At 51.5% G+C, this 70492-nt stretch overlaps 1 protein-coding gene, 1 long non-coding RNA gene and 1 pseudogene across 3 annotated transcripts; 2 read left to right on the plus strand and 1 right to left on the minus strand.

Moving 5' to 3' along the window:
* Nucleotides 1-5195: 5195 nt before the first annotated feature.
* Nucleotides 5196-40145, plus strand: NEURL1B (neuralized E3 ubiquitin protein ligase 1B). Of its 2 annotated transcripts, none has more exons than XM_058723450.1 (5): nucleotides 5196-5392; nucleotides 23255-23800; nucleotides 35726-36445; nucleotides 38537-38662; nucleotides 39052-40145. In XM_058723450.1, the coding sequence occupies exons 1-5, from the start codon at nucleotides 5362-5364 to the stop codon at nucleotides 39294-39296; spliced, it is 1668 nt and encodes a 555-aa protein (XP_058579433.1). In that variant the 5' UTR covers nucleotides 5196-5361; the 3' UTR covers nucleotides 39297-40145. The 2 variants fall into 2 exon arrangements, with proteins under 2 accessions (XP_058579433.1, XP_058579436.1); XM_058723453.1 differs by lacking the exon at nucleotides 5196-5392 and adding an exon at nucleotides 14900-15254.
* LOC131489090 (cleavage and polyadenylation specificity factor subunit 5-like) lies at nucleotides 29250-31520 on the minus strand (annotated as a pseudogene).
* A 9786-nt stretch (nucleotides 40146-49931) lies between the features above and the next one.
* On the plus strand, nucleotides 49932-57124 carry LOC131508350 (uncharacterized). The gene is made up of 2 exons (XR_009259982.1): nucleotides 49932-50367; nucleotides 56364-57124. It is a non-coding gene; the product is annotated as an uncharacterized LOC131508350 (long non-coding RNA).
* The last annotated feature ends 13368 nt before the right edge of the window (nucleotides 57125-70492 follow it).

Here is a 70492-nt window from a genome sequence, read left to right on the forward strand (position 1 = left end):
AACCAGCAAGATAAGAGGCAGGCCAGGCCAGGAGGCAGTGCACCTGGTGTGTCCAGCCAGGTCTGGCCCGCTTACAGATGATCTCTCCACCTTACAGAGGAGGAGGTGAAGCTCCACGGGTGTGAAATGACCTGCCTGGAGCCACCCAGCCAGGAAGGGGCAGAACCAGGACTTGAACTCAGCCCGCTCTGGCCCTATCTGGACCCTCTCTGCAGTAGAAATGGTTTGAGGCCAAGAAGGGCTTCAACCAGCTTGTGGGCCTGATGGGTGAGTTTAGGAGTGGGAGAGCAGGGAGAAAGACGGGCCCTTCCCCAGCTCACCTAGCCTGACCATTTACGATATGCCAGGCCACTTTGACTGACACCATCTACTCTTCCAAATACCCTACGAAATATGGACTCCTATTAGCTCCATTTTACAGATGCAGAAACTGAGGCACAGAGAGGACATGGAAACTGCCCAAGGTGGCCTAGGTAGTAAGAACCGAGCTAGGATTTGAAGCTGGGCTCTTAAGTGCTTCACAGTCCATGATTCCAGTTTTTCTTTCAAAGTCCCTGTTCCCCTGGGTGGGGTCTCCACAGCTCCAGGAAGTCAGCAGGGACTTCAGCAGTAGGCTCTCCGAGGGCCAGGCCACGGCTGGGCACTGGACTCCGAAAATGGATCAGAACTGGAGCAGGTCGCTCTAGGTAGGATGGGCTGGGCTCGCCAAGCTCTCGGCCACCTCAGGGGCCAAGAGGAGGGGCGCACAGACGGTGAGGTCAGAGCGGGGTGGGTCTCCAACCTGATCCTACCCTCTTGGCTGTGAGGCCTGGGCAAACCACGTCACGTCTCTGAGCCTCACTGACATGCCCCACAGAATGGAGATGAAGGTCTTAAAAAGAAACCAATACAAGGGCTGGGAGGCAACACCTTAACCCTTAACTCCCTTCCTAGCTCATGGGGTTGTTATGAGGATTAAGTAAATGGACCTCATATGTTCACTCAGGCTGCTCTCTGCCTGTGTGGTGGTGGCCCCTGCACTCTATGGGCTTTGGTTTCCCCATCTATAAAATGGGCCTCTTAATAGCACTACCACCTAGGGCTGCTGTGAGCTTAATACATCCAAAGGACTTAGAACGGCATCTGACACTCAATAAATGTTAGCTGTTACTGTGTCATAATTTTCATTGTAACTGCACAGTAAATGCAAGTTATCGGGAGCACAAATTAATCTCAGCTCAGCCCCTGCCGCGGACTTCTGTGACATAACCATAATGACCACGTGTTCCAGAGTGTCTCAGCTCTGTCCCTGTGTTGCGAGAAAGCTGAGCTCTGGGCCCCTATGACCCCAGCCTCTAACACAGCTGCCTCCGCTGGATTCCAGGAAAACTGTCAGCCCTTGATCTTTTCTGATGGCCAGCATGGGATCCATCCATCAGAACGTTGTTGATGTGTCTTGGGGCAAACTCGGAGGAAGATTCCACCCACTCAGACTTCCCATGCACCAAGGATGAGCTCCCCTTTGGCCCTTGCTCCAGCACCAAAAGTGCGTCCTGGAAAAACCAGGACAAGGAAGGCCACGGGATGAGTCCCTTGCCCTTTTTGCCTTAGCTGCCAAGGAATGTGCAGCAGATTCGGATCCACACAAACATGATTTGCTCACCAAGTGGCTTCAGTGCTCTGAGCCTGCTTCCTCCTCTGTAAAAAGGGAGAACAGAGAAACTTCGGGGTTCTGCCTCCTCCTGGTCCTGTGAACGGGGCAGTTCCCTCCTCTCTCCCTGCCGCAGTTTCCTCTCCTGCAAGATGGGAATTGTGTTACTAACCACGCTGTTTGATTGTGAGGAGGGTCGCTCACAGGGCACAGCCTGGTGCCCACTACCCGGGAGGCGCTTTGTCACAGGGAACCGAAAAATGTCGCTTTTGTGGGTGAAGACCCGCTAGGTCTGGAAATTGAGGGTTTGATAGGCGGAGTTCACTGGAAAGTAGAGCCCTCCTGTAGCAATTAAAAAACCCAGCTTTGTGGTGTGATTGCAACCTGGATTTTCTGTTCCTGAGTGAGTTGGCGGGGAGGAGTGTAGGCAAACACCCTTCAGCTCCCTGGAAGAAGAGGTCTTTTCACACACACACCACCACCCCCCCCCCCCCCCCCCCCCCCCCCCGCTCAGTGTGTGCCCTTTTTACGAGGTGCACCTGACTGCCTGTGATTGCATGGCGCAGGGCCTGCCAAGGCCTGCCCTGAGGGAGCAGTGCCCACGAGCCTGGCCAGGGCCTTCCCTCTCCCCACTGCCCTAGGAGACTGTGCCAACACTGCACGATCAAGAGAGCCACCCCACCCAGGGGGCCCTGCAGCCCAAGCACAGGTCTTGGTGCTAAGGGAGGGTGGCTTAGTCTGTGGGATTCTGGGCGTGGTTAAGGGAACGGGTTGGGGGGCGAGGTGTGAAATTCAAACCCCAGGGGAGGTTATGGCCAGAGGCTGCTACCCTGGCCCAAGGATGCTCCCCTAGCCCCTGCTTCTGTTTGCACGCCTCCTGTGACAGGGATCATTCTCGCTCCCAGAGCCACCGTCCCCACCTTTGTGGATCAATTTTGCCTTGCTTTTCAAGTACGGTGCTCAGAGTCAAAGCACCTTCTCCTCGAATGGTCTAATCAGCATGCACTGGAGCAGCAAGCCCCTCCTTTGTCCTAAGGCTACACTTCTGTTAATGCATCCCTATTTTGTTTGTTTCTCCCCACACATATCACTATTGATCACACCAGGGCTACTATCAACGAATTCTCATTCCTTCACAACTCTTTCCTACCCCTTCCTCCCTTCCTTCCCTCCTTCTTCCCTTTCTTCTCCCAGTTCAGGGCAATGCATCTCTGCGGCCAGTTTATTCAAAGGTGTATTGAGCATCTGCTTATAGCCAGTCCTGTTCTGAGCACTGAAGATGTATAAATGAATACTACCAGGGTCCTGCCCACAGGTGGCTTCCCATCTGCCAGTGGAGTGGATGTAAGGCTAACAGCTACGGCACCTGCCCTAAGGGTGTAATTGAGGGACAGATCAAAGTGCAGAGGTACCTCGGAGGGGTGAGCAGCTACCGTACGTGCACAAATATAAGGCAACCCAAATAAAGGTCAACGGCAACCTCTATTCCCCCAATGAGAAGATGCACCATAGAGCTGAATAGTCTAACCTTTAAAGGGTGGAGTTGAAATAGATATCTGCTTGCAATGTTTAGTTTTTTAGTGTGACCTACGTATTTGGAATAATTGTTACATGAAATATTAATTTGGAAAGACTGCCTTTGTCCACTCTCAAATTTCAAGAAACTATTTGGTTTAAATTCTTTGTGTGTGGCTTTGATGTCAGTGTCCCCATCATCTGGTGTGTGTGTGTGTGTGTGTGGTGGGCGGGGGGGGGGTGGTTGTGGGTGCTTTTTTAGTTTTCCACAGCACGTCTCATTCACAGGGATCAAGATGCTAAAACACAGCCCTTTTAGATACACAGGTCAGTGGCCCCTGGACACTGTGTCCCCTCCGCGGGTACCATCTGCAAAACATTAGGGCAGCTGAGGCTTCATTTGCTGCAGGTAAGCATTTGTGGTCTACACAACACAGCCTCCTAGTTGGATGCTCTGAAAGTACCTTTAAAAGGTCTGTTGACACTAATCTCCCTGGCAGTCACCCTTTGTGACCTTCCCTTCGTAGTCCCAAAGTCCCATTCACACTGCATTGCTTTACATGAGTAACGTTTCCTTGACTCCTTTTATAATAAGGCTGACCTCTATATGCATCCCAAAACCACATGGATTGAGGGTGTTTTGAACTAATGTACCTTTCCCAAACAGGACTTGTGTTTAAAAATTAAGTAACTGAGAGAGCACCTATAATATGAGAAACTAGCAACTTGAATACAAGGCAACCTTATGTCCAGATATATAGGAGTCAGGGTGGGTGGGGTACGGAAAAGCTTCCCAGAGGCGGAGGCTTTGAGCTAACTTGAAGAATGAGAACCCTCTGGGATGGGTCAGGAACCCTAGGCAGAAGGCACTGGAGAAACAGAGCCAGGGGGCTCTCCCCTGGATACCCCCATTTCATTCACATAGCTCCAGGCCACCTTTGCCCCTTGCCAGCTGGGAGACTTTGGGCACCTCTTTTCTGTTCCCTGAGCCTCAATTTCCCTATCTGTGAAGTGGGGTAATAATACATATTTCATAAAGGATACTAGAGCATGGGAAGTAGAGCTGGGGAGGGGGGGAGACAACCTGGTTTAGTATTGGGTTTTCTTGGGTAAGTCATTGGACCTCCTGAGCCTCAGTGTTCCAATCTGCAAAATGGAGCCCAGTGAGGGCAGGAACTAGCAGGCTTCACTTCCCATTGAGTTTGGTCTGGGTTCTTGCATAGGAGAGCTGCTCAGAAAATACCTGTGGGGGTGAATGAATGAATGAATGAATGAGGAATGCCTGTTACTCCCTCTGCCAAGAACACTCTCCCCAGCTCTTCCCATGGCTGATTCCTTGCTGTTTCATCAGATGGAACAGGCATGCCACTAGGTTCTCCCTAAGCCCCTCAAACAAAGTTACAATGTCACAGTTATCTTATTTCCCTGCTGACTCTGATCATAATATTGTGTGATCTAAATTGCTTGTTATTTCTGTTTTCACTATTTGCATGCCTTGTCTGTATCTACAGTGCCCAGCACAGCGCCTGGCATATACTTAATACGTGTTCTACTATGTTCCCTCCTCCCAACCTTTGGATACTGCCTAGGTGTCTCTTATTCGTAGGTCCGTGATCCTACCCCCACCGCGGCCACCCCGACTGGGTTATCTTCACACTGCCTTAAGCGACCTCCTCTGCCTGCCTGTACTTCTCCACCCCCGAACCCCGCATTAGTGCACCGCCAGGGTGAGAGCTTGGCTCCCTATGGCCCAGCGCATGGAAGAGGCCTGGCATACACTAGGCCTTTTCGAAGTGTTGGAATAAACGAGTGACAGGCCAGCACGATGACGGGCCTGGCACCCCGAAGGCGCCCGGCTGCCAGCGCGTCTTCCCGCCCAGGGCGCGGGAGCCGCGCGAGCGGGAGGCTCGGCGGTTCTGCTCCCGCCGCCCGGTCCAAACTTTCAAAAGATGCGGCGGCGGCGGCCCCGCCCCTCCCTGCTTGGTTGGAGGCGGCGGGAGGCGGAGGCGGAGCCGGCGGGCTCGGGCCGGTTGGCTCCGCCTCCTCCCGCTGCCGCCGCCTCCCTTCAGGCGCCCGCCCCAGCTGCAGCCCGCCGGCTCGCCGGTGCAGCCGCGATGCCCCGGAGCCCGACCCCGGCCCGGGTGCCCGGCCCACCGCATTATTAGCCTCCGTGCGCCCCGAGCGCGCCGCCGCCGACGCAGCGCCCCGACGCAGCGATGGGCAACACGGTGCACCGGACCCTGCCAGGTACGCCGGGGAGCCCTGCCCGGGAGGCGGGCGCTGGGGTTCTCTTCTCCCTAGGGTACCCGCTGGGTGACTTCCGGAGAGCCACCCCACCCCTCGGAGCCCTCGGCGCGCAGCGGGCTGGAGTCTCCGGTGCCTCCTGCACCCCAGCTAGCGCGCGCCCCTCGGCGGGGTTCTGCCCTCCGGGAGGACGGGTACCGCGTCCTGGTTACCTTGGGGACCCCAGTCCTCGATCGCTCTGCTTGGCCAGAGGCGCGAAGGGGCCGCTGGGGCGATGCCGCGCGCCCCCTCGCCTTTGTTTCAGCCCGAGGGCGCTGAGGAGGGAGCCCGGGGCGCCTTGGGGGGTGACTGGAGTAGGGCTCCCCAGGGCTTCCGACGGCCAGAAGCCAGCCCTTGTGCCGAGACTGCAGCTGCTGAAAGTGGGGGGCGCTTGCAGGGGTACCCCAATTTCCAGCCGCCAGCGCCCCCGCGGCACATGCTGCCTTGGTTTGGCCACGTTCCCACGCGCACCCCGGCTGCGCCCCCCTCTGGTGTCCGCTCAGCTGGGGGCTCTCTAGTCCCTCAGACTCACCGCTGCAAAGCGCATCGCCCCCTAGTTAACATCACCATAGAATCTCCGGGCCAGAGTAAGGGGATGGGGAGGGGGATGGGGAGGGGGGTGGGAGGGTGGGAGATGGGGAGCAGAGGGGGCCTTACTAGAGAATACCTGGTAATTTGGGAAGCAGATCACTGTGCCAGGGGGCTCTGTGTCCAGCGCTTTGCATACCCCAGCTCGGCATACAAAGTAGCTTTTCATTATAAAGATATTTATCCCAAATTTACAAATAAAGAAATTGAGGCTCAGAGGAGGAGAAATGACTCACCCAAGGTCATACCGCTAAGAGGGGGTAATCTGGATTGAACCCGTTCTGCTTGCCCGGCCATCCCCCCACCCCAAGTCTTTAGAAAAAGCCCTTATTTTGGCTTAAGGCTGGGCATTGGTAGCATCCTTTAGGCACAAAGTGAGAGATATGTGTATTTTTAAAGTACAAAGGCCCAGCTCAGTGGGGTAGCAAATCATCTGGCTGTGGGGCAAATTTAGTGTGAGGTTTTAGGAGCAGAGACATGTCACTGGTTTGTGCTCTAACACTCTCATATAGCCCCCCTTTCTAGGCTTTATATCAAAAAATAATTGTTTCCTCCCCTGGAGGGGATTGAAATGGGTGGTGCTGTGCTCGGGATTCCCAAGGTTGCTTTATGGAAGAAGAGCCAACTCCTACTTTCTAAGCTTCTGGGCAGCGTGAGGGCCATTGTGCTCAAAACCCCCAAGATTTTCAGCCAGGTGAAGTCACCAGCAGGGGGTCGTCAGCTAGCCAGAGGCAGAGGTGGGATTTGAACCCAGGTCCACTTACTGGAGGGTGGCCTCGATCTCCTATGAGCAGGGATGTTGGCTGGATGGGGATGGGAGAGTCCACCCACCTAGTCCGGAGGTACCCAGGGATGCCGACAAAGGTGGCAGCAGATATTCTCCTGGCCACAAAGACACCTGGCTGCATCATGGGCCCCTTTGTAGGACTTCTTAATAAAAAATCCTGATGCTGTTCTAGTCACATAAAAACAAAAAAAACATTGTGCCACCTGTGGGTCAGCTTTAGGGTGGGTGAAGGGACAGACACAGCCAGGCAGCCTAAAAATAGCTTGAGATTTATATATTCTCCATCCCACTGGGCTCTTGCTGTGTGGACTGGGCCATCCTGGGCAAGGAGCTGGGGGGGTTGAGGTTATTACCTACTGCAGTAGCTAAGTGTGAAAAATTAAAACTCCCCACGGGGCTGAAGCTTGCACTGAGTTGGAGGAAGGGGAGCGAACTGGAATTCCTGGTTGCTGGCGCTGAGAATATGAAGGGCCATTAATTGTTTTCCAACCTGTTCTGTAATTAGTTTCTCACATACACCGGGCCATTCTTTACAACTCTGTGATCAGTACATGCCGCTCTGCACACTTGGAATAGCCTTTCTTGTCTAGTCCATCTCTTACAATTCAGCTTACTTGTCACCGTGTCCAGGAAGCCTTCCTTGAACACCCACACCCAATCCCACCCTTCGCTAGGCTACCTAGATACCTTCTTAAGTCTCTGCTTGTCCATCTGACCACGTTGCATTGCCGTCGCCCCTCTCCACAACTTGCCTTGAGGCTGCCTGAGGACAGAAACCATGTCTTGATTATCTTGGATCCCTGGTTGCCCAACCCAGAGCCTAGTGGCTGGCAGGGGCTCAAAAACCGGTGGCAGAGCTCACATGTTGCCTGCATCCTAGGCTGAAAGAATGCTTGGCTCAGTCCTGCCCTGTAGAAATCCTGGTGCTTTCGTTCTCAGGAAAAGGACACATGCGTGGGGTTCCTTCTATGGGACTTGAAATAGAGAGCTGGCATTTGCTAAGCACCTGGATTCCATGCCAGGCTTCCTGCATATGTGGCTTCATTTACATGCCAAGCATGCTCCTCCTTAAGGCTCCTGCACTTGCTGATCCTTCTGCCTGGAACATTCTTCCCCCAGACCTCCACATGGTTTCCCCCTTGCTTCTTTTAGGTCCCTGCTCCCATGTGGGTCCTGGCATTGCCCCTGCCCCCGTCACGCCCCACTTACTTTCCCCCACTCTGTGTTTCTACATAGCATGATCACCATGTGCTACACTGTATGTGTAGTTAGCTGTTTCTCATCATCTGTCTCCCCAGGGAGGATTTTGTGTGTTTTATGTACCGCTGTATATTCAGCACCTGGAGCAGTGGCTAGTGCATAGCTGTTGGGTAAATATCTGTTGAGTGAATCGATGAATTTAATTCTTGCAACAGCCCTGCAAGGTAGAGATCATCGTCTCCATCTACAGATAAGGAAACTAAGGCTCAGGGAGATAAAATGACTCACCCCAGTTCACATGGCTCATCCAGTTGGTAGAACCAGGACTGGAATCCAGGTTTATTTAGCTCCAAAGGGCTGCATTCTTCCTCTGACATGCAGTATCCCCCCAACCCATGGTTCAGACATCGGTTGGGGCCCCCCGAGTAATTATGGTATGTTATTGTGTGCAGTGATGACAAGCCAAAGAAAGGGAAGGTCGTTTATGATTCTGTAGGGAAGCCCCTTGGTAATCTTCACAAAGGGCACATTCAGAGGAATGCCCTATAAATAGAACGGTCCAGGAGTCAGCAAGGGAATTCACATTTGCTAAGTTCCTACTGTGTGCGTTACCCGTTCTCTTACTAGTTGCAGTTCAGTACTGCAAAGTAAGATGCCATTCGTCTCCATTTTATAGATGGGGAGACTGAGGCACAGAGAGGTTACCAACACTCGATGCAACTCACACAGTTAGGCAGTGGCAAAGCTGGGGTTAGAAGACCCAGGTCTGTCTTATTCCTAATACCACCTGGCCCTTTTCTCTGGATTCCGTTTCCCTTAATCTGGGTTTTGTAAAGAAAAATAGTAAGAGTATAAACAAGTGGGGTTAGAGGAGACTAGAATTCCAGGGCGGGGGGCTCTTCCCCCTTCTTCTACCAGTTCATTGCAACTCCTCCCTCAGCTCACCTCTGGAGCTCACTCATAGTTCTGGTTGGAGAAGAGACTGAATTCAAACTGCCAGTTGGGTTTAATCATTAAGTTGGTCTGTGCTTGACCAAGTCAATGGACCTTTTTAGTGTTAGTTCAATTGTTAGGCATCCTAGAGCTTGGAGTGAAGGACGTGTGTTGACCTTGTTCTGTGCCAAACTCTGAGTCAGGGCCTTTACCCACATTATCTATCTTAAACCCTTGTAACAACCCTTTAGAGGGGCTATAGTTACCCCATTTTACAGGGAGGCAACATCTCTCCATGTGCCCAAGCTGGAGGGACTCTGGGGTCTGTCCTGCTCTGCATTTTCCGGAGTGTGCACCTTCACTGATTCAGCTGACATCTTTTAGCCACCTGTCACGTCCCAGGCCCTGGGGTTTCAGCTTGAATGGGATGGACAGCCCCTGGAGGTCCCCATCGAGCTGGCCTCTAGTGGAAGAGGATATAGGATGCACTAACAGAATAGGACAAGTAGCTGGTTGTCTTGATGGAGAGCACAAGCTGTTGCTACCCTGTGCCTCAGAGGGGGAGGGGTGGTGCCCAGTGCCCCCAAATGAGGCCTGGCCACCTGACCAAGTGCTCTGTCTACTGGGGGGCATGTCTGACCAGCTTTAAAAATAGAACAGAATAAAAAATAACATATCAAGTGCATTGAGGTAGTAAGGAGTGTTTTTGCTTCATGAACTTTGTTTCAGTTGTGTGTGCATGTGTGTGTGCGTGTGTATGTATGTGTGTGTGTTGGGCTCCGTGGGCTGCAGTGATTAAGAGTTGTGATGAGACCATTCACTGGTCTACAGCAGTGGGAGGTCTGGTGCTGGGTCTAGAACACAGATCTTGGAGTCAGGATGCCTGGTTTCAAATCTAAGCTCAGCCATTTCTTAGGGGAGTGACTTCAGGCAAGGTCTCTTTCTGTGCCTCAGTTTCCTCACTGCGATAGGGGGACGACGGGGGTCGTAGCTCCCTCGTAATTGGCGGCGGTGATAATTAAATGGAATATGGCAGGTAGTCTTGGCACAATGCCTGGGGCTTTTGCTATCATGGTTATTGTTGCCCTTCACTTCCTGCCTTGAAAGCTCTGTCCCAGGTGACCACCAGCCTTGAATCCAGGGGCCCGATTAGGAGGCGTTCCTTTCATGTGTACTGACAGCAGCAATTCCTAAGCGTTCTTCAGCTCTGTCCAGGACACCAGATTTCTGACGAGAAGAATCTTCTTGGCAGTTTGTATTTTGCCATTTTCGTTTGTTCACCAGACCTCCAGGCTGGGCTCTGTGCTGAGCCTGGGGTCACAGTCTGGATTTAGGGACTCGAGGTCTAGTGGGAAAGACCAACAAGGACGGAGCAGTTATAGTAAGTGGGGGAGGGGGACCCTGCGGGCCGTGATAGCCCAGAATAGGAGGCAGGAAGGCTTCCTGGAGGAGGTACTGTCCAGTGAGACCAGAAAGCAGAGAAGTTAGTCAAGGGAAGGAAAGCTGTTTAAGACAGAGGCCCGAGTGGAGGGAGAGCAGGGCATATGGGGGGAACTGTGGCATTCTGGGGGTCCCAGTGCAAGCCGGGGTGGTATGTGGAGTCAGGGGCGGGCAGAGGCGATGTGAGAGGAGGGGATGGTTTCTTGCAGGCCAGCCCGCAGTCAGGAGGCTTAGATTTCTTAGCTGCCACGCTCCCTGCCGGGATGATGTGCTGAGTTTGCCAGCAGGGGCATAGCATTTTCACTGGGCTTGGCTGGAAGGACTGTTTAATCTTCCCTGCAGACAAGAAGGGTCAGCTCTGCCCTCTTTTGGACCAAAGCGTTTTCTGTATTTAGTGGTGCTCTATGAGGGCTTAAAATAGAAGCCCAGAAGCCAGGGCTGTGCTTCAAGCAGAGAGGGGAAAGGAAGGAGGCCTGGGTGCAGCCCTGTAGGTAGTAAGCGCTCACCTGGGCTATAGTAGAGCGCTCAGATCTTCAGCATGCTTGCCCCATACCGGGCCCTTTATCTATTTCATTCCTATTTCAGCCGTCAGGACCAGCCTTCCAGAAGTAGTTTCCCATTTCACAGATGAGGAAACTGAGCTCAGAGGAGAAACGAGACCTGCCTTGGGACAGGCAGCCAGGAAGTTGGCAGAGTGGAATTTGACCGCAGGCCTGCCCAGTTCCAAAGCTCCTTCTCCTCCATCACCAAGGGGCACTGCCCCTCGAGGCATCTTGGGGCTGCTGCCCTTTGTCCTCATCCTGAGCCCCACCCCTCTCAAGCTGTCCTTCCCGTGGACAGAATGAAGCTGCCCATGGAAAAGGTCCATCCCCCTCACCTCTCCCTCCCTCCCTCCCTCCAGGCCTGGAGACTCAAAAGCTGACCTCTGGGAATCCTGCCCTGGAGGAGGGGGAATCTGAGCTCCGCACCCTTTCCCCCAGGCTTAGGCTCCTGATATTTTTGCCTGGTAAAAACTGGCCTGCAGTCGGCCACTCCCACCTGCCATCGGCAGGGGTCACGGTGCACCCACACCCTCTCCCCTGAGTCCGGCTATTCACAGGCCCTTCCCGCCCAGAGGCAGCCCCACCAATCAGTCAGCAAGGGCACGGGGCTAGGGCGAGAACCCTTCCTCGTCCAGCACCCAGGCTTTCCTGCAGGAGAGGAGCAAGCATCCTGTCTCCCTGCTGTGCTGTCATCCACCCACAGCAGAGTTGGTAACAGCACAGGCTGTGGTCCTGGTCCCATGTCCTCGTCTTAATCGTAGCCCCAGGCATGCAAAGCGTCTGGCAGATAGGAAGTGCTCACATGGGGTGCCTGTTAGGATTATGGGCTTCCTGGGGACACGAGCCCCTCCTCTATGCTGAGCCCTGTGCTCCTGAGGGAGACAGACTCAGAAGAACAATGACCGCTAACTTGTATCACACAGCCCGTCTGTGCCAGACACAGTTCTAAGTAGGTGCCTGCACTTGACCCTCCGAACAAGCCCCATGAGAGAGCTATTACTGTTAGTCCCTTACAACTGTTGAGGGAACAGAGGACAGAGAGGGAAATAACTTGCCCAAGGGCACACAGCAAGGGTAGTCCGACAGGATTCCTGCTAGAAGGAGAGGATGTTTGTGTGGGAAGGGTGACTGCTGAGTCAGGGTGGGGGGTCAGGTGGGAGGCGGTTCATATTCGCACTAGAAGCCTTCATAGTATTGAGCAGAAATCTGTAAGCATTTAGAAATCCTGCAGGTCGGTTGTTAGTGCGTTCACCTACTTCTGTAGTTGTCTGTCTCACGTCCTGCCTCTAGGCGTGGCAGGGTGGGGACAGTCTCCAGGTGGCCTGTGGGTTTACTGAGACGATCCCAGCTGATATTCCCTGACGTCTGTTGTGTAGATCTCCAACCCCCTTTCAAAGCAGGTCAGGGGACAGGTGATGTCCTGAGGGCTTTCTAGACAACAAAGCAAGGGCCAGGTCATCTGGGGAGAGCAAAGAATCCCTGGCAACATAGCCTGAGGTCAGAGAGCAGACCTGATGGGAAACGGTACTGTGGATCAAATGTAGACATGACCAGTGTGTGGACATCATGTGGAGGCAGGTATCAGCTGAGTCAAAGGAAGAACTTTCTAACTGTGGAAGCAGTCTGCAGGTGGAATGAGAGCAGTGAGGAACAAGTGCCCTTTGCTGGAGTGGCACTGGTGTTTAGCCCAGCTGGGACTTGAGATGGACATTGTAGAAGCAACTGAGCATCCAGGATGAATGGGTCCAGGATGGATCCAGGATGAATTGTTCATGGAGGTGCCCTTTGACCTTGGGGTCTTATGGGGTGTGCTATCCACTGTTCCTCTGCTGAACGCCTGCAGGCCCCTTCACAATCTTTCATTTATATAATCCTCCTGACAGTTCTGTGGCTTGGAAGGTCTTGGGCCCATTTTATAGCTCAGGAAGTAAGGCACAGACAGATGAAGCCACCTGCCCTCGCCTGGGTCTGTTCCGCACCCCTAGTCTCCCAGCCTCAGCATTTTTGCAGACTCGGTGACAGATATTTCTGAGAGGGGTTTGGGACAGTCGTCCTTGGACATCAGTCTCAGCTCACCCTTGTTTCTTTTTCTCTCCGCATTCTTACTACTGGGACTCAGCTGGCCTCTTGCCTCACCTCTGGGCGGTGGGGAGAAAGTTCTTTTATGAGTAAGCCATTTGGGGAAATGGGTGAGTGGGGGTATCTGGGGCAGGATTGGCACTTGGCAGGATGCCCACAGCTATTAACAAGTGTATTCTGTTTATGCCTTCAACATTACACATTGTTTATATTACAGTTATATCCCTTGGGCACGTGTTTTCTTTCCTTTTCCCCCCACGGATGATGGATTTAAGAGCTGGGTGGGCACATGCATACCCTGTATCTTCAAAGCTGGGTCTGCCTGGTAACTTTCCACTCCACCCAAGAGCTTCCCTTCCCCTCAAGGTTTGGGGGCAATTCAAGGTCAGGAGATGGGACAGCGGAATTTCCCTGACTCTGAGGATGGCCCAGACCTTCATCCCTGCAGAGAAGTCCCCCAGGGACTCTGTTCCTAGGACCGGAGGGAGCTTGGAACCTACTTCCTATTTGGCAGATAGGGACACCGGGACCAGAGTGCAGGGTCACACAGCAATTACAGATGAGGTCTTTGACTGGAATCCCAAGAGAGGTGATGGAAAGAGCACGGTTTTGGAGGCAGTCTTGAGTTCAAATAGTTCTACTGTATCTAACCCGTGTCACTCTGGGCAAGTCATTTCCCTCTCTGAGCCTCCACTTTCTCGTCTCTAAGATGGGGATAATGATGCTACCTCCTTTGTGGTCAGGCAATGAGGTACAGATAGGGAACTGCGTGAGAAGTCTGAGCCCAACACAAGACAAGGGCTCCAGAAGTCTCCCTGAAGGCAAAGGGGTCTGCGCTCCTGAAATTGACGGGGTTGAGGGGGCTGGGGTGGGGAGGAACAGTAGGACCATTAGTCCTGTTCCTCTCAGGTCCCCGTGATAGATCACTGAAGTACCCACTGGTTGGCTAGAGAAGCAGTTCTGCATAATGGTCAAGGGCATGCATGGATTTTGGCTTCCCATCTGAGTGGAATCCTGAGCCAGGTCTTTCCGGAGCCACATAGGCTTCCTGCGGCATCCTCAGTCCTCACTCACCTGTTCCCATGAGCCCTCGGGGATTCGGAGGATGGTCAGCATGATGGAGGAGGCAGAGGGGAAGGAGAAAGCTGGATCTTCAGAGAAGGAAGCAGAGTGGCAGAGGCACCCTCCAGAGTCACTTCTTGGCGAGCCTCAGAGTCCAACATGGCAGGGAAGGAAACTTTAGCTGAGGACCCACACTGTGTGCGGGGCACCGTGCTCTGTTCCTTCCCCGCAGGGACAACTTCTACGCTTTGCCTGAAGCAGCCATAGCCTCTTCTTCCTAGCTTTGTGGAGCCAGGCTAGTAGGGGTTCAAATGCTAACTCCACCACTTCCTGGCTGTGTGGCCTTGGGCAGCTCTCCCAACCTCCCTGAGCCTCCCTGCCTCACTGGCAATGGGTCTGGTAGCAGTTACCTCACCCAGAAGGATCACAGGAGGTCTGGTGAATGTAGGCCAAGTTTCAGTCTCTGCATTGCCCCCTGGGAGGTCTGTCTCGCTCATCAGGTCCCACCCCCAGTTCCTTTTTGAGGCCTTGGGGACATTAGGCACTGGGGCTCCCTCCCTGCCCTGCTGTAATCAGTCACCCGCTTTCCTTTTTTAGATGCTGCTTATTGTTCATCTCAAGTTCCGCCAAACTGTGGCCTTTGAGCCGCTCAAAACAAGCTGATTGATGATACCACCACCCCCCCATCCCTCCTTGAAACCAAGTCAGGGCATCACTACACTTCTTTCCCAGAAGGTGGCTTAAGCTGCTTGTACATAATCTAGTTTTTTTCTGGCATATCCAGAGGGAAGCAAGAGACCTTGGCGTGGAGTGAGGCATAAAACAGGAAAGATACAGCCTTTGGAGTCAGGACCAGATCTGAAAACAGACCCTGCCCTCACAGGCTGGTGGCCCTCATAAGGATGTCCACCTCTCTGGGCCTCGGTTTCCTCCTCTGGAAGCCACCCGGCAGGAGGTGGTGAGGGGTGAATGGACCACATGGCAAGCACGTTCACTGTGCCAGAGCTGGGCTCCCCGCCCCTCAGGGCCAGCAAACATTGCCCAGCGGTGGGGCTCACAAGGAACATTTCCTCAGCTCTAGGAGCCAGGACAGCATGGTTCAAGGAGAGTCTCCTCCTTCTCCAGCATCGCTTTGACCCTGAGAAGCAGGACCAGTGGATCTACTGTTCCACAAAGTCAGGATGGGGCCCTACAGGTTAGTGAGCAGTCAGGCTTCTGGGCTCCACCCAGGCCAGAAGAGTGGCTGCCCTCAAGGCAGAGAAGGAGAAAGTTGGCAGACTCAGCCAGCTTATCAGCAGGCAGGTGCCAGGGGCTGCCTGGAGGAGAAGCAGGTGCCGAGGGGCAAGACTGTACCAGCAGTTGGCAGCAACATTTGAAACCTGGACTGTTTTCTTACTCCCACCATGCTAGGTCATTCTGATAGGCAGGAAGAGAGACAGGGACAGTTTCCATGGGAAGAAACTGGGCTTGAAGAGGTGGATCCTTCAGGGTTCCTACCAGCTCCAAACACTTCAGTGGTCCCCTGAGGAATTTAACCCCCTCAGCGCGGCCTTTAAGACCTTTTGTGATGCAGCCCCTGACTCCCTCCTCCAGCCTCCCTGCTCCCTTCTGCCCTATATTCCTTATAGTTCCTTAAGTGCATTCCATTCATTCTCACCTCCAGGCCTTTGCCTGTGCTATTCCCCCTGCATCAAACACACTTCCCCATCCCTACCCTCCTTCCAGCCATTTCTGCCTCAGTCTGCAGAGTGGCTCCTCTGAGAAGTGTCCCCATGGCCCCAGCCCTCCCTACCACCCACCCCGTGCTGTCCTGGTGTCTGCGTCCGTCCCCCTGGCTGGTCTCTCAGTTACAGGGCAGGGCAGGGCAGGGCAGGGACTGCGGTTGCTTGTCAGTGCACGTGTCCCTGCAGCCAATGCAGGCCCTGGCATGGGGCACATGCTCCATAAATGTCAGATGAAGGAGGAAGTGATGTACTTGAGAAAGAATGAGGGCACATCCCCCACTCCGGGCCCTAACTGTGGGAGCTGGCACCTCTAAGGTCAGCGTTTCCTGGGGCAGTTTATCAAGAAGAGACCCCAGCGCAGGGGCCCAGCAGAGGGTCAGAATGGACCAGGAAATCTTGACTCCAGTGAGCACGCGAGGGGGAGTTGGGATGACCTCACCCCCTGGGAACTTGCCGCATCTGAGCCCACTTGAGCAAAGAGGGCTGCCACTTAGGCCTGGAAGGAGCAGGCTTTTCTCCCAACAAGCGGTGTCGCCTGACCTCTGGCCTCCCTCCCCTCCCCAGGCTCCTTGCAGCTGCTGACAGGAGTGTGGGACCTTCCCGGCTGCACTGGGGTGACCGAGTTTTGTTTGCAAAGAAGAGGGGAGGAAGTTTTGTTTGCAAAGAAGAGGGGAGGGGAGGAGCAGGGTGGCGGTTTCCCATGTGGGCTGGCCCCCTTCCATCCTGGGCGCTGGCCTCCCAGGCCGCTGAAACAGAGAACAAAGTCCCATTACGCTGGCGTCTGTCTCCTGGGAGCATGTCACTGCCCCATTTGGCAGAGGTGAGGGGAGGTTGGTTGTTTTTTTCTCTACCCCACTTTCAAACCCACCAATGGCAAAGGTACTTCCTGTTGCCAAAGTTGCCTGATATTCTCATCCTGCCTTGGGTGGAGGAACGCCTTGCCAAATACCAGCCTTGCCTTTTCCTCTCTAAAGCACACGCTAACACACACACACACGCACCATGTTGCTTCCGACAGCCAACAGCGTTGGTTTACGTTGTGGACTTGGGCAAATGTCACTGGAACCAGAAACTTCTTGCTGGAGGCACACAGTCTAAGGTTAGAGGTTATGTGCACCCAGGAAGCCTCTGAAATTGAATGCCAAATTGTGTGCATGGAGGGTGGGTATTTTGGGGGGGACAGAGGCGCATATAGCTTTCATCACCCTTAACAAGGACCATGACCCCTGCTCCCGACGGTCACAAGGGACTGCCTTGGAGAAGGGGTGGGCTGTGGGAGGAAGGGCCCAAGCCTGGCCCTCGGATGCCACTGCCCAGCTTGGCGGCTTCGATTTCCTCCACTGGAAAATGAAGGTGGTAAAACCATGGTTGTCCCACAGACTAAATCAAATAAACAGAGGCACGTGCCGGCACGTAACAGGGGCTCGGTAAAAGGCTGCTTGTGAAAGGAGGGGCACAGAATAGACCGCTCTCCCTTTCCCTGTGGAGCGGAATCTGCTGACAATTTCAGCCAGAATGCCATCTGCTGGAAGCTGCCAATGCTGGAAGCTGTCATCTCGGCGGCCAGAGAAGCTGGAGTGTTGCTTCCTGCTGTCCTCTTGGCGGTAAATGCCATTTTCTCCGGCTCTTTTTAGACCAATGGAGGGACTGGGCTGGGGTGATGAGCGGGGAACATTCAGGGGGTGGCACAGTGCATATTGGGGACGCTGCTGGGATGGCTTAAAAATGGGCCTCTGCCCTTGGTCACCAAGGGAAGGTGACCCCAGGGTTTTCAAGAGGCCTTTCCTGGCCAGGATCACCACTAGCCCGCCATGGACAAACATGTCCGGATGTTTTCCCCCAGACCCACAAATAGATGTCTCTGGTGTCAGAGGACATCGGAAACCCTTCCTTGTCAAAGGAATGAAGGTGGCTGGAGGAATCAGGTGTTTAGTGAACACCTACTGAGTGCCAGGCACTGTCTGATGAATTTACCTCACCAATTCAAAACTCCTCACAGCAGTCCCGCAGGGCAGTAAGGACTCTCACCAGTTTTCTAGGCCTGGTTGGGGAGACCCAGAGAAATTAAGCATGGACCTTACGATCATCACGCAGCTATGAAATGACAAAACAGAGTTTAAACCCACATCTGTCTGCCTGCAAGCCTGTGTTCTTTTTCACTGCCTCTCAAACTGAGATTTAGAAAAAAAACTCTGGGAGAGCTGGAGGTGAGGGCTCACCTAGGAGTTGGGTCTGCTGCCTCCCACTGGGAAGGAAATGTTTAGTGATCATCTACTGTGTGCCAGGATTTGTGCCAGGCTCTCTCTATGCTCTCATGGCCCCTCAGCAGCCCAAGACAGGGGTCTAAGATCACACACCATTCCAGATGAAAACTTGCAGCCCTGGGAAGTGACCTGACTGCCCAGGGACCCAAGGCAAACGAGCAGCAAAGCACAGGCTCGAACTCAGAGCCCAGGAGGGGTGTTCTAAGGCACTGATGCGGGAGGACCACAGAGCCACCACCAGAACTGCTCTTCTGTCCACCTGTCTCACCAAAGGACTCATGCAAGGCTGGGGGGTTGCAACATTTAATCAGAATAGAGTCCCGTCCTCCCTAACCATCCACAGCCACTCAGTGCTCACCCCACACCCAAATCTCTGGCCCATGCGTTTAAAGTCCAGGCATTGCTTCCTTGATGAAACGCTGGAAAGACCCTCCCCTCTGACCTTGGCGGGGCTGGAGCAGCCTTTGGTCAACTGTGAGGCTGGGCCAGGACTGTTTCCTGCTCCCTCCTACGCCCGGGATGGGCTGCTACAGAGGTCTCCTGGGCTCCTACTTCACAAGACTCCCTCTGCCCTGCCTTGTCCTTAGAGTCCCCAGGTCCGATTCCTGGCCAGAAGAGGGGGCTCACTGGCCATAGGTGGCCCCCCTCAAAAGCCGGCGGGTACTCATCCTTCCATGGAAGGAAGGGGGCATGGGGCCTCGTCCTGGCAGAAGGTTTTTTTCACCAGTTACAGCATGCCCATTTGAATCTGGTCCTGGCAGCTAGGAACCTCTGTGCCCACAGACTCAGCCATTTGGGGGAACAGCTGAAGTGATCCCCAGGAGGGGAACGGTGGGGGACATTTTGGCCCTCGATGGAATATTCTGCAGCCATGAAACACAAGCACTGTGAATGCTCAAGAGCCATGGGGGGGGGGGAGGGGGGGAGGAATGCTTTTTATGTAATGCTGAGTTAGAAAAGAGAAGGCAGGAAGCAAAACTGGATGGGGGCTCTGATTGCAACGAACTTGGAAAAGGTGCTCAGTACTTCCGCACCGCTTATGGAAGAAAGCTGGGACAGGAGGAAGGAACGCTGGTTTGGAGTCAGACATTGCTGGGTTTACGTCTCAACACTGTTTCTTGCAGCCAAGGGAAGTGTCTCCACTGCCTGGAGCTTTGTTTTTCACCTCAACAATTCTGCAGGTGAAGATTCATTTGGAGAATTAGCCACAACCCCAAATGGAGAACATCTGGCCCAGGCCACAGCACACAGCGAGGGCACAGCCAATGGTCCTTACGTGGATAAGGGCCGGGCAGGGCCGATGAAAAATGCCGTGGGAGTTAGGGTGTGAAGGCAGGGAGAAGGGAGGGATTTTTCTCATCCTTGCCAAACTTTCCATAATGTGGCTGTGGTGTTTACTGCAGTAATTTAAGTGATAAACTTCAGTTTTTCCGTCGACCTCTCTGATCTAGGATGTTCTGCAGGGCCCCTGGGGCCCATCCACACTGACATTTTTTCTCTTTCTTGGAGAAGCCACTTTCCCCGAGCCAAGCTAAAAGCGGACGTTGGTGTACAATTTGGAGATTGCTTATTACTGTTCTTTCACCTTAAGCATTTTCTATTTGCATAAATAACACATCCTCTTTAGACACTTTTTCAGTCTGGTCTTTCTGCCTCACGTCAGGGCGCTGGCCTCTGAGGGGGTAGAAACAGTGTTTATCCCTCACTCCCCGAAGGAAGCTGGATCACTTAATCGAGCCTGAACGAGTCTGTAAACTCCGCTGGTCACTTGGCTAGATTTTGTCCTAACATATAGTTGGTTTTACAGGAAACTTCCCCTTGTGTGTCTCCCCAGTCAGCGTTCATTTCAACCGCCAGGCCACTCTGACTGATTATCTATGTAAGGATTCCCAAGCTGTTTTGCAAAGAAACTCTCGGATTGAGAGACAAGGCTGGGAAAACAACAGCGATGGCAGGGGAGAGAAAAATAATCACATAACAGTGGCTTGTGGTCTTTGGTGCTCAGAAGGGCTTTTGATCTGTGGTCCTATTTAATGTTTCCTGGAGTGTTTGCCAGCTGTGGGGACCTTGGGGAGAATTCGGCCTGTGGGCACTGGAGGAAGCTGCAACCCAGAGAAGCTGAGCGGCTCGCACAAGGCTACGGCATGCATGGAGGATGCAGGCTCTGTGGTCCCTGAGCTGCCTCTCCTGACGGTTTACACCTGGTACTTCCCTTACTTATCTCATTTTTGTCTTCCAAAAAGCTCTCCAGTGGGCCCTTGCTCTTATCCTTGTGGTTCTGGAGACGACCCACAGTGTGGCTCTGGGTTCACCCTCCTCACTGCCTTGGGGGCCCCTCCCTGGCAGGCCGTGCTGGCCTGCTCTGCCGAAAGCCCTTCGTGGCTCCCCTTCCTTCAGGTCTCCCTTTCCTTCATGTCTCATTCAAGGTTACGGAGGAACTCCTATCAATCAAGGAAGTTTGGGCTGCAAATATGAGAAACCAAGCCAACCCGGCTTATAAGCAAAAGAGGGCTCTCCTTATCCTCCTCGGGTGGAAGTAACCGTGACATTGTCTCCTTTATCAGAGGTGGCCTGCCCAAACCCCTACTGAACTTCAACTTGGCAGGCCCCTCTCCCTCTTTGGGCCCATTTCCCCACCCGTGAAATGGGCTTCTCAGAGATGATTTCTGAGGTCTGCTCTAGCTCTAACATAATAGAGGCAACAGTTGGCATTTATCAGGCGCCTGGTAAGTGTCAGGCCTCTGTTGAGCATGGGGGGGAAATCAAAGATGAAATGGAAAAGCCCCCGCCCTCCAGGATCCAGCCCTGGTGTCTTCCTCTCCCTCCTTACCACCTCTCCGCCTCCCCTTTAAGTATCCATTATTTGTCTTATTTATTGCATATATTTTATACACCCAAGGCAAGTATATTGAATGTGTCTCATTAAAACCTCGAAACTCCAAATCTCTAGGACCAGAATCTGACCCCTTGTCACCACCTTTACAGGTCCTCCCCACCTCCCCATGTCAGCCATCATCATCTCTGCCTGGAATAATCCAGTAGCCTTTGTCCTCCCCAGCTTCCTTGCCTGCCCCTCGAGCAGTCCCCTCTCCACACAACAGCCTAGCAGTCTCACCTCTCTGCTCTAAACCTCCAGTAATGTCCCTCTCCCTCGGAGTAAATTAGTTAAGGAAGAAACAAGCAGCAACCATGGGGTCTCCTCCCCACCTGCCACCCCCTCGCGGCTCCAGCTCTGCTCTCATTTGCTTCCACCTCCCCATCCCAGCTGGCTTCCTTGCTGTTTCTCAGCCACGCCAGCACATTCCCACCTCAGGGTCTTTGCACTCGTCGTTACCCCTGCCTGGAGCGCTCTTCCTGCCTGGAACGAGATACCCTCGTGGCTCACTCCCTTCGCCTCGACTCAGAAGTCACTCATCAAAGAGGCCCTCCGTGGAAGTGCTAATGCTTCGTTCTTCCCTGCTTCTTTGACTACGTTTTTCTCTGTAATGCATCCCACCAGGTAGAGTAGGTTTTCCTTGTTGCCTAACTTTGCTTCCCACCCCCCCCCCCCCGCCCCCGGAATGCCCATTCCATCAGAGTGGGAGCCTCATCCCCCATGGTAACGGGTTGTATTTCCAGTGCCTAGCATATACGAGGTGCTCACTGAACATTTGTTGAGTGAACGAATGATTTAAGTCCCTTAAGTTTTTTTTTTTTTTTTTTTTTTTCTTATGCAGGACCTTGGCTTCATTTCTTATACTTTCTTCTGTGGATCTGTGGCTTCTGTTTGGAGGGGGGGCCTCCAGCTTCCCAGCATGGCTGTCTACCTCCGTGACTGGGCGTCCCTCCCCACAGGCTTGGGGAGGGGAGCCACGGCTTGCCTGCCTCATCATCGCCTCTCCCTCTTCATTTTCCCCAGTCCTCACTCCCACTAGGCTCAACATTAATGAAAGCCCAGCGACGTGCCCAGAGCACAGTGAACCCTGTGGGTGGGTGTGGGACGACTAGTCCCTGCAGTGGATTCTCGTTCCCCAGAATGGCTGTTCTTCTCCCACGTCTACAGGCCATTGTGTGCTAGGGGTTGCCTGCAATTTATAAGCACTTGCCATGAAAATTGTACTCAGCTGCTGTTGTGAATGAGAAGCAGAGACTCGTGCAGTAATTACCCACCCCACCATCTCCCAGGCTTCCAGAGCCTCGCAGGAACTGCCCCTGGGATGGAGGACAGGTGGGAGGGATGAAGCTCCCACCTCAATACTAAGCCACCTGGGTCTGTGGCCAGCAACCAGCTCCTTTGAAAAGAGACCTTCCCAAGATTCTCCAGGTCCCCTGGGCAAAATTCCCTTAGAGATGAATCTTGAAAGGTGCATGTTCTAGAAAAGCTAACCTTGTTTATAAAGAATGCCTTCATTTTCTGTGGGTAAATGGGAGGGGAAGTCACAGCATCCTGGCTTGGGTTTCCTTTGGAACCTCAGTATTCTGATCATATTATCACACTGTGCCAGGCAGTATTCTAGGAACTTCATCCTCATGACCTTTTAGCAGCTGTGTGGGTTAAACAATGTTCCCATTTTACAGGCAAGGAAACAGGCTAAAGAAGTGACAAGATCTAGTGCATGTCACACAGCCAGGAAGTGCTTAGAGAGCTGGGATTCCAGGCTGCACTCTATATTGCCTTTTATTCTATTGTCAGGGGAATGATCCCAAGACTGCCTTCTTTCTATTGCCTTTTCTGCCTTGCTTTTGAACAAAATTTGCACAGAGAAAATCAGCCAGACCCCCACTACTCCCCTAAGAACCCAAGGCCCCAGTTGCCTTTGGAAGGACTCTACAGCCCAAAAGTGGCCCTTGGAGGAAGCTTCTAGATTTGGAGATTTGATAGGGACAGAGAAGTCACTTGACCCCAGCCTGGTTGTTGTGACAAATTCATTGGTGTTGGCCCTACTGGGAATGAAACAGCTCTGAAAAGGTTTTCACCACACACACACACACACACACACACACACACACACACACACACTAAGCCTCAGTTTGCTCATCTGTGGAGTGGGTATTGTGACATTGTGTGATAGTCATAGGTAGGCTGGCGGTAGCTGGAACCTTCCCAAAGTTTATCAATTACCAGTCTAATGAAGATAGACTTTAAAATGGCAATGATTATTAAAAGTCGAATTGGGGCCGTGAAAGTTCTGAGAGGCCCTAACCCTGCTGCCTGTCTCTTCCCGCAGACCCGAGCCCGCCGGCACGCCTCCTGGCCACCCGCCCATGCTGTGGCCCAGGGCCGGAACGGCGCCCGGTCCTAGGCGAAGCGCCGCGCTTCCACGCGCAGGCCAAGGGCAAGAACGTGCGACTAGATGGCCACTCGCGGCGGGCCACCCGGCGTAACAGCTTCTGCAACGGCGTCACGTTCACGCAGCGGCCCATCCGACTGTACGAGCAGGTGCGGCTGCGCCTGGTGGCAGTGCGCCCGGGTTGGAGCGGTGCACTGCGCTTTGGCTTCACGGCGCACGACCCGTCGCTCATGAGCGCCCAGGACATCCCCAAGTACGCCTGCCCCGACCTTGTCACGCGACCTGGCTACTGGGCCAAGGCGCTGCCCGAGAACCTGGCGCTGCGTGACACCGTGCTGGCCTACTGGGCAGACCGTCACGGCCGCGTGTTCTACAGCGTCAACGACGGTGAGCCGGTGCTCTTCCACTGTGGCGTGGCCGTGGGCGGCCCGCTCTGGGCGCTCATCGACGTCTATGGCATCACGGATGAGGTGCAGCTCCTCGGTAGGTCACGATCTGGACCAAGCAGTAGTTCTGTGTGCATGGATGTGTATTTCTTTCATACTCACAAACAGGAAGGGCTTACTTTGCCAAGCCTTGTTCTAAGCAGTTGACGCATTTTCACTCATTTTTTTAATTTTTATTTTTTTTACCACAACCCACCATCCTCATTTTACATATGGGAAAACTGAGGCACGGAGAGGTTAAATAACTTGAGTTGCAAAGCCAGGACTGGAACCCACACGGGTTGGGTCCAGAGTCCATGTCCTGGCCCAGGTTCATTCAGACCCCTTCATTAGGTACTTGCGCATTTATTCTTTTTTTTTTTTTTTTTTTACCCATTCCTTTGCTAATTCCTTCTCTCCCTGTTCATTTGCTCACTCAGTCATTCACTCACTTATGCATGTGTTTGCTCACTCACTCATGCATTCAGTCATTAACACATCCACTTACTCAGCAATCAAATTTATGGCCCAGTCCTCGCACATCTACAGTGTCCACTGCCAGGGGCTCAAGGTCCACCCGGGAGGCAGGCAGACAAGATAGGCTAGGCCTGACTCTAACAGAGGAGGCAGCCACTAATGCTGAAATCTGGTGGTGAGAATTCCTGGGCGTAGAAACCCTTACCTTGAAACTTTTTTTTTTTCTTTTAAAATGATTTAAAAGTCACATAATGTCAAAGTAACCATTTTAAAGTTTACAGTTCAGTGGCATTTAGTTGGTAACCATCACCTCTAGTTCCAAAACATTTTCATCACCCCAAAGGAGACCCATATCCTCATTCTCCCCTACCTCCAGCCCCTGGAGACCACTGACCTGCTATTTGTGACCTCAGCTCTTGAACTCACAGGTTACATGTGAGCCAGCCCAGCCTGGATTTCTGGGGCAGTAAAGGGAGATCAGTTTGCTCAGAGAATCTGGACGTAGCCCTATGTGTCATTTACTTGCAGGGAATACACAGATCTCAAGTTTGAGTTTTGAGAGACTTATACACCTGCCCATAACCCAAGAAAGTTCCCCTCTTTTGGAAGCAGCCTGTGTTCTGATTTTTTACCACAGATTAGTTGCACTTATTCTGGAACTTCATATAAATGGAATCATACAGTATATATGCATTTCTGCCTGGCTTCTTCATCAAAGCACAGTATTTTTGAGAATCATCTATGTTGTTGCCATGTAAATCAGTAGTTTGTTCCTTTTTAAGTGCTGAGTAGTATTCTGTGGTATAGATGTACCCTGGTTGGTATATCTGAATGTCTGGGCTGTTTCTGGGTTTTCTGCCTTGCACCTTGAAGGAACGAACACTCCAGCCCGGGCTCCTTGGCCACCACTGCCATCCATACCACCACTGGGCAAGGAGGGAAAATGCATGCATCCCGGCTGTGCCCTCCTTCCAAAGAAGGAAGGAAGGCAGCAGAACTTCTGAGGATAGGGTTGAGGGGTACCTGGGTGGCTCAGTTGGTTGTGTCCGACCATTGATTTCAGCTCAGGTCATGATCTCATGGTTCATGAGATGAAGCCCCACATCGGGCTCTGCTGATAGCAAGGAGTCTGCTTGGGATTCTCTCTCTCTGCTCTTCACCTGCTTGTGTGTGCATGAGTGCTCTTTCTCTCTCTCAAAATAAATAAATAACCTTAAAGGAAAAAAAAAAAAAAAAAGAGGAGAGGGTTGGGAGTCACACAGACCTCTGTTTTATACCTGGCTCTCAACTTGCCAGCTGTGTGGGCTTGGCCAAGTAACTGAACCTCTATGTACCTCAGTTTCATCCATAAAATGGGTTCATGGTAGCACCACCTCATGGCATTGTTGGCAGGGTGACACGATATATGAAAGGGATACAGCTCAGTGCCTGGCACATAGAAGACACTTAAGAAATAACATCTAAGAAATCAGAATCTCTGCCCATTTGCATGTAGGAGGAAGCACATGTCTGAATTCCATGCTTAGGCAGACCAGACTATGAATAGCTAACCACCCTGTAAGCTGGGACCTTACTTGGGCATTTTAACCATATTCCCCCACACTCTTTTCCATGGAAGGTTCTGCATTTCACCTCCAGGAGACGTAGATTTCTAAAGCCTCCTAGATCTCCTGTCACTCTTTTTTGGAGTTCTTTATTCCTACAGAGCAGAGAAACAATCACTCCTCATTCACCTGCTCCCTCACATAGCCCATGTATTGAGGTAACAGTCAAGAAATCACAGTCACCCAATAACCAATGCAAATGGCTTGGGGTTTTTTGAAAATACAAACTGGAAGCAGCCTTTGGTGACTTAGTGAATCTGAATAAACCTGTGAGGAGTCATGGACTCTTCCCCCATTCGCCTAGCAAACTTTTATTGAGCCCCTCCAATGCCTCAAGCCCCATGGAGGAAAAGGAGAGAGCCCCCCTGGAACACTGGTATAGTGTGGCAGACGTGAGTCAGTTTCCTTATCTTCAGGTAGGGCCTGAGATGTGCTGGTTGATAGGAAGCACCTGTAGTACAGGTGCCCCAGGACCAGGTTCACAAGTGAGATTCAAAGGAATTCCATCTCTGAGTGATAGGAGTCCAGGTGGATTTCATGTCTTTATACCTCTATGAGTTACCTTTAAAAATATATATATACGTGTGTGAAGAGCTTATGGTGCTTTTACAATCAGAAAGGGAAATAAAGTTCTTTTTCTTTCGGAAGGTTATAGGAGATAATGGGGAAGTTTCTGGCATGTGATCAAGGCTGAATGTTTCCTTCCCAGGGGAAGAGCAAATTGACATTGGGTACATCTGGGTAAAGGGATTATGGGTGATTCCCTCCCCCCCCCCCACCAAAGTTACCAATGATTCATGATCAGAAAAAAAAAGTTATAATGAAAATAAGCTAAGCTTTCATGATTTTTTATGGCTTGAGCTCAGGCAACAGGTACCCTACTGTTGCCAGCATGAGGAAAGGCAACATGAGAACCACAGAAATTCCACCATAAATGGGATCTCCCTCTCCCAATTCTTGGGTGAACTGGGCTTTCTAATGGTGGTGTCTAAGGTAACAAGTAGATAAACACAAGGGAGCCAGTGTTTGTGTAATCCAGAACTCTCTGATTTCCTTTTCCTCACAAGGAATAAGGAGGTGACACAGTTCCTTTAGAGACTGTCAGCTGTAAAACTCCAGAATAGAGATCCCCTCACCCCTCCCTCACAAGATTGAAAACCAACAAATGAAAGTGTCATTGAGTAAGGTTGTCAAATTGAGCAAATAAAAATACAGGACACCTCATTACATTTGAATTTCAGAACAATAATTTTTTAGTGCAAGTATGTCCCGTGCAATATTTGGGATATACTTAAAAAAGAATGTTTTTCTGAAATTTGAATGTCCCTGGGCATCCTGTATTTTATCTGGCAGCCCTCATCTGAGAAGCATCCTCCCGGTCTTGTGAGGTAGGAGGACCCTTTATTTGCCCTGGAACTTGACCTAAAGTGAAGTCTGAGAAATAAAAACCTTCATAGGCTTCACATAGTTCTCTTACTTGATGGAATTATGTTCCTAGCCCAGCTTCTTCCTGCAAGGATGGGGTGGGGAGCAGGGAGGGTCCAACTGCAGCAGAGAAAAGCTACATCTATGTGACCAGACCCTGGTGTGCCTACTCTCGACATTCTCTTTCCTCAAGACAGGGTGATTTAGTCCTTTTAGATAAAGAATTCAGGACTCAGAGAAGGGAAGTGACTTGCCTAAAATAACCAAGCTTGTGAGTAGCAGAGCCAGGATTAGAACCCAGGTGCATCCATCTCTGTGGTTCAGGGGTTCTCAGCTGTGGCTGCACATGGTGATCACCAGGGGCACTCTGAAAACCCCACCTATCAGCGTGCACCAGACCAGTTCAATCAGAACCTGTGGGAGTGGCCCCCAGGCATCTAGATTTCTTAAGGCTCTGGTTGTGATCACGAGAGTCCCCTTTGCACTGGTGCCTATTCCTCTTCCCGGCTGGGTGCCAAGCTGAGTTCTTGAGACGTGCCAGTTCAAGGCATGGTGTCATCACTGGACCACGAAAGCCCCTTCTCGTTTCTTTTCTGCTTCATGCCCAGCTGCCATTCTATACTCCCGTTCACCCCATCCCCTGCCCAGATAGGCACCACTCTGGTGTTCAGTATAAGCCCTTGGATGTATCTTTAAAAAATATGTATAGTTTCATATGTATATATGGATGGGACTGTACTAAGAATCTTACTCTTTTTTTTTTTTCCACTTGCCCCATTTTCAGATTTATCTGTGCTGCTGTGTATCTGTCTGGTCCCTTGTTCCCTAGCAGCTTCCACACTGATGGACTAGGTGCCACCAGTTACCCGCATCCCTCCCCACCCCCAAGCAAACTACACTGCAGTGCCTTCTCCCACAGGGCTGCATTGTGGCCCTAGCATTTACCAAAATTCCCCGGGGGACAGACCAGGATGGCCTTGCTGGACCTGGAGCAGTCCCATCCTGAGAACCTGTGATTTCTCTACTCCTCCGAGCCAAAGAGAAGGGGCTGAGCCCAGGCAAGTGACTTTCTGTTGAATTTAGTAGTTCTTAGACCCATGAGAGGAAGGTTTGGCCAGGTTTCCCCCTCCCTTCCCTGGCTCCTCTGAGAAGCTCTTTCCTGGAGCTCTGGAATTAGGCCCCATGCTGTCCTGAGGCAGCTCTGTCCCTCTTTTAGACACCTCAGTAGTGGTCACTGTCACAGCCCCTTTGTCCTTCCTCTGCCCATTGGTGGAAGGCTGTGGCAGACCAAATAAGCAACACCAGTCTAAAGCCATGGCATTGAAGGCTGTGTTGTCAGAAACCTTAGTTGTAATGGCAAAAACCGGTTCAATCTTGCTTAAGGAAAACAAGATGTCTCATGACTGAAAATGCAGGGGAACACCTGCCTGTAAGCCTGGCTTGATGCAGGAACCCAATGAACAGCACCTGAAATACTGACCTGCCTTTATTTCTTACCCTCCTATCATTTTTGTTAGCATCATTCTCAGCTGAGCTCTCCTTTGGGGACTGGAGGGGGGGGGGGCAGGACACCAGCAGCTTCAGTACCATGTCCCACCATATTAATAAATCCAGCAGGAGAGCTGCTCTCTCACAAGGTCTAGCTAAAGTTCAAGGTTTAGACTCCTTGCTCTCCATTGCCAGAAGGATGGGATAGAGTGGCCAAGGCCTCCTTCTCAAGGTAATCTGTGGAAGTGGGAGGTGGGTGTGAGGCAGTTCCCTCAGAAGAAAAGCTGGATGCTGGAACCAGAAAAGGGGTCAGATGCCATGCAACCAGAAACAACAGCTCTGTATAGGCCTTGTAGGGGAGTAATTTACCCTTGAAAGCCTTGAGCCCCGTCTGCCAGCTTTGCCTGGGTGTTATCTTCCAGTCCTCATAAGAACACCATGAGGCAGGAAATAGCATCACCCCCCATTTGCAGATCAGCACGGATGGATAATTTGGCCAATGCCACCTAACAGTTGGTGGTACTAGAGTTGGTGTTTATTGTGTATTAGTGTTATGAACAAAGTGTTTGACAAGGACTTGCATTTATGGATCCAGATGCAGGGCCTAGAGATCAACTGTACCACCCCATGCTTCAAGTGAGGAAACTGAGGCCTAGAGAGAGGCAGGGACTTGCCTAAGGTCACCCAGCTGATAAGTGGTCATGATAGGGAAGGGGGTTGGGCTCAAGACCCTGGGAGTTGCCTCAGCACGGGACCTGTGAGCACCCCACATCATGCAGAGGGGGAATGGCTGCAGGTGGCTACATCCAGAGCCTCACTGGGGAACAGCACAAAGTAATTGGCTTTTACAGTTAATATTTTCTTTCCAAACAGTCCAGGCCAGCACCCACCTCCCTGCCCCAATAGTAAGGCATTTGCCTGGCAAGGTGGCCTGAAGGATTGTCCTTTCCGAGTCTGGGGTGAGATCTTCAGTCTGTAGCCACTGGCATATCCTATTAGGGACTCCTGAAAGTCTACTCTGTGCCAGGCACAGTGCCAAGCACACTGTTATACCACAGATCTACCATTAACTTTCCCCACAGGCCTATGAGACAGGGGTGAGGGTCCTTACATTGCAGATGGAAACTGAGGTCACATCCAGGACTGGCCAGGCTCCAACAGGTCTGTCTCTCCTGGTTCAGTCTTCTTTGCTTGGAAAAGCATGAGTTCAGTGGCCCACACACCTGGCATTCACACCCTTTTTTGTTAAACCCCAACACCCCTGCCTTGCTGCCTGCCCTCCTGTGGCCAAGACTGAAAGAGCTCTGCTCCTGTATCCTCCTGCCTGTTTGGGGACATTGCTCCTATCATTTGTCCCTTTCTCCAGCCTCACTTTCTCTCTCGCCACAGGATTATTCCCATGAGCACACAAAAGAGGTCCAGTAGTTTCCATTAAAAACAAAACAAAACAAAAAAACGCCCTTGACACTCTCTTCCACCAGCTACTTTCTCATTGCTCTTCAGAGCAAAATTTTCTTAAAAATATCTATATGCCACCCTCTCCACTTCCCTCTTCAGCTCATCCGAGTGATCTGTATTTAATTTTAAAAGTTTAGGGTGAAATTTAAAATGCAAATAGAGGTCCACTTTCTTTAATGTACAAAGTATGAGTAGAACCAGTAGTAAATTATACATTTGTTTACACCATTTACATATATACGTATGGTCAGATATAATATAGTTTTCCACATTAACTTTACTATTCAAACAATAGAAAGTGGGTAGCAATTTAGGAAGTATGAAAGGGATAAACCTCAGAAAGACTTTTATACCATGTTTATTCTACGCTGTGTATGGCTGTGTGCTCACTTCTCCACTGCACAGAATTCAGTTGTGTATAAAACTGAACCCAATCAGAAGCTGAAGGAGACAAGAAATGATGGGTCGATAGCCTGATGCACTGTCATACAATTCAGACGATGGTACAGCTACCAGCTTGTAATTTTTAGGCACTGCAAACAAGGCTTTCTCTTGAAGTTGAACCAAAACCAACTTAGGTTCTGCAGGCTCTAATAGGTACAGGAAAAAAGTCGATGCTGAGGAGGTTCAAAATTTGGTCTCTACCGGTTACCAATGCAGTCAGCAATCACCCAATCTGGCAGGACTCCATCTTGATGACCAGTATCTCTGTCAGCATTTTAGTCCTTCAATGTCATCTTCTGGGTTAAGTTCACCACCAGACACTTTGAAGAAGGTTGCTCCCAACTGTAACAGTGGCAAGTGGGGTGGCTGGTGCTCAGGTACCACCTCACAACAATTTTATCCAATTCCTCCCTCATGCACTGAAATCTGGCTGCTACCAAGCTGTCCTCACCATTTCACCACACTTCAGCCTGCAAGCTCTCTGACGGCTCCACGCTGCCAGATCCGCAGCTCAGCCCCGTCCTCTTTCCCGGCCTTTCACTTTCAGCACAGGTGATCTCTCCCAGCCTCTCACCTGCTTGTGCCTCCTGGCTTCACAAGCCCCCAGTTTTACTCCTGCCTCCCTGGCTGCTCCTCCTTGGCTTCCTTTCTGGCTCTTTCCTTGCTTGTCTCCATATGCTGAGAGCCCCAGGGTTCTATCATCAGCTTTCTTCTCCATCATGTAATACAACACGCATGTAGAAAAGTGTACAGAACGTCTGTGGAGTTTAACAAACCATCCTAAAGCAAGACCATTTCTCCACCTACCCTCTTTCTCCAATGATCCGAGCCCATCACTGGGGCCTTGAATCCCGTCTTTAGGCTGCTGGTGCCCAGGTCCATATTCCCAGCCCTGACGCCTCCCCTGAAGTCCGGACTTCCTTCTGCCTACTCACATCTCCTCCTGGCATCCAAAAGGCATCCCACACTGAACACATTCAGGCAGCCATCCCCACTGTCAGTGAAGGGCACCACCCACTCGGTTGATTGGTCCAAAACCTCATGAGTCATCCTTGATTCCTCTTTTCCTTGCCCTGCATCCATTCTGTCAGCATGTCCTGGCTCTTCTGCCTCTAGTGCATGTCCTGAATCAGTCCTTTGGAGACAATGAAGTGACTGATGGATGGTTCCTTCTGTCTCTGACTCTTCTAGCCTTCCTTCATTTTCGTCTTCACACAAAGATGGGGTTTCTCTTGGGACATAAATTCTGCTTTACGTCCAGCCCCAGACATATTTGACCTGAGAGAGCTAGGGAAAGAAAAGAAAGGCAAGAACCCAGCTTTGTCCCAGGTCCAGGGAGAGTGGGAGGTTGGGGAGCCAATCCGAGTCACCCCAGTCTCCCTGTGCCTGGCCTGGGACTGCTGCTCCGTAGATGTTTGGGGAAGGGGCAGAACAGTTGGACTCTTCCCCTCGGGGGTCACATTAGGCCCCCTGGGGACTGCAACTCCAAGAGCCACTTGTCCTGAGGCTGAGTCCACATGCTGGCAGCTCAAAGAGCTAAACAAGGACAGCTGAACTTTGGAAGCAGTACTGCTAGTGGTCGTGGGGTCTGGTTTTGGAGTCACGTAGCCTGAGCGGGAATCTCATTATTGGGATCACCCCTGGCTGTGTGACCTTGACTAATTCACTCCACCTCTCAGAGCCTCCCACTGTGAAAAGTGCCCATCTTATAGAGCTGTGTGGGATAATGGGGAGGATTGATGAGGATAATGCATGGAGTTGCATCTGGTAGATTGTGTCTCAAAAAAAATGGCTGTGTATATTTTCATCAGGCCCGGAGAGCGGGTCACAGGTTAGAAATCTTGATAAGCTCCCTTGGTGGCCTTTAGATATCGTGGCATTTCTGCCTGTCACCAGCTGGTTCTCCACAGAGAATCTCTTGAGAGATGGATTGTCAAGTGTCAGGCCTAGGCCAGCACTGTGCTATCTTGGGACTGTCTCACTCAGAGACGCCTGGTGGGGACAAAGCTCCTTGCATACAGTGAGGAGACCCAACCTTTTCTGAAGGGCTGCTGTGTGCCAGGTACCAGGCTGAATGCTGTCACGTATGTTGTCACCCCAGCCTCACAGACTAAGCTTTCACCTCAGAGATGCTGTTCCTTCACACAATCTATTCCTTCTGTCTGCAATGGCTACACCCCACTTCCTAAGCACCACTTCCTTGGCCTTCAGGCCTTCACTCCATCGTCACCGTCAGGGAGGCCTGTTCTGACCCTTTCTCAGGCCTCACTTCTGATCAAGTCCACCTTTTACACAGTCTCAAAGAACCCCAGTTCTGACACTCCCTGGTTGCATGACGTGGGGTAGCGCACTCTGCATCTCAGAGTCTGAGTTTCCCCCACTGAAACATGCCCATTTTACAGAGCCATGGAGGACAGTGGCTCTTAGTAGCATTCATCACAGTTTGTACTTACACGGTTTCGTGCCTAAAGTCTGCCTCTCCCACTGGACTAGCAGCTCCACCGGCACAGGAGCCATGCCTGCTTCTTCACTGCTCTTCACTCAGTGCCCAGCACAGCATCTGGCACATGTCAAGTACTCTATACATTTTGATCAAAAAATGTTGAAGAAATAATGATAATAATTAACATGTTTTGAGCACTTACTTTGTGCCATGTTCTGTGCTACACCCTTTATTTAAAAAAATTTTTTTAAATGTTTATTCATTTTTTTGAGACACAGACTGAGGGTACAAGCAGGAGAGAGGCAGAGAGAGAATGAAACACAGAGTCCGAAGCAGGCTCCAGGCTCTGAGCTGGCAGCACAGAGCCCAACCCAGGGCTCGAACCCACAAACGGTGAGATCATGACCTGAGCTGAAGTCGGCTGCTTAACCGACTGAGCCACCCAGGCACCCCTGTGCTACACTCCTTATAAAAGCATCTGCTTTAATCTCTGTAACAACAGAGACCAGGATTAATCCATTTTAAAATGAAGAAGCTGAGGCTCTGAGAGGTTGTGACTTACCTCAAGTCACATAGCCAGGAAAGGCTGAAGCCGGGACTTGAACCATCTCCACAGGCCATGGTCTTAATCATACTGCACTGAAGGATGGGCTCCTATGTGGAGCTGTCAGGGGCAAGGAGGAGGAGCACTGGAGTGGAGGACGAAGCAAACACTGGCAAGGACACAGGCCCAGGGCCTGCCACAGCCAATGCCTTTAGGCTTAGCCTAGCAGGATGGGTGGGGCAGAGTCCTGGGAAAGCGTATCACATCCCACACCCAGAGGCTCTTGCCAGAAGTTGACGTCTACACCAGAAACATCCACTATCTAAAATACCTTTTCAAAAAAATACTTTAGATTTTCACACATGCCTTTGTTTTACTGATTACAAAACCAATACATGTTCATTAGAGAAAAATGAAAAATCTAAAAACTTTATAAAAAGCAAATTTCCATCCAGAGATAACCAGCATCAGATTGTTATGTATATGCTTTCTGTACTTTTTCTATGCACCCTATACATACATTTCCCACACAGTTAGAATCAAATAATATATTCACTTTCAGATCTTCTTTTGTTCACTTAATGTTATATAATGGGTGTTTTGCCACATTAATAATTGAAAACGATTTTTTAAAATATAGGTTTTCTGGTGATAAGACTTTGTGGTATACATATTTATCGTAGAAGTATCAGTTAACACACCAGTAGGCTACACAGACAGGTCTATGAACCATGGTCTGAACTTGGATGGCTAGTTTATAAAACCTGTAGATTTTTACAGGTGGGGTAGGGAGTAACATAACAGATTCTCACTAGGGGCTATGGCATGCTTTTTGAAAAATCATCTTCATTATTATGACTTAATTTTATATTTGGAAAACTAAAGAGAAAGAAATCCTTTTTTCCATGATATAAACTACAGAATGGTAACATTTAACAAATCTTAGCCAGAGGGGGCTGGTTAGAGAAGTTTGAAAAACACTTTTTCTTGCTTTACCTATTATGGTTAATGAGAATATTTTTCTAAATATGAAGTTCTAAAACAAGAACTTCACAATACTTTAATGACTCTTTCTTCTCCTGATTTGTTATTCAGAGTGGTCATCAGTGTCTTTCAGAGACCTCATTCATTCATTTATTCATCCAATAAACAGTGAAGGTTCTTTGCCCAGCAATCTGCTAAGCCCTGACAACGTGTTGGTGGACAGGCAAGGGCTCCCATTCTAGTTGGGGAGACAATCAACAAGTAATTTACCAAAGTATAAAGACCTGTATTACCTAAATGAAACACTACTTTTGTTCCTTTTACTTAACTATATAATATGTAGTATCGTGAACATTTTTCCCTATCACTAAAAATTATTCAAAAATATTTTCAGGACTTGGACTTAAAACTCTTAAGTTTTCTGTCCTATAAAATGAGGCCATCTCTTACACATTCCATGTTTGTGCACCACCTAGGCATTGGGCTCCGCGCTGCCTTCTTTCAGAGTCAGCATGTGCTGAAGAGCCAGGGTTCTTGTTGTGGCTTTGCCACAGTTGCTGTGTGACCCCTGGTCACATTCCTTAACCCCTCTGTGCCTCACCTCCCTTCTTTGCTAGATGGCTGGTAATAACGGAACATACCTCACAGGCTGTATGAGGACTGAGATAACACATGAAAGGAGCTTAAAGTAGCACCTGTCACAAAAGGCCACAAATAAAGAGCAAAAGCATTCACTTTTTCTTGGAGCTTATGTTCTACTTGGGGAGGCCGACAATACAGGGTTTTCAGATTTTCCAAAACGTGAAAACCTCTGGAATGCGGCAAGGAAGGAGGGAGGAATAAAAAAGAGCGAAGAAGGGAGGGAGAAAAAAGGGAGGAGGAAAGAATGGAAAAACGGAGGAAGGGCTGTATCTGCCCATCCCAAAGTCAAAAGGGTTATGCTTAATCAGATTCCGTGCACCTGTGGTTCTTAAGTCAGTACACACGTGAACTAGAAAAGTGAGGGGCTGTGCGGGAGGGGGGGGGGGAAGGGGACCGAGGCTTGTGGGCGGCGTGGGGGGGAGACTCCCCGCTGACTGCCCGCACCCTCACCGCCCCCCTTCCGCCCCGGCGCAGAGAGCGCATTCGCCGACACGCTGACGCCCGCGCGCCTCAGCCAGGCCCGCTTCAGCGCCTGCCTGCCGCCCAGCAGCCACGACGCCGCCAACTTCGACAACAACGAGCTCGAGAACAACCAAGTGGTGGCCAAGCTGGGCCACCTGGCGCTGGGCCGCGCCCCGGGCCCGCCGCCCGCCGACGCCTCGGCCGCCGCCATCCCGTGCGGGCCCCGCGAGCGCCCGCGGCCCGCGTCGTCGCCGGCGCTGCTCGAGGCTGACCTGCGCTTCCACGCGACGCGCGGACCCGACGTGAGCCTGTCCGCCGACCGCAAAGTGGCCTGCGCCCCGCGGCCCGACGGCGGCCGCACGCTCGTCTTCTCCGAGCGCCCGCTGCGACCCGGCGAGAGCCTCTTCGTGGAGGTGGGCCGCCCGGGGCTGGCGGCGCCCGGCGCGGTAGCCTTCGGCATCACGTCGTGCGACCCGGGCGGACTCCGGCCCGCCGAGCTGCCGGCCGACCCCGACGCGCTGCTCGACCGAAAGGAGTACTGGGTCGTGGCGCGCGCCGGGCCCGTACCGAACGGCGGCGACGCACTCAGCTTCACGCTGCGGCCCGGCGGCGACGTGCTCCTGGGCGTCAACGGGCGCCCGCGCGGCCGCCTGCTGTGCGTCGACACCACGCAGGCGCTCTGGGCCTTCTTCGCCGTGCGCGGCGGCGCCGCGGGCCAGCTGCGCCTCCTCGGTGAGTTTCCCGACCGACCGCGCGTGCGCGGGGTTTTCCCGGGAGCGCGAGGGTACCGCTGGGCAGCTCTAGCCACCGCAGGAGCCCAGACTGGAGCGCGCATTAGCGCCCTCCTGCCTCCACCTAGTTTCTTGATTCAGTAGGGCGGCCCCGAAATGCGGTTCTGACAGTGCGCCAGGGCTGTCCATGTGGCTGCCCTCCCCGCCCCCCCCGGCCCCAGTCCCCACTCTGCCCCCAACGACCTAAGTTCCCGCTGGGGTCAGGGCCTGGAAGGCTTTGTGCAGTCGGTAAATGACCGGTACAATTTTTATTTCTGTTGTTCTATATTTGTTTTTTACCTATGTAATGCATATTAAGTGTAGGAGAAAAAGTGAATACAACACTGCCCACAGAAAATGGAATGGAGGCTTGAGCCATCTTATTTTAAAATGATTCTTGCCTTCATTCATGCCACAAATGGACACCGAGCACCCTCCAGCTGTGGGCCAGGCCCTGGGCTCCAGGATGGGGCATGGCAGAGGACAGGACGCAGGCCATACATAGGAGGAGCTTAGAGACACAGCTGAATGGAGAGCTGCACTGTGTGACGTCTGCCACCGCTGAGTGGCTTTTCTCCCACTTGGTGAAACGGGTGGTGGCCAAGGGAAGGTTCCCAGAGAGCACAGCTCCGTTTTCATGATTCAAGAAGTAGGTCCAAAGGGTACAGAAACGGTGAACATTTCGTGTCATCTCGTTCAGTTTTACACTCCTGATGCTTCTATGAAACCAATATCATTATCCCATCTCCAGATAAGAAAATTGAAGCACAAAGAGATTAACTGACTCTCCCAGGCACATAGTTGGTCAGCCATGAAGATGTTGGGCAAATCACAGACCCTCTCTGAGCCTCGATTTCCTTCTGTGTAGGGAGGGAGTAGTTACCTGCATCCTGGCATTGTCATGAGGATGAAATGACGAGTTGTATATAATGCTTTCAGCAGGTGCCTGCCACCTACAGCATGTTTAATAAGTTGTATTAACAATGACTGCTGTTTGCAGGAAGAGGAAGAACGAGGAAACAGTGGTCATCATTTGTTGGTTTAAGGGATGACCATAGTCATCATTTACCCTGAGATGAGTTTGCCTAAGTTCCCACTGGGGCTTTGGCAAGAACTAAGCCTAGAGTCAGTCTTTCTTGCCCTCCTCCCCAGCACCCCCAGAGGAACCAGGATGAGCCCCTGAGTGGTCAGGAAGAGAAGGTAGAATGGAGGCAACTGCTTTTGGAGGCCAGGGATTTGCCCTCCTGATTTCTACCTGACAGCAGCCCCAGCACTGCATTATCTGTCCATTCATCCTCAGGGTAAGGGAAGGAACATCTGTCTCACCTAAAAAATAACCCATTATTATCTGAATAATAGCTATTGCATTCAATAGCTGTGAATGCAAGGAAGAAAACCCATTTGTGTCGAACACTACTAGGCAGAAATCTTGTAGTTGCAAGTGACAAAACCCCAATGTGCCCTGTACCAGAAGGGAAATGTATGGTTACACATACCTCAAAAGTCTGGGAATGTATTGGATGGATTCAGGAACAGCCGGATGTAGGTGTTGAAAGCATGTAATCGGGATCCCATCCCAAAGCTCACTTTCCTCTCTTGGCTTCACTCTCAGGCAGGCTCTCTACAGTGCCAGGCTTACCTCCCAATGGGTGGGCGCCTTCCTTCCCAATACCTGTAGTGTTTTAGTGAAGGCCTCTTTGACCTTAGTTGGGTTAGGTAGCCTTAACTGAACCATCACTGAGACGCAGGGGTGGAAGATCTTATTGGCCTGGCCTGAATCATGTGAGTGAGGGTGAAGTAAGTGCTTCAAAATAAAATCCTGGTACTGTTTCTGAAATAGACAGGAATGGAGGCTGGGCAGGCAAAGAACAGATGTCCACCACACATGTATGATTCCATTAGTCCTTAGCAGAACCCTGGGAGGTAACTCTTATCCCCCCATTAGACAGATGGGGAAGGTAAGGTGCAAGAGTGAGGAGCCGGGGACTAGCAGAACAGGGCTCACCCCCCCACCACACACACACTGCCCCTGATGGAGTCTCTTTGGTCTCAGGCACCCTGCAGTCCAGCCCTGCGACCACGTCTCCATCAGGGTCCCTCAGCGGCTCCCAGGATGATAGTGATTCTGATATGGCCTTCAGTGTCAACCAGTCCTCCTCAGCATCTGAGTCATCCCTGGGTAAGGAGGTATAAGCCCTAGAGGGGGTAGGGGCTGGCAGCCGGCCCGGCTCCTTCAGCTGGGCCAGAGCCTTCTTGAGGCTAAGCAAGGATGGCCACCTTTCCCCCTCCTCTTCCTTGCATCCTCTCCTGTCTCAGCTGTACATTCACCTGGAGAGAGGAGAAATCGAGCTCTGGTATCCCAAAGGCTAATGATGGGGCTTGCTTCCTGGGGGAAGGAAGGAAGGAAGGAATGGGAACAAAGCCCAGAAGAAAAACCCCAAATTGGTGTCTCACAAAATTGTTTCCCCACAAGTTCGGCCATATAAGCGCTGCCTTCCTGGGGTTACCCCAGCAGAGCCCACCTGAAAACCACATTATTGAGGTCTGTCTTGTTCTCCCTTTCTACAGTGACGGCACCCAGCTCCCCGCTGAGCCCCCCAGTGTCTCCCGTGTTCTCCCCACCAGAGCCGGCAGGCAGCAAGAATGGCGAATGCACAGTGTGCTTTGACGGTGAAGTGGACACAGTCATCTACACGTGTGGACATATGTGCCTATGCCACAGCTGCGGCCTGCGGCTCAAGAGGCAGGCCCGGGCCTGCTGTCCCATCTGCCGGAGGCCCATCAAGGATGTCATTAAGATCTACAGGCCGTAGCCTGGCCTGCCAGTGGGCCTTGGCCAGAGCAAGGTCACCTTTCTGAAGGCCCCTGGGCCAGGCAACCACCATGGCCGCCAAGGAATCCAAGGGCAGTGGCCATCCCGTCTGCCACTCTCCAATAGTGGGCAAGGCGTGACAGTCATGGAGATGAGGCCCTGGGGGTCTGAGCCCAGGCAAGGGCTGCTTCTGGCTCAAAAGTGCTTTGCCCCCAAAAAGGCCGTCCCAAGAGCAAGCTCAGGAACTGCCTAGCAGACCACCCTGTCCCTCGGTGACCTCTCAGCTGGGAAGCAGCATTCTCTGTGCAATGCTTTTTGCTGGGGTTGGGCTGAGTGTGTGTGAGAGAGGGTGAGGGGAGGGAGTGGACAGAGAAGAGAGGGAATGTGTGAGAGAATGAGTGAGAGAGAACGCGTAGGTATTTATCCAGGGATCCTGGCTTTAGGAGGTTATTTAACACTAAGGAATGTGCAATCCAGAGCCCAGACAGTAGCGTGACTAGAAATTGTTCACTTTCTGGGGCTGTCACGTCAGCTGGTTTTGAATGTATGAAGCCTGCACCTAAACAGAACTCCCTTGGATGGTATAGAAAAGGGACACTCAGATTTTCTAAAGGAAGGCAAAAATAGCTCATTGTTTACAGCTCCAAAGCAGCAACGCCTAGGGGGGAAGGTGGGTGAAGAACATAAAAGAACAATTTGCTTTTTTAGTTTCTTCCTCAGTCCTGGAGGGGAGTTTTGATGGGTGCTACGGCCCACTAAGAGCTCCGGGTGGTGTCATCCCCAGAAGCCTTTTCACCCTCTTCACCCCCTTCACCCCGGACAGCCTAATAATAAGCACAGTGCACCTTGACTTGGTCCCTAGATGCTTTTCACCTGGTCCACCCCTTGCTGTCACCAAGGAGAAGACAAGCAGCAGGTTCTCTTTGCCTGGGGGAGGGAAAGAATCCTGGAGGCAGAGGACTCACCTGGAATTGGAAAGGCCACTCCATCTCCCAGACAGCTCTCCACATTTCCTGCTGTGACTCCCCGGGCCTGGCATTCACCAGCAGCTGTTGGCATCACCAGGGCAACCTGCTGGTGAAGTGGGAGGAGGAAAAGACTTGCAACCGGTTCTGACTCTCAGCTTCTCTTTTGCTGCTGATTACTAAGATGTTAATTGACCATTAAGATGTTAACTAATAGCTTAGATATTGAAATGCTGACATCGAGACTCTTCCCCCTTCCCAGGACTCTTTGCAGGCATTTCCCCTGTCCCCCACCCTCCTCACCCTGCCTAGGCCCATCTCTGCAGACTCCCAGACCATCTCTGGGCTGATGGGCCGGCCCGGGCCGTCTCTTCCCTTTTTGTCCCCAGTTCTGGGCCCAACCTCTGCCCGGTCTCGTGCTGTATCTTTTAGGAAGCCCCTGGGCATCTCTGATTCTCAGTTACCGATCCGTCCAAGATGAAGCCCAGTACCTGCCCACTGCAGAACCCCTGGGAGGCCCAGTATAACATGTAAAAAGTCCAAGACACCCTGCAAAGAATGGGTATCATTTTTATGACAATTCCTAATCTGTTCATCTGCTGAACAGATGATGGCTGGGAAAGAACATCCAGAGAGTTTTTGCATTCATATGACACATGTTTGCTGGGCCTCTGGGGACCCAGAGCCCACCCCAGTTGGGCCCTTGTCAAATCAAATCCTATAAGCCCAGGTGGTCTCCGTGATGCTCTAGGTCTTGGGCCCCCTGCTTCTCTGCCCGGAAGTGGTCATAGTGTTCTGACTTGGTCTCAACTTGAGAACACCCACTCTTACTCCTGCAAGAACCCCTAATTGGTTATCTTCCCCTAGTGAGTCTGGGAAACATGCCCACATTTTACTTTTGTGATGAAAGTTTTGGGGGAGCTACTGGAACCCCAGAGTTTGCCAGTGTAAGAGCTGGGGAGACTAGGCAGCACTCAATGCCCAGCTGAATTTGGCCTTCAGGAGCCTTCCATTTCCCCCATGGGTGATGTGGGCACAGGCCATGTGGGAGAGGACTCATGACCTCCCCTACGGGACTGGTTCTCCAGGCAGCAGTGCCCCTGACTGGATTGAGCCATTCACAAGCTCTGGTGGTCTCAGAAGCTAGCAGGAGGCAGCTTGCCATGGGCACTGGGATCTTTGGAACATGCAGTGCAGTCGGAACAGGGTTCACTGCAGACTGAACTGCACTGATCACTGGGATAACTGGAGGCTGGAGTGCTGTGGGCACGGGTTTCACTTGAGGCTGCAAAGCCGCGGGCACTGGCTTTACAGGCCTTTCCTGACTATCTCCCCTGGGTTCCAGCCAGGGTCATGTACAGCCACCGTCAGGAAACCAGTGACCGAGGGCCTGGACCTGAGGTGGAGCAGGCCATGCTCCTGGTGACCTGTTACCTGGAACAAAAGGAGAGCTAGTGGCCTGTTTAACTTGCTCTGCAGCTGCTATAAATAGACTCCCTGTTTCCAAGAGGAATTAAGGGGGTGTTTATCTTCTAAAAACCAGACATTTCCTGATGCTCTAAACTGTTTTATTCAGTGCTATAAAGGAACTAGCTGCTCACATGGCCCTCACATGGCAGAAGAAAGAGGAAAGGGAACCCCACTTTTTTCTTTCACATCATTATGTGCCTTGGCATTGGGCTAGCGAGGCATCTTCATGCGCTAATTCTGTGAGGCAGGTCTTGTTACCCCATTGAGGCGTATCGAAAACACCACTGTTTATAAAATACACCATTTTATGTACTGCTAAGGGGAAAAAAAAAAAAAGGCTGCCAATTCTAACTGCAAGATGTCACAGCTATACAATTCATTCTAATCAGAGACTTGAAATGTGGAAAAACCGTGCAACTTAGGACTGATGAAACGCGGGGTTATGCCCACCTGATGGGTAAGGGAGCCAAGGCCCTATGAATGAAGTGACTTAGGATCAAACTCACTAGGTGGCGGGGCTGGGACTCAAACATAGGAGTATCTGGTGCTGACTCCCACACTCTCCACTGCCTGGCCCCAGCCCCAGAAAGCTTGAGACTGCCTTGAGTTTTCTTTTTTGAAACTTCTCTGGGCAGTTCCTGGGGAGAGCCCGGGCACCCGCACCTGTATGGAGAGTTCCAGCTCTAGGCTGTGGTCCCTCTGCCACCCATACTCTGGAAGGACACATGTCCTTCCTTTCAGGCTCATCTTCCCACTGCCCACCTTTTGCTGGCAGAGCTGAGCTCCGTGAGGTCCCGAGTCCAACCTGAAGGCCTCCTTTTGTTACACAGGAGCGCACACATGAGGCAGCTTGGGGGAGCAAACGAGCGCCTTGTTCCGCCACCTTCCTGGGCCTCAGCACCACCACCCCCTCAAGCAGGGATTCCAGGGGTAAGAAGGGGGAGACCAGAAGACACTCCTTTGTTGTGGTCTTGTGCCTATTTTGAGCCATCAGAGAAGCTGGGCCATTTCCAAGTCAAAACAACCTCCTTTTTCTAGTCCATTCCCAGAACTGGGAGTCTTCTGGGATTTAGCCTCACAGGGCAGCTGCTCCCCTAAGTGCAGCAACACTTTGCTCAACACCCACTCATCAGCATGGCCTCTTCTGGACACAGTGTTGGGAATTGGGACTAAAGACAAAGCCTGCAGGAAGCAGATTGTCCAGAGCAGGAGATGGACAGATGTGTAAACTTTTATTTGATCCCTCTGGTGTTGGGGCCTATACTAGCACGCAGTAGGTACTCATTAAAGGTTACTGAAGGAATCAGAAATCAAGTTATGAGTGCTCAGGGGGTTGGTAAAACATCACACACACACACACACACAGTCATTCAACAAACATCTGCTGAGTGCCTACGAGGTGTGGGGTGCTGGGAATGAAGAGCTGAGAGGATAGCCCTAGCTCTACCTTCAGAAGGAGAGGCATTAACAGGATAATAAGACACTGGGGACACAATCCTTTGGGGTTTCTTGGCCATTCTGTTGCCTTTGGGGATTTATCCTGGTGAGTGCCCACGACTGCTCTCCTGACGCAGAGCCTCCTGCATGCTTCCAGAAGCCTCCTCCGCATTAGAAATGCCAGGCACCTTGCAGTCAGTGAGCTGCCGCCAAAATGGCCTTGGGCAGAACCCTCAAAGGTTCCACTGCTTGATGATTACCTTCAAGTCCCACCAGGGAGACATGTGGGGAGAGGCCTACCTGCTCCTTTCAGGCGGGACGGGATGCTGGAATCAATCCCCGAGTCCCCAGACAACCCCGTCAGTTCCAGTTGAGAATGGGCTTGCACAAAATCTTGGAGAATGAGAGGCAATAACCTCCCCCTGCTCGATCCCATCTCTGCCCCTGTTTTGGCAGAGGGACGCCCGCTCAGGAACACGTGGCCTCCTGGCATTTCTCAGTATTTAACTGTGTGTCTTTTCCAAGCCCTAATGAAATGACTTGTACAACAATCTGTCTGTGCCTTATGAAAGTGTCTGTGCACTTTTTATCCTTTTTAAAAGCAACGTTAAAAAGTGGGCAAGGGACTAGCATACATGGTAGTGTTCTAGAAATATGTGCTAATCACTTAAACCCTTCTGCATTATGTTTTTGATGTAGGAGTGATAAAGTATACGTCTCTCATCCCATCCCCCCACTACCTGTGTACAGACCTTTTTAAAAATGTCTCTTATTCTTATTTTTCTGATTCAATACTGTGACTTCTCCAATACAATCTAATCTTTGGGAATCTGTAATAAAGGTTTTAAAACTTGGGGGTGTGGTTGGGAAAGGGTTTGCACTGGTCCTGTGTGTTGTGCTTTGCCTGTTGTGTGTTTTGGTTTTTGTCTATTTTTATCTGTTTTATATTAACATAATTTTTCTGTTTAAAAAACAAATACAACTTTGGCTTGTTAAAAAAGAAAGTTTCTTCAGTACTCAATTTTAAAAATCACAACTGCACATACCGTTGGGGAGTGAAGGTGAGGGATACAAAGCATTGCCAACCTTGAGGAAACATCTTGCACAACGCCCATAGAGTCCTGAAAATGTTTGATCCTTTTGCCACCTAATTTTGTGAAAATATCACAAGGAAAGAATTCTAATCAAGGATAAGCTCTGTATGTAAAGATACTCATTGCAGCAGTATTTATAATGATAAAAAATTACATAAGCCACCCTAACTTCCAACAGCCAGAGTGAACTCACCAGAACTCTTGGTTGCAAGTGACAGAACCCAAACTCGAACTGGTTTAAAGGGATTAAAAAGCTCAGCTAACTCAAAAGTCCAGTATCATGAACCCAAGAACCCAATTCAGGTACAACTGGATCCAGAATCTAAAACCTGCCGGAGCAGGTCTCTCCCCCTTCTCGCTCTGCCCTCCAGAGCCACTCTCAGGCAGGCTCTCTACGCAGCTAGCCACAGCGCAGACGCAGTCCCTATCCTCCCCTGCGTGGGCCCACCTGGATCACGTGTCCCTTCCTGAGCCAATCACAGAGGCCAGGGAAATACAGCGGTCTGATTGGCCACCTAGGACATGCGCTCAACTCCCTAGCTGCTACCCTAGAACTGAATTGGGAATCGCAGTCTCTGTGGGAAATTTGCACAGTGAGGACTGAGTGTGGGGCAGGCAGGAACAACCCAGCTTTTCTCTGAGAAACGTTGAATGAACCATGATATACATGTGGATCCAGTTACTAGTATACATGTGCAGCTAGACAGCCTCGTCCTCACCATGACATTGGGCAAGACACTTAAGGTCTCTGTGCCTCAGTTTCCTTATCTGCAAAGCAAGAATAAGAAGAGCTCCTGATTTGAGGATGGGTGTGAGCTATTGAGATCACGCTGGTGATATGCTAGGCACAGCATCTGGCACTCGGCAAGGAGTTTATAACACGGGAACGTGTTATGTCAAAATATGGTGGGAAAATCAAGATATAAAGTTGTGCATACACTCTGATCTCATGGAATTAAAAACAACGACCAACAGCCCCCAAACCTGACCGTGCATTGGAATGACCAACAGGAAAGAAGCAAAATCTCCAGGGGGGCTGTGTCTGGATAATGGTATTATTTGACTTTCCCCCACCGGGTTTTCTAAATTCTCTCTAACGACGAATTATGACTTTTAATTTAAACTTGTTACCCGGAAAAATTATCTCCCTTCTCTGCAAAAACCGATGAAAACAGCTAGCCCTTGCTGGAATTCTTCAGGAATTCCCAGGCTGATTGTCTGGAGTTTGAGATCCAAATTTAGTCACAGTGGAGATAAAGGCCTGCAAGCTTCCAGTGGAGGCCAGGCCAGGCTGACCAGTTTGTTTGGGCTTCCTCCAGGCGGGGCTGCAGGGCCCAGATTTCTGGAGGTGGAGCCTTGCAGTGATATCAGGATTGGGGCATGTGGGGGGGGGGGGGGGGGGAGGGGGGGAAGGGGGAGGGAGAAGGTGGAGCTGCCCAGACCTGCTTTTCCCGGCTTGCCAAAACAGCCTGGGTTGGTGACACTGAGTTTTGGGAGCAATGGGGTAAGAGAAATTAAGTTGCATTTATGAAGCAGAAGAAACCAGGATGTTCGTACTTCTCTCAATGAATCTTCACAACAATGTCAGTCTCCTCTCATTTTATAGGTGAGGGAACCAGGGTCCCTCCAAGGTGAAAGAAGGATTGGACCCTAGGTGGGCCCATTCCAGAGCTAAGGCAAAATGTGCCTCTGAAAGATCTCACCCATTTCTACTAGTCCAGGGGACATTTTCATAGGTGCCATCAAGATTTCTTTTTAATAAAGGGGGGGAAAGGCCATACTAATCTAGACTTTGGGTTGTAAGAGACTGAAACTCAACTCAAGAAGGACATCTTGGGGCGCCTGGGTGGCTGAGTCGGTTGAGCGTCCGGCTTCGGCTCAGGTCACGATCTCACAGCTCGTGAGTTCGAGCCCCACGTCAGGCTCTGTGCTGACAGCTCAGAACCTGGAGCCTGCTTCGGATTCTGTGTCTCCCTCTCTCTCTCTGCCCCTAACCCACTTGTATCCTGTCTCTGTCTCTCTCAAAAATAAATAAACATTTTTTAAAAATTTTTTTAAAAAGGCATCTTAAGAAACAATTCACACAACTAAACAGGTCAACTTCTGGCTTCAGGAATGGCTGGATCTAGGTGTCCACATGATATCATCAGGCATCTGCCTCTCAGTCCTGCTTTCCTCTGAGTTGACATCACTCTCAGGCAGGCTCTCCCTTTGTGAACCAAGATGGTCTCCAGTGGCTCCTCACTCATATCATACCAGCTTAGTGACCCTTTAAAAACCTTTCAGGAAAAGTCCCAGGGTGTCTTTCTTTTGACCCCTTGAATCAAAAGCCCAACCCCTAAATCACTTTCTGTCACATACGCACGCTTGACACAAAACCAAGTATGACATGACCCTTGCCATCAAAGACCAACCAATCCAGAGGGGAACACTCATAAACAGAGTGCTCAGACCCATGTGGTTCTGAGGCTGCCAGGACAGATCAAATTCAAGACATAAAGGCTGTAGATCATTCAGGGATATAATTTAAGCATCCTTCTTTCTCCTGGCTGTTCAGGCTTTCACTGATGCCTGGGTCATGCTTCCTGGCACATCATATTTCTCTAAGGTTTCAATGTACGAAGCCTGTGCCCTGACCCTCACCACCACCTGACCGTTGCCATCCTGCTGCCTGAAGCACAGCCAGCCTCAGAGGAGTTCTGTACGGAGACTTTTCTTTCCCCCTTTCCCTGGGTTCCTGCGGACAAGCAATCCTCCACAGAGATAATATCATCTGATGAACACATACTATGTGGTGAGGACTTCCATTACATCTCTGAATCCTCACGACAGCTCTTTGAAGTATCATTACTTCGCCTGGGTGGCGCAGTCGGTTGAGCGTCCGACTTCAGCCAGGTCACGATCTCGCGGTCCGTGGGTTCGAGCCCCGCGTCGGGCTCTGGGCTGATGGCTCGGAGCCTGGAGCCTGTTTCCGATTCTGTGTCTCCCTCTCTCTGCCCCTCCCCCGTTCATGCTCTGTCTGTCTCTCTCTGTCCCAAAAATAAATAAAAAACGTTGGGAAAAAAAAATGAAGTATCATTACTTCCATCTTGCAGGAGGGGAAACCAAGACTTCAGATTAGGCAACTTCATGCCATTCCATATGGCCTCTCAAACACAAAAGGATTTCGTCTCTTTCTTTTTGTTCTTAGTTCCCAGGATCGAGACCCAGTGGTTTCCAGGGACAAAGGGTCCCGGAACATAGGCACTGTGATTTCGTTGATCCCACAGACCGCCCGTGAGGTAGATATTATAGTCCCATTTTACAGACAAGGGGAAAGAGGCTCAGAGAGGGCAGTGACCTGCCCCAAATCACACAAGTGTGAGCTGTGGAGTCAGAATTTGACCAGGTCTGACGCTTTCCACAGCATCACTGTTTATGGGTAAATTGTCAGAAGGAGGCTGTGGGGGGAAGGAGTAAGAGGAGGGGGAGGAGAAAAGAGATGAAAGGTTGGGAGAGGGGGGAGGGAATTAGGCTGTGCGTCTAGAAGGACAAAGAGAGAAAGCCGCCCATCAGGGTCCTTGACTTACATAATGACCATTAGTCTAATTCTAGGGCCAGGGAATCTTCCCCTCTCCCTTCAGGCTCAATTCTCCTGGCTCTTGGAAGCTGGTTTTGGCTCCCACACAAGGACGTGGAAAACATGACTATTCCAGGCATCCACAATAGGAACAGAGCCCCGACCTTGGCTGTTAAATGCACCCAGGGGAAGCTTCCAGAAGCCCAGGGACTGCTACATCAATACAAAGTGCCTGGGGCAGCCTGGTCTTCTGTCCTCAGCCCTCTCCCCTCCTGGCTGGGGCCTGCCCAGGTGTAAACCTTTCTTCCTGGGTAGAGAGCCTCAGACTGCCCTCTCCTGCCTCTTCCCAGCTGCCAGGGGAAAGGCTTTAGCCATCCTCTGAGGAATCCAAAGGGCCTGCTTCGGAGCCCGCAGGACAGGCCTGAGTTCATGTCCACACTCTGCCCCAACAAGCAAGGCCACTTGGCCTCCCCAAGGGGCCTCCAGAGGTGCTGTTCATCCCAAAGCTTGTGTGGATGTGGCCCCTGGAGTTGTGCAATGAGAAGCTACCTCCCGTAGGTATCACTTCCCTGCCTCTAGGTGGGGCCTGCAGGACTATCCCCTCAAGCCCGCAGAGGGAGGAAGAGCGGCTGATTGTGGCAGAAAGAAAATGTCCCCTGGGGACCTTCGCCCAGGGAGGCAGCATCCTGGCATCCCAGCTTGGAGCAGCTATTTCCAGTGTGTTGGTGCCTAACAGGGAGGTGGGGTGGAGGTGAGGGGATGAGGTACAGCACAGAAGACAGACGAGCCTGGGGTCCAGGCCTGCCTCGTCCGTGGGATCACGAGCAAGTCACTGACCCTGTCTAAGCCTCAGTTTCTGGATCTCTGAGTTGAGAGGATCTCAGCCCCCTCGTGGCTTGTCAAGATGAACCAACTGAGTCAGAAAGTGACTGGCACTTAGGGGGTGCTCAGTAATGGTGGTTATTGTTGTTACCAGTGTTAGAGGCCATTTTGCTTCCTCATCCCGTTACCCGCCCCCACCCCGGCTGGGTGTTCCTTCAGGTCCTGTACTGCCTCAGGAGGTGGCCCCGCGACACTGTCAGCAGCATCTACAGGTGACCAGCACAGGGTCTACCAAATAGTAGAACCGCGGTATTTATATCCCCCGCCCCCAGGGTGCAATTTCTGGCGTTAGCACACCTCCTTCCCGCAAGGAATGAAAGCAAGGGGCAATCAGATGGCGGGGGCTTGCCAGGCCCCTGAGCTTGCCCCGGCCCCTCGCCCCTTGCTTGTTTTGGCTCCCCATCAAGAATGCTGGCCCAGGCCTGGGAGGCTGACTGACCTCAGACTCCAGAGGGAAAGTCACACTTTTGCTCAACTCCCAGGAGCAGCCCTACATTCCAGGAGGGGCGTGGGAAGGGCCAGGCCTTGCCCTAGCTAAGCTGAGTGGGGAGCTGCCTGCAGCCTGGCCATGCTCATAGCCTCAGCACTGACCATGCCCACGTCCATACACCCCAGGGGGATCTGCCCCACGAGGGAGGATTGGAGGAAGGGGGTGGGGCATAGAAGATGCCCCCTGCCACCCCAGGACAGAAATGTAAGAAATTTCCCGGTGCGATGTCTCTGGCCTTCCCCATCCACCCCGGTCTCCCTTACTAGCTAATGCTCTTCTCCCTTTTCTGGTGCCACCTCCCCCCACCCCCAACCTTCAAAAAAAAAAAAAAAAAAAAAAAAAGAACCCTCTCCATTATTCTGAGCAATTCTAATCTTCCTTCAGTTTCTGCCCTCTCTGAGAGATGGTCCCAGGTAGTCCCAGGGCTATCTAGATTTGACTCCAGGGACATCCCTCCTGGCCAAGTCTTTCTTTCCACCCTGGGAGGGGTTCAGTTGGAGTTGTTCTTAACAGAGGCCAGGCTACTGAACAAGGCTTCCCTGAGGAGGTCACACGAGAACTGGGCCTTGGGGGGTGGATAGCAGTCGGCCAGCAAAGACCGGCCCAAGCACACTCTGCAGAAGGGAGCTGCCCCAACACAGAGGATTCAGGGCAGTTGTGCTGGAAAAGCAGACCAGGGCCCTGGGCAGAGGTCCCCAGGAGACATTTTCCTTCTGCTACAACCAACCTCTTTTCCCCCAAGAGGTTCCCAGGACTCTGCTGGGTAGTGACCCCTAGGCAGGCTTACTCCGGAGCCCCAGATAGGGCACAGGGCAGTGGAGTTGCCTGGGCAGAGGGTCAGGAAGCAGGATGATCTTGTGAGGGCCCCATTCCATTGGAACTAACTTTTCCCTATTCTCACCTTAAGGCCCAAGTCCCCAGGTCCAGAGAAGAGGGCTCTCTGGGCTCCTCCTTGGGAGGGTCTGGCAGTTTCTTTGCAGAAGATGGAGCACTGTCGTCCTCTAGTGGTCTTGGGAGAGGGTGCAAAGACTTGAAGAGAAAGAAACTGCCGGACAGGCGGTCAAGGTTCAAGCGCTGGTTAAGCCTGCTGCCCTCACCCCACCTTTAGCAGATCCTTGAGATGTCACCAGATGACCTGAGAATCCAGACTCCTGTGAATGGCCTTGTGGATCCAGGTAAGCTTGAGGAGGACAAGCTAGGGTGACACTGGGGCCCGGCTGAGTTACATCAGAGCCTGTGGTTGGGCTAAAGCTTGGGTGGGGACAGACTGGGGCTGGGACCCTGACAAGTTTCTCCCCCAGACCCTGCAGTCCTAGGAGGGTGCTAGCTGGCCCCCAACTCTGGTCCGCATCTCAGGCCACTGAGCTGACTGGCCCAGTCTAAGCCCTACACAAAAGTGCCGTGTGTCAGGCACACTGAAATTAAACAAGTAGGGGGAAATGCAATAAAAAGGAACCCTCAAGACATTATGCTAAGTGAAATAAGCCAGTCACAAAAGACAACTACCATACGATTCCACTTACAGTCTCTAGAGCAGTCAAATTCATAGAGAGAAAGGGGCGCCTGGGTGGCTCAGTCGGTTAAGCGGCCAGCTTTGGCTCAGGTCATGATCTTGCAGTCCGTGAGTTCGAGCCCCGCGTCGGGCTCTGTGCTGACAGCTCAGAGCCTGATGGCTGTTTCAGATTCTGTGTCTCCCTCTCTCTGACCCTCCCCCGTTCATGCTCTGTCTCTGTCTCAAAAATAAATAAACATTAAAAAAAAAATTAAAAAAAAAAAACAAATTCATAGAGAGAGAAAGCCAAATGGAAGCTACGGGGGGCCGAGGGAGGGGGCAGTTAGAGTTTAACGGGCACAGAGTTTCTGTCTGGGAAGATGAAAAATGTTCAGGAGATGGATGGTGGTGATGGCTGCACAATGAAGATGTACTTCATGCCACAAACCTGTACAACTCAAAAATGGTTAATGCGTGTTTTACCATAATTTTTTTTTAATTGGAAAAAAATCCCCAAATATAGAAGAGGAATGGGAGTACTGCTAAAACTTCCTCTGTGGCCATCGGGGGGTGACTCCCATACACTTGTGTCCCAGTCTGCTGGGGCCACCATACAATACGACAGACTGGGGGGCTTAAACAACAGAAACGTATCCTCTCACAGTTCTGGAGGCTGCAAGTCCAAAGTTAGGGTGCTGGCAGGGCGGGTGGGTGGTGACTCTCTTCCTGCCTTGGCATCGTGTCCTGGTGTGGCCTGACCACCGTGCACACGCAGAGCGAGTGATCTCAGGTGTCTCTTCTTCTTGTGAGGATGGCAGTCCTACTTGATGAGCTCCCCCTTATGACCTCATTTAACCTTAATTATCTCCCCGAAGGCCCCATTTCCAAATGCAGTCACACTAAGGGATCAGGATTTCCACATACGAATCCCGGAAATATCGTTATTATTGTTTAATGCAGGAAGGGGCTGGAGAGTGGGAAAAGAGATCTGACAAGGCAAGGTGGCCGTCTAGAGAGTTGGCCAAGGAGAGCCCAGTCCAGGGAGCAAGTTTATCTAACACCGCACGCTCTCTGCTTCACCAAACTTGCCACCAGGGAGTGGGGCAGGAATGGATGCTGATGTTACAAGAGAGGGGCCAGGGTAAACCCAGGACAATGTGGGCACCCTGATCTAGACTGAGAGAATCAAGGGAAGTTTCTGGGAGGAGGCAACTCCTGAGGAGCATCTTGAAGGGGGAGTAGATGGTCTCTGGGTGGAGCAGAAAAAGAAAGGTTTTCTAGGTAGCTGGAACAGTGGGTGCAAAGGCCCTGAGGCAGCTTAATTCTGGCCTCGGTGACTCATTAGGCTAATAATAACAACAAAAAAAGTATATCAAGGAGCTGGTTTGGAGAGGATATATTCTCCACCTTGAGGATAGCTTTTGAATATTTCTTTTTAAATAATCCTTGCTATTTTCCCTTCTTCCTTTACATAAAATAGAAAACACCGAAGCCCTGATTCACCTGTTAAGCACCTCCCCAGAGTGGCAGTTGCAAAACTGATAAATTGCAAAACTGCCCAACTACTGCTAAGCAGTTAAATCAGATTAAATCAGGACAGTGAGTCTGCAAGGGCTGTTTATCATTCTCTACTGGTTTGCAAGGGAAAAGGGAGTTGTGTTCTGGGTGGGGGCTGAGATGTGGCCTCTGTTAACTCCATGACCCCAACAAAGTGATTGGCACTTGTTACCCTTGGTTTCTATAGTAACATAATAGTCATGCAATAGCCCCAAACCACCTAGACCTCTCACTGCAGGATCTGGGAAGAGTGAAACTATGAACCGCCCCACCCCACCCCACCCCCACCCCCGCCGGTGGCCTTCGAGAACCCACCCACCTCTGCTAGAGAGAACAGTAACCCTATCAGGCTCAGGCCACCCCCTCTTTCATAGAGAAAAGAGAGAGGATATGTGGGTCCACCCCAATTCTGCCCCTCTGTTGTCCCCCTACAGTTCCCACCCTCATCACTCCCACTCTGCACTTTGGGGCACTCTGTGCCCCAGCCAGAGTAAGCCACCTTTACAAAAGTGGAAGGCTCTTACTTAGGTTTTAAATATTAACTGAGTCTCCCTGACCCCTGGCACTTCCCTCCCTTACCTGGGACCTCTCCTCCCCTCCCCTCCATACTCACTGGAAAGATGTCACAGGGCGAAAAGCAGATAGGGTGCAAGCAGTCAGCATGTAACAGATGCTCTAGGGCCAGTCTGGGTCACTGTGTGGACGAGTCCTACGCCCACCCCGCATCTACATCTTGGCATGATACCAGCCCCTGCCACTTGGCCATGACTTTGGGGGAAAGGGATAGCACCCCAGTGGAATGGGGTCTCAAAACAGAAATGAAGTTGTGAGGAAAATAAGCTCATTTCATGCTCGCCTGGGTTTACGGATTGGGATTCATGCCCACTGTATACAAGCTTCCCTCCCCCACTGGAATGGTCCCCCCCGCCCCCACTCCACGCGCATCCACTCACACACATTGCACCTGGGTCATGCCTATTCGCCTGCTCTCCATTCAAACCTCACAGTTTCCACGTGACCTGCCCCAGAAAGCCTTCCCTGGCAGACCCCACCCCTCCCCCCTGCACTGCCAGGCTGGGTTAATCTGTACTAATTTGCTGACGTCTCTGCCTCCTTTGGTGAACCATTAGCTCCTCAAGGGCAGGGATGGGATCGAATCCACTCTCGTATCCCTGGTGCCCAGAGCGGTGCCCACCTCTTCGTAGGCACCCCCAGATGTCCCTCCACTTAAAGACATGACTACCCGGTGGGTGAGGAAGACAGACGGGGCGAAGGGGTCCAAGAGGGAGTTATTTCTGATAGCTGCCGAGATTGGCTTCCCTCAGACTGGACCTGGTGGACCTTTATAAGGTTGATCACCCTCAAGAAACCGCATAGAATGTTGCTAAGCCTTCTGCCATCTCCACCTGAATCAGCAGCAGGGAAAAGAGATCTCTCCTTCCAGAGTGCACGGCCCTCCCTGTTTTCTACCTATGTTAACTCTTCATTCAATAAACTTTTACTGAGCCTCCACACGTCCCAGGTGTAAACGGCCCTTTACTTCCTTATGCTTTTCACGTCCATGATATTCCCTTTGATCCATTCCACTCTGGTTGCTGACTTGGGACAGTTATTATTTTTTCTGGTCTAGGCTTCATTCCCCTTCTTTTGGAAACAGCACCTCAATTTTCCTCGGGGGGAAAAAATCCTACCCAGTTCCACCCCTGTGGATCCTGCCAGCTGGTCTCATTCCCTTGGCTGCGAGCTGTGCACCCGGCCTGGCCAATCAGCGCTTCCCACCTCCTCCTGACCTCCCCCCACCTCCTCCATCATCCACACAGCAGCTGCAGGGACTTTCTCGAAACATTAACCAAATTATAGAATCCCTCTGCTTAAAATCCTCCAAAGAGTCTGCCATCCAGCCCAAAGTTCCTCACCAGGGCCCGCAAGGCCTTGCCACGTCGAAGTTTCAGCATAAATGTCACTTACTTAGAAATACCCTTCAAGGGGCGCCTGGGTGGCGCAGTCGGTTAAGCGTCCGACTTCAGCCAGGTCACGATCTTGTGGTCCGTGAGTTCGAGCCCTGCGTCAGGCTCTGGGCTGATGGCTCGGAGCCTGGAGCCTGTTTTGATTCTGTGTCTCCCTCTCTCTCTGCCCCTCCCCCGTTCATGCTCTGTCTCTCTCTGTCCCGAAAATAAAAAAAAAAGTTGGAAAAAAAAAAAAAAAAAAAGAAATACCCTTCAAGACCACACTCTGCAGATGTCTGTTTCAGCACATGTTGTTCAGAGCATTTATCACCTTTTGTCGGCTTGCTTTCTCTCTCACCCCATCGGATGCTGGGCGGAAGCAGAGACGGGTCTATCTTCCTCACTTTTTATCCCCAGCACCTGGCACACAGTAAGAGCTCAATCGATCTTTGGAGAAGCTGTGGGCAATGACCTGGGGCTGGGGAGAGGCCAGGCAGATGTGCCCGGCCACCGCAGGGGTCCAGGGCAAAATGGCGGTGGTCTGCACTCCGGAGGTTGGCAGGCCAGATTTGGCCCATGGGTCACAGTTGGTGGACCCCTGCCCCACCGTGCTGTGGGTGGATCGGCCAAAAAGGAAGACGTCAATGATGTTGAATGGAGGAAAAATCAAATAAGCAAGGCTCCCGAGAAAGCCAGAGGGGATCCAGAGCCCAAAAGGCAAGGCGGCCGTGGTGGGGAGAAGGACATCTACTGTGTGGCAGGAGCGAGAAGGTGTCTACGATGAGGGAAGGTGGTAGGTTTGGTGGTGGGAATGTGCACTTTGCCCCTAGAGACCTCTTTTACTCCATGAAGAATGAGCTGAGATCATCAGCTGCGAGGAAAGAAGTAGGGCTTGAGAAAAGACAGCTAGGAGGAAACTGTGTTCTCAGAACTGGACAGAAAACCTAGAGAACACGGGAGGATTGCAGGGCAGCAGTGTCTGAGGACAACAGGGTCCCTACGGTGCAGTGGGGTCAGGCGGCTGAGGGGCAGAGGAAGAGAGGGGAGGTGGGGGGTGGTGACGCTCAGGGCCTGGGTGAGCCACTCCCACGAGCCTCCAAGTCCCCCCACGTGAGGTCCCGTCTTCTGTGAATTAGGGGGCACCCAGGGGGGTGGCAGATGGCAGCCGTGAGGTGGGAGAGACGGCAGTGTAGCCAGATGACAGAATCTCAAGGAGAGGGGGGCACCTGCTGGGAATCTACAGATCCATCCCATCCCTGGCCCCCCGGGAACCCGGTGGAAGTGTGGAAAAGTAGGAGCGTGTCCTCAGGGGCATCCGGGCTCCAGTGCAGGGAGAAGAGGAAGCAACTGCTCAGAGCAGCAGCCCCTGATCTCAGATAGAACAGAACGGGGGCTGGGAGGTGCGTGAGTGTGCACGTGAGTGCCTGTGTCCAGCGTGAGTGCAGGAGCATATGTGAAGAGGCATTAGTGTGAGCATGTGCGAATATGTGGGGGGGTGAGTGTGAGTGTGCAACTATGTGGGTGGGAGTGATGTGCGTGTGTATGGGTGGTGTAAGGATGTGCTGAGTGCGGGCACGAAAGTGTGTGTGCATATTAGAGTGCGAGTGCGTTTGAATATATGGGTAGCTGAGTGTCCCTGCGTGTGAGCGTGAATGTGTCTGTGGGCCTGAGGTTCTGGGAGTGTTGAGTATGTGAATGTGGGTGGGTGAGTGTGAGGTGTGCAAGAGAGGGTTGGTGTGTGGGTGGGTGAGTGGAGGCGGGAGTGTGTGTTGTGCGAGCGACAGAGAGGGGGCAGGGAGGGAAGGAGAGAGAAGAGGGGGGTGGGCAGGATCGGGCCAGCTGAGGGGTTTTACTGGTGCTACAGGCCCCAGTGAAAGTCTGGAAGCAGAAGGAAGGCCCGGAAGGCTGGGAGGGAGGGCTGGGAGGCATGGCGGGATCACCGAAGGTCTGCCAGGGAGATGGGCGGTCACCCTGCTCAGCTCCTGTGGCCCTGAGGCTCCCTCAGCTGAGTGGTGGCCTCTAGGCCAATTGCTACCCAGGGTTCATACCACGTTTTGCCGTTTTCTGAATTGCTACCATGTATTTTTATCAGCAATTCTAAGAATGGAACAGTATTCCATTGATTGGATGATCCACAATTTATTCACCTTCCCCCCCCCCTTTTTTTTTATTTTAGAGAGAGCACAAATGAAGAAGAGTGGCAGAGGAAGGGAGAGAGAGAATCCCAAGCAGGCTCCACACTCAGCACAGAACCCACCGCGGGGTTCGATCCCACGACCCCAGGATCATGACCTGAGCGGATATCAAGGAGTTGGAAGCTTAACTGACTAAGCCAACCAGGCGCCTCCATCGTTCCCTTATTAATAAACATGTTAATTGTATGCAAAATTTCCCAGTTATTAACAGCACTATCATGCAGTCCTTGAAGCTCTTTTTGCTCATCTCACAATTTCTATAGAAGAAATTCCTTAAAGAGGAAAGTTAAGTCAAAAAATATGCAAAGATCTAAGGCTTTAGATTTCTGCTGCCAAACGGCTCTCCAAAAACACTGAAACAATTTACAACTTCCCCATCAACGTGGGAATATCTACTTCCCTATAACCTAACCCTGGGTATGATTTACTTTTCATCTTCAATCCGTGGGATACTTAAAATATAAGGCATCTCACTGATGTCACAATTACCGTTTCTTATTATTGGCAACCACTACATTTTATTGTTTGAGTATTGCCTATCTTATTGTAAATTGCTTTTCCTTGTCCTTTGCTGATTTTTTGACAGGAGTTATTGCCACATCATAAGAATGCTAGTAAAAACGACAATCTTTTGTTGGCCAGATATGTTGAAAGTATTTCTCCTACTTTATGATTTGACTTTCAATTTTATTTGGATGTTTCATAGGTAAAGAGAAAAATTATAATTTGTTAGCCAAAGCTATCAATCCTTTCCTTTGTTTTTTTGCCTTTGGTGTGAATCTTTAAAATAACTTTTCAATCCAAAGATTATATAAGTGTCCACCTGTTATTTTCTAGGACACTTATGTGGTTGTAACAAACATTTGGGTAATAGAGTCATCTAGAATTTATTTCGCTTAAACTCTTGAAGTACACGTCTCGGGGTGCCTGGGTGGCTCAGTCGGTTAAGCGTCTGACTTGGGCTCAGGTCATGATCTCGTGGTTTGTGAGTTTGAGCCCGGCACCTGGCTCTGTGCTGACAGCTCGGAGCCTGGAGCCTGCTTCCGATTCTGTGTCTCCCCCTCTCTCTGCTCCTCCCCTGCTCACGCTCTGTGTCTCTCTATCTCTCAATAATAAATAAACGTTACAAAAAAAAAAAAAAAACAACTCTTGAGTACACATCTCACTTTACCTTTCAAGGTGACTGTTACACACCCCCCTCCCCAATGCTCCCTCTGCTGCCTGTCACCACTTGCCCAGTAACCATTTACTGAGCACTTACTGTATACCATCCCCATTCTTGCCTCTGCTTGGGAGTTATCTGGGAACCTGCCTGGGGGGCCCCGGGAAGGCAGAATCTCCATTTATGGACCTCAAGTTACCTTAGTTTCTTCTCTAAAGGCTCTCTCTCCAAACACAGTCCCATTCTGAGGTACTCGGGGTTAGGACTCCCCCTCTGAATCTGTGAGAGAGGGGCACAGTTCAGCACATACATGAGATCTGTTCTCGAAAAGGAGAGAATACTGAGAAAAGTGGAAGCAACGTTCAAAGGGATGGTGGCTAAAAATGTTACAAAGGTTATGAAAGACCTCCAGACACAGTTTTAAGAAATGCTAACAACCTCCAAGCTAGCCAAATCCAAATAAAAACTCACCGAGCACACTGTAGAAAAATAACCCGAAGGGGCGCCTGGGTGGCTCAGTCGGTTAGGCGTCCAACTTCGGCTGGGGTCATAATCTTACGGTTTGTGAGTTCGAGCCCCGCATCAGACTCCGTGCTGACAGCTCAGAGTCTGGAGCCTGCCTTAGTTTCTGTGTCTCCCTCTCTCCGCCCCTCCCTCGCTTGACTCTCTCTCTCTCTCTCTCTCTCTCTCTCTCTCTCTCTCTCTCTCTCTCTCTCTCTCAAAAATAAATAGACATTAAAAAAATGTTTTTTCAAGAAAAAGAAAAATGACTGAAATGATAATGGGAAGCAATGAGAGGAGCTGAGCGTGAGGGCATTTGGTGAGACCCTCACTATGTGGGCTGTTGGGGCCGCACAGAGGATGGGTATGGAGAGAGAGGGGGAGGCAAGGGAGTAGAAAGCATTCCTGGAATGACCTCATGGTGCAGGACAGGGAGCAGGGGAGGGGCATTTGAAAGAAACAGGGAGGATGCACAGGGCGGATGGAGCTCAGGCCTGGCAGACAGAGATGTGCCTTCCTGGGCCAGTTGCTGGTAGGTCCAGGAGTCTTCTCCAGCTCACCCTTCCCTAACCAGCCATTGCCGGTGGGCTCTCCTTGGTGCTCAGAACCAGGCCTGGCCTCCTTCACATCTGCGTCCTCTCCCTCATCATGGCCTCCTCAACTTTGGCTTCAATGACGGCCTTGGGGCAGGTGATCCAGAATCCCTTTCTCACCTGGAGTGCTGTGCTTACAGCCATCCTCTTCCAGAAAGCTCCTCAGGGCCATCACCCAACCCCGGATTTCAAATGAACCCCGGACCTCCTGCATACTCCAGCTCTCCCCCCACCAGTCACTTACTCAATCCCAGTTGATCAAATAACAACCCCCGGGTCTCGAGTTCCACCCAGCGGTGCAGGGCCGGGTCTCAGGAGTCATGGGGGACCTGCTCTCTCCCTCACACCCCCCACCCCACCATATCCAATCCATCAACCAAGCCCCGCTGATTTCACCTCCTCACTTTACGCGGAACGTGTCCTCTCCTCCCCACCAGCACCCTGGTCCTTGTGCCCGTCATCTCTCCGCAGATGGGCTACAACAGCCCCTCCCTGCTCTCCTTGCTCTCCTTCAAGCCATCCTCCTCAGAGGCCACAGTCCTTCTGCCACTGGGATTCCGCCCCAGAACTCTCCAAGAACTGGAACAGCAGCATAGTATCGGCCAGCACTCACAGGCACGCCCAAGGGCCCTGCACTGTTCCCGTTCTGTTACCTGTGCAGACTCACTCCTCACGGGGGCCCTACAGGGGCAGCTCATTAAGATCCCAATCACCCAAGGAAGGAAACTGAGACACAAAGGGCTTCAGCAACTTGCCAGAGGCCACACAGCTGGCATAACACAGAGACAGGATTCAAATCCACATAGGCCTGTGGCCAGAGCCCACACCTTAACCCTGACACCTGATGCACTGGAGGAAATGAGCAAATTTCCCACTGAGACCCAGGAGGTCCTGTGAGGTTGGGCCTGCCCCTTCCAGAGTCTCCCATCACTGTCCCCCTCCCATCTGCCCCACTCAGCCCAGATCCAGCCGGCTCACGCACCAGGCTTGCTTCCCAACTCAAGACCTTTGCATACACCCTGCCTTCCGCCTAAAACTCCACCAGATGCCCACCTCCAGCCCTACCCCCTTCTCTTAGTTAATTCCTGTTCAAGCCTCTCCTTTCTAGGCCTTCCTCGTCTTTGCACGCGGACCACTAGAGGGCGCCATAACCTGAGAAATGGCCCTGCAGACAAGTCTGCCCTAAGACCCATGGGGTCCAGGGAGCGGGGGTGGGAATGGAGCTGGGTGCCTGGGGTCTCCTCCTTTAGGGTGGGTGTGGTGATCTCCCCGAGAAGCACCGCAGGCAACTCGAGTTTGAGACCCAGTTTGATTCCCTCCCCTGCCATTTCCCAGCTGTATGCACAGAGGAGGCTCAGCCACCGCTTGTGTCCCCCTCTGTCAAATAGGGTTGTTGAACCAGCAGCACCTGCCCCACGGAGCTAAAGCTTTAAGTCCCGCAGAAATCAGAGTGATGGCAAAAATCCTCCCTGCTCCTGTGGGAACCAGAGCCCGAGAGCCTCAGGGGGAGAAACAGATGCCCAGAAACATTCGTGGAAGGAACCTGCCTGGAAAAGGACTTCTGAGTGGGAAGAAAACACAAATACCAGTTAGCCCCTTACTCTCATGTGCCATTCAAACCTCAGCACCACTCGGAGAAGTAGGTATTCTTGTTCTCCACGTTGGTCGATGAGGAAACTGAGGCACAACTGTACCTGGTAGAAAATGGTGACCTCCCCCCCACCACCCACCCCCTGCCTGCTGGCTAGCCACCCCTGCATCTCACATTCTCTACACCAGTGGTTCTCCAGGTGTGGTCCTGAAGCAGCAGCAGAAGAACCTGAGACACTGGCCCCCCCCCAAACCGGAGATTCAGGGCAGGGCCAGCCTTCCGTGTCTACCACCCCTCCAGGGCATCCTATAGGGTATCGAGCCCTTCCTCAAGTATGTGAAATGCACCTGCCCCTTGGGAAGGTGAGACAAAGAGGAGGGAAGCATGGAGTAGTTCCTGCCGGGCCCTGCGGGAGAAGGGGATTGAGAAGTCAGGCTGTTCCTTGGGAAAGGTGGTCTCTGACTGATAAGATCCCTGGGTGGGTAGGGCCCACGGGCTGGAAGAGCCTCCCAAGGTGAAGTCTTACAGCTTCTGTGACAACTGGGAGTCCATCAGGCAGCCCTGGTGGCCACAGAGTGTTGGGAAGCAGAGGTACTCAAACTCACAGGGTGGGGGGTGGGGGTGGAGATCACTGGCAATGCAGGTTCCTGGACCCCTCCCTGCATCTCCCAGGTTGGGCCCAGGAAGCTGTCATCTGAACAAGCCTCCTAACGTTTGAGAAACGTGGGCATGGAAGGCGTTGGACGAGCCACACCTAAGTGAGTCTGACTCGAGCCCCCTCCATTGGTTTTAGGGACCTGATACAAATTCCATCCCCTCTTTGACCATCAGATCCCTCCTCTATAAAAGATGGTCATTATGAAAAAAAAAAAAAATGAGACGTTTTCCGGAATCAGCAGTGGCTCAATACATTTAAAGCAGGAAATCTGACTGGGGAGGTGAGGGCAACAGGAGATAGGGGGCATAGAATGCCGAGATAAGGGGCATAGAATGCCATCCTCAGAACACAGTCAGATGGCAGAGGGGTTAGCCCCGGGGGGAACACAGGCAGATTTGCATTTTCCCAATACTGCAGTGGCAGGGGCTGGGTTCGTGGGGCTGTTTGTGCTCGCTCTGGGCCAGACACTCCAGGGTCCGGTCCCCACCCTGCCCACTCCCCACTCCCCACTCCCCACTGCTGTGGCACTTTGGGCATCGGCTGTCACCGGCCAGTCCTCAGTTTCTTCATCTGTCAGAGGAAGATAGAGGATTGTTTACCAGAATTAAATGAGAGAACTCACGTGAAGTACTCAACCTGCGATGACCATTACAATGAGCTCAGTCAGTCAATGCCAGAGCAGTAGCTAAGTGGAGGCCAGCAGGGATGGAGTCACGGAGGGCCCTTTGTAAGTGCCTTGGGAACAGTGTGACCCTGGGGACACATTATAACACCAGCTCCTGGCCCTCCCCAGGAGCCCAGCCAGGTAGGTGCTGGCTGGGAGCTGATGCCCGGATAGGGCACCCTCCCCCCTCCTGCTGCTGTCCCACCCCAACCCACCCACATGACCCGGCTTCCTGTTTGTGATGCCAAGGCTGGAGGGAGGAAATCAGTGCCCCCGCCCTGGGACTGGAGGGCAGGAATGTGGACGTGTTGACGTCAAAGCCTGTCCCAGTTCTGGGGAAGTCAGGGATGGGAAGGGCTTCCTGCAGTGCTGCCTTTGATCCCAGGTGGGAGCTGGGGGCATAAGCGAGCCCTGAGGGGGTCCAGCCATCCAGCGCTTTCTCTGATGGATGCCTCTGGGAGGCGACTCAGGGAACTACTGTCAGGGTCCTACCCCAACATAACCGAGTAGCCCTGGGCAAATCGCCTCCCCCCTTCCAAGCCTCAGTTCCCTCATCTGTAAGGTGGGGATAAAAATGCGCATTTCGGGGCGCCTGGGTGGCTCAGTCGGTTAAGCGGCCAACTTCAGCTCAGGTCATGATCTCGCGGTCCGTGAGTTCGAGCCCCGCGTCGGGCTCTGTGCTGACGGCTCAGAGCCTGGAGCCTGTTTCGGATTCTGTGTCTCCCTCTCTCTGACCCTCCCCTGTTCATGCTCTGTCTCTCCCTGTCTCAAAAATAAATAAAATGTTAAAAAATTTTTTTTAAAAAAATGCGCATTTTGCAGCATCTCTCATTCATCAGATATACATTTCGAGATGAGCCTGCCCCGGATCAGTGGGCTCCTTTAGTTAACCTTCCCTGGCTGGGGAGGTAGCCAGGTATAGAGGAGGCCCAGAAGCAGACAGAGGAACTAAGCATTTCTGGAGGTGGCTGAAAGGAGGCTTCCCAGCATTAGCGCTCAAGGTAGTTGGGAGGATGTCCCGAGGGGGTCACAGCATGGGTGCCGTGACATAGAGTGACTGTGAGTGAACCTTCTTGGGAAGGGCACCGGGAGTAGTTTCTAGAGCCTTCTATGGCTCTCCTCTCCATTCTCCCATCTTTCCTGCCCGCCCTCACATTCCCTCTCTGCCTTTCCCCAGGACACTTCTCAGCTCCCTTTTGGGGCCAGAGAGACTCCAGACTTGGCCATTCACTAGCTGTGTGACCTTGACCATTCTTTCTCTCTGAGTGTTTCCTCATCTCTCTGTGTCACATGAAGATAACCCCAGCCACATATCAAGGTTGTTGGAGATTAAGACATCATGTCTTTAAAGCACCTAGTGCAATGTCTGACCTAGAGTAATCATGGCTGTTGCTATTGGCTCTTGTTCTTGGCATTTATTTATAAATGACCAGATATCCAGAGGGGCTCCTTGGGTGAATATAGGAGCCCTTTCTCACAGATGCCCAGTAGGTGGCGGCAGAGGCCCCTTGTTCAAGGAAATCTTCACTAGCTGAAGATAAACCACACTTAGAAATTTCTGGGCTTGTTAATCCTGTCAGCAGATGTTTCCTGAGCACCCCAACAAGGTACCCAGGCAATTGTTGGGGGGAAGGACAGTGACCTCTGGCCAATAGACACTTGGGGAAGGAGAGTACTGACTACTTCAAAAGAGAGCTTGGTTTCAATTCATTTGGGTACATACATGCAGAAGTGGGATCACTGGATTATATGGTGAATTGATTTTTAATGTTTTAAAGAACATCCATATTGTGTTTTCCGTAGTGGCTGCACCATTTTGCATTCCCACCAACAGTGTGCAAGGGTCTGAATTCTCAGCATCCTCACCGACCGCTTGTTGTCTTTGTTTTTTTTTAACAGTAACCATCCTAACAGTAGTGAGGTTTTGATTTGCATCTTCCTGATGACTAGTGACGTTGAGCATCTTCTTATATACGTGTTGCACAGAGATATCTGTTCAAGTCCTTAGTCCATTTTTTAATCAGGTTATTTGGTTTTTTGCTACTGAGTTGCAGAAGTTCTTTTAATATTCCGGATATATATCCCTTACTTGACATATGGCTTGTGAATAGTTCCTCCCATTCCATGGGTCGCCTTTTCACTGTTTACTGTTTCCTTTGCTGTGCAGAAGCTTTGGTTTGATGTTCAGTGCAACATTAGTCACAATAGCCAAGATGTGGAGACAACCTAAGTGTTCACGGACAGATGAATGGGTAAAGAAAATGTGGTATAGACATACAATCGAATATTATCAGCCTTTAAAAAAGGAAATCCTGGGGCGCCGGTGTGGCTCAGTAGGTTGAGCTTCCGAGTCTTGATGTCGGCTCAGATCATGATCCCAGGGTCATGGGATTGAGCCTGGCATCGGGTTCTGCCCTGGGCATGGAGCCTGCTTAAGATTCTCTCTCTCCCTCTGCCCCTCTCCCCTGCTTGCACATGTGCGCATGTGCACACACTCTTTCTCTAAAAAAAAAAATAATATAATAATAAATGAATAAATACAATAATAAATAATAACAATAACAACACTAACTAAAAAAAGGAAACCCTTGGGGCGGCTGAGTGGCTCAGTCAGTTGGGCGTCCGACTTCGGCTCAGGTCACGATCTCGCAGTCCGTGAGTTCGAGCCCCGCGTCAGGCTCTGGGCTGATGGCTCAGAGCCTGGAGCCTGCTTCCGATTCTGTGTCTCCCTCTCTCTCTGCCCCTCCCCCGTTCATGCTCTGTCTCTCTCTGTCTCAAAAATAAATAAAAACATTAAAAAAAATTTTTTTTTTAAAAAAAGGAAACCCTACCATATGCAACAACATGTATGAACCCTGAGGACATTGTGCTGAGGGAAACAAGTCAGTCACAGAAGGACAGATACTGCATGATTCCGGTTACCACATGAAGCCTCGAACTCGTAGAAGCAGAGAAGAATGGTGGGTGCCAGGGGCAGGGGGGAGGGGGAAGGGCAATTATCCTTCAACAGGTATACAGTTTCAGTCGCACAAGATGAGTAAGTTCTAGAGATCTGCCTGTAGTTAACAACACTGTATCATACACTTAAGCATCTGTCAAGAAGATAGATCTCACCTTAAATGTTCTTACCACAACAAAATAAAAATTTGAAAGCAAGCAAGCTCAGGTGAAAGTCACCACAGAAACCTGAAAAAGGACTGCATGGAGAGGGTGTGGGCCTCCCCACCCCCAGCCACTCCTCCTTGCCTCCTTCCACAGGCTCCACTGCCCACTTCCTCTCCTTCATCTCTTTACTTCCTTCCTCCTTCTCTTCCTTTCTTCCTTCCTTCTCCCAGCAAATACGCACTGGGTGCCTAGTGGGTGCTGGGCTTGTACTATGAGCTGGGATCAGAGCAGGAGACAGGATACAGGCTGTGCCTTCTAGAACTTCCAAACTAAGAAGGGCAGATAATAAACAGATAAATAGAAGAAGAAAGATCCTTTCAGATCCTGACAAGTATCTGGAGAAAATACAAGAGTGATGTGACAGAGTGCCTAAGGACAGGGAGTAAGGAGGGCAGCAGGGAGTCAAGTAGAGGGAAGGGTGAACCAGGCAGAGGGAGCTGCTGGAGCAAAGGCCCTGAGGCATAAAAGTCCACGGTGTCACGGGGAGGAGGCAAGAGGTGCCAGTGGGGTCAGGGGCAGATTCAGTGGCCAGATTCTGAAGGGGGTCTGCCAGGTACAGGCGAAAGGGACATCTGACAATCCCAGCTGCCACTAACACTGAGCGAGCACACTCACTATGTACCAAGTTCTGTAGAAGGAGCCACATTCCAAGCAGGGTCTTCAGGGTTCCTGGAAATCTTGAGGGTCACTGGTGAGAAGGAAGAGAGTATGGCCAGTGAAAATTAACATTTATTTAGCACCTCCTGGTGCCAGCACCCTGCTGAGTTCTTTGGTGTTATTTTGTGTGCATTTGTCATCATCACTCAAGAGGACAGTACAGTTACGATTCCCCTTCTGGAGATAATGAAATGAGAGTCCAGGAGCCAAGGTGATTCGTCCAAGGCCACGCCGTCAGGGAGGGGCAGACCCAAGACTGGAACCCAGGTCTCCACACTGGCGCAGATAGTTCCCCGGGCTCGGAAGTCTCAGAGCCGCCTGGAGGGCCAGCCAAGTTCTCCGGCGACAGCTCATCAGGATTGCTGGGTCCCAGCCATCAGCAAGTCCGGTCCACACGCCCCCCGGAGCCTCACTCTCCTCCACCGCTAGGGCTCCAACAAAGCCTCCCATCTTTCCCTGGAGGGCCCTGTTTCCTGCCTCCCCGATACTCTGACAGACATGATCTTGTTTGCCTGGGAATGGTCATCTCCCCACCGAGCTGTACCCTGAACTTTACAGGCCTCTCCAGCTTCATGCCTCCACCCCCCAAGTTCTGAACCCTACATCGCCTCACACTCACATGCTCGTGTGAACACACACCGTGAGTGAACAAACTCACCAGGCACGAGAGCAGGCGTGACCCATTTCTTCCATCCCTCTCGACCCAGAGCTTAGCTCTGCGCCTGGCACAGAGAAGGGGCTCCGCGACCGTGGTGGACGGGAGAAAGGCTGTTTGACCTGAGCCTCTGCTGTCCCCCTGACTCACAGGAAGGTGGTCAGAGCATAGATGGCAGCAGTGACTTGGGTCAAAGGGTCCTCCGCTAGGGGCCTTCCAGGGTAGGGGCAGGGGTCAGTGCCAGGGATAGGCTATCAGCGCGGGCTGACAACCTCCTGTGTGCACAGAACATTGGTGAGTGAACCCAGAGACGTGACCCAGAGCATCTGCTGGAAAGGACAGGAGCGGGTGGAGTGCTTTGAGCTGAGAGCAGAACAACAGAGACCTGAGTCAAGGCCCTGAGTCAGCCAGGCACGACGGGAGTGGGAGACACTGGGTGCAAATACCCACACCACACTCGCACACGGCCCCTCACTCGCCATGAAGGACTCTCGCTTGTGGGTCCAAGGTGGAGCTTCACTGTGGCCCTTGAGGCAGGTGGGATTCTGCCCATGGTGCCGATGGAGAAACAGACTTCTGGAGGGGAAGTAACTCGTTCAAGACTGTCCAGACAGAGAATGGCAGAACTGGGTTAGGGTACTGGATCAGGGTGACCCAGTCTTTGCTTACCATGCTGGATGGGGCCTCTCTCTTGTAGGAGCCAGGCTTACAAAAGGCTCAGGAGGGAGTGGGGCCAAATGCGCCTGGAGGGAGCAGAGGCATGGGGGTACAGGGACCATGGGGTCAGGCTTGAGAGAGTCCTCAAGTGCAAACTCCAGGCCTGCCCCTCCAAGCTGGCGGCCCAGCGCCCAAATGACCTTCCCCAAATGCAGTGTGACCGAGTCCCGCTGTGCTTTGCTCTTTCAGTTGTTCCACGATAGTACAGGTCTTGGCTTTATCACTGACCCCTGTGGACCTCTCCAGCCCTGCGCCTCAACCCCCAAGCCCTGCACCCTGCACCCCACCAGCCCGAGGTGCTTGCTAAGGCCACACAACTTTACACAGGTGGAGCTTTCTACGGGAAACACCTTCCCAATCTTTACCCCAATAGTTCCCCTGCGGTTTTCAAGACAGATTCGGACTTCAGCAACTGTTTCTGACCCAGCTCACACCTCTGCTGGATGAGGCAATCCCACTCCCCTCTGCTCCAATGACATGCTCCGCTGAGATCTACCGTCGGGGCAATTACCACAGGGCAACAATTATCTGGTTACCAGTCTGCCTCCCCAACTAGACTGCGAATTCCAGGAGGACGCTTCATGACTTATTCACCTCTGGAGTGGCAGGACCGGGCACAGCACCTAGCTGGAGTCTTTGTTATTATTTGTGGGAGGAGGGAGGGAGAAAGGACGGGGAGGGAGGAGGAAAGAGGATGGGAGGGAGGAGGGAAGGAAGGAAGACAGAAGGGAGGGGGGTAAGAGGGAGAGAGGGAAGGAGGGGGGAGGAGGGGTAGGGGAGGAAGGAAGGAGGGAGGAGGGAAAGAAAAGAGAGGGAGGAAGGAGTAGAGGTGGGGGAGGAAGGAAGAGGAAGGGAGGAGGAAGGAAAGGAAGGAGGGAGGGAGGAGGGAGAGAAGGGAAGGGAGGGAAGAGGGAGGAGAGCACTTGACGGTTTCCAGTGTTCTTTCACGCACATTACTTTATTGAAAAGCTGCAGTGGCAAGGACACCACAGGTCCATAGGTCACGCCACAGGGCTTTGCTACTTTTTGCAAAATCTGCAGCCCACTTGTTTTCAAACGAAATCTTTGTTTTTCATCAACTGACTGAACGAAATGTATCTTAAAAGGAAATGTTGCATCATTATCCCAAATGGAAAGCTCGAATCACTTCCCATCAATGGAAGGTTGGCATGAAAATGAACATAGCTGGGGGCGCCCAGGTGGCTCAGTCGGTTGAGCGTCCGACTTCGCCTCAGGTCACGATCTCGAGGTCTGTGACTTCGAGCCCCGCGTCAGGCTCTGTGCTGACAGCTCAGAGCCTGGAGCCTGCTTCGGATTCTGTGTCTCCCTCTCTCTCTGCCCCTCCCCCACTCATGCGCTCTCGCGCTCTCTCTCTCTCTCTCTCTCTCTCTCTGTGTCAAAAATAAAAAAAATTTAAAAATTAAATGAATATAGCTGGTGCTTACCACGTGCCAGGCACTCCACTAGGCCCATTAACCCATCCATCCTCATAAGAGTCCTATGGCGGGGTGCCATTATATCTCGAGCATAGAGATGGGGAAACTGAGGCACGCAGGCCTTAAGTAACTTGCCCAAGGCCACCGCTGGAAAGCAGCGGGGTTACCACAGTAACCAGATAGCCGGGCTCTCAGAAACAAAGAGGTAAAGAAAACAAGGTTGTCTTCTGCCTAAATATCATTGCCCTCTGCGGGCTGTGTCTGAGGGTTCCATCTTGTGGGAGCAGCAGCGTGAAGTGTTCCTCCAGAAGTCATCAGAGAATGAAGGGGAACCGGAAAAAGAATGCTTTTCTCACCGCGGGATTTACTGCTACTTAATGCCACATCTGTATAAAAGTCCTCTCTGCCAGAGCCAGCGGTGTGCAGCCCACACTTTGGGAAACGAAGCACAGAGGGCTCCCACCAGCACCACCAGCACCCCAGCATTGTTAGCTCACGATGTCGTCCAACATCTCAGGAAGCAGAGGCGAAGCAGAATTAAGCCAGGTGTGAAGTGACATCAATAAGGATAGGTAAAACCTAAAATTAAGCTCAAAGCAAATGAATCTAACTGTATAACAAATTGATATCACATCCCCGCGATAGTACAATGCTACGGAGAGGGGACAAAGAACGAATCCAAGAGACCTCTCAACACCGCTGAAAGACTATGTTACCCTCAACCTATACGCAATTGAAATGGACGGACAGCCTGAACTTTACTTAATAGGGTTACCTGTCGCTCACCAGGTCTGAAGCTATTTTGTGGTTATTGGAGCACAGAGCAGACGAGCAACGCATTAATTAATGTTGAGGCTGTCGCGGTGTTCAGCAGGGGAGATCCAGATATGGAAGGGAGATGATGAGGGAGAAGGCTGTGGTGTGGGCCTGGGTGTGAGGTAAAAGGATGAGCTCATGATGTAAATTTATCAAAACACAAATGAATGTGGGTTTCTAGTTCTTTCTGCTGAGAGGGCCCAGGATCGGAGACACCCCCGATAACAGTGAGCCCAGAAAGCACACAGATCTTGGCTTATATCTATCATTCCCCAGTAAAAGGAAGCAGGGCAATTTGGGGGAAACGGATGGTTCCAAGGCTGAAACAGGAAAGATACAAGATGAGCCTGGAACATCAGGTTTTGGCAGAAGGTCCTGAGATGACCAAAGAATGATGGAGAGACACCAAAAGCAGGCAGGAGCCAGCTTGAAGACACCAGTGCAGCCAACTCTGGGACAACCGGAGCACTGACTGAGCGTTGAACAAGGACGGCAATGGATGATGACATATTGAATAAAAAAAGAGTCTGTGAATTCACTCGGATGAATATAAAACAAAGAAAAAAAAAAGACAGGAAGGAGCGGGGGACAGGGAGGGAAAACTCTTCCTTATAGAAGAATGCCAACTAATAAGTGAAGAGGGAATGATGGGTTTATAAGATCACCAACCGACAGCCATCATAGTAGAAATGAACTCATTTATCATCAACGGATGCTGGCGAATCATCAGGTCAGAATCATCAAGGAAGAATGGAGTGAGAAAACCATTTGGCTCCAAAAGAGTGAAAATGGATTTAGGTAAGAATCAGCCCAGGCGGTGGTTTGTTGGGGGTTGGCAGGATATAGACACAGCCTCCAAAGATCAGCCTCCATATTGCTTGTTAATTCCAAAAGGAGAAAGCAAGCCTTTGCAGGGGAGAAATCCGGTAGACACCAGTTCAGCCAAGAGATCAGTGAGGACCATCAGACATCACATGCCTCCTGATGTGATTCACTGAGGACTCAGCAACGCTGTTGAGGATCCCTGCCAAAAATGCAGGACCTGGATCTGATTAGGAGGAAACAACCTGACAAACCCACACTGAAGGACGAGGCCGCGCTACGACACAATGGGCCTGTATTCTGCAGAAATGTCAAGGTCATGAAAGATACAGAGGGCTGAAGAACTAACTGTTCCAGATTAAAAGAGGGAAAGGGGACAGGACAACTGAATACAGGCCTAACTCTGGGCTGGATTCCAGGTGAGAAAAAGAAATGCAATCAAGGATATGACTGGGACAGTTGGCAACATCTGAATATAAACTGTGTATAAGATAATCATTCCGTATCAAATGTGTATTATACTTATGCAGAGGGACACTGGAGTATTTATGGGCAAAGAGTCATGATGTCTACCACTCATTCTGAAAGAGTTAAGCAGAAGATGAAAAAGGAGGAGAAGGAGGAAGGCAAGAAGAGGAAAAAAAACAAGAAAGAGAAGCAGAAAAAGAAGAAA

The sequence above is a fragment of the Neofelis nebulosa genome, chromosome 1 (assembly GCF_028018385.1).
Source record: "Neofelis nebulosa isolate mNeoNeb1 chromosome 1, mNeoNeb1.pri, whole genome shotgun sequence".
Classification (NCBI taxonomy): Eukaryota; Metazoa; Chordata; class Mammalia; order Carnivora; family Felidae; genus Neofelis; species Neofelis nebulosa.

Excerpts from the sequence above, each read along its gene's own strand:
- NEURL1B (XM_058723453.1), top strand. The coding sequence starts at position 15,029 with ATGGACCACATGGCAAGCACGTTCACTGTGCCAGAGCTGGGCTCCCCG. Across the intron at positions 23,801-35,725 it reads GGATGAGGTGCAGCTCCTCG|AGAGCGCATTCGCCGACACG; the intron begins GTAGGTCACGAT and ends GCCCCGGCGCAG. Across the intron at positions 36,446-38,536 it reads GGGCCAGCTGCGCCTCCTCG|GCACCCTGCAGTCCAGCCCT; the intron begins GTGAGTTTCCCG and ends CTTTGGTCTCAG.